Consider the following 72,089-nt stretch of genomic DNA (forward strand, 5'->3'; position numbering starts at 1 on the left):
GCCCAAGTATTAGATAATCACATCAAATTCCGTAACATTGATCTGCAGGATACTCATATATTTGGCGACACAATCCTGGATCACGCACTAGAGAAGAACTATCACCATCTATAACCGGTACCTTGAGTCTTGGAATTTGAGGAGTAGTTTCATGACTTGGCACCCCCTCAAGTCTTGGAATTTTAGGAGTGTTCTTAAGTAGGCACATCAAGGGAAATAAGAGAGGACGAAGTGGCCTCTGAAATTTGAGGGGTACATTTCTTGAAGAATGAGTTTATTTTGGATGATTTGACGACCATGGTTAACTAACAATTCAAACTCCTAAGTCCTAATTAAAGAAACCAATATGAATAATATATTAGTTAAGAATTAGAAATAAATTCATTTAGCAAGCAATCAACAAAGCAAATTGTTATAACATAAAGTGCAAGAAGAAAACTTACCTAGAAAATTGAAATAATGAAATCAAATGCTATTGGAGTAATGAAGTTGGATTGTTACTCTGTTAGAGCATGAGAAGACGAGATCGCGGACTATTATTCTGTTAGAGCATGAGAACTGAGAAGACAATATCGAGTGGAGTGATGAAGTATTTATTGCTAGTTTATTGACTAATTGTGGAATTGTGGATTTGGGGAATTGTATGTGGGAACTGAGAAACTAATTGTGGAATTGTGGGAATAAACCGAATGATGGCTGGACTTTGAATATTTTGGTCTTTAATTTGAATATTTTTTATGTCAGGGGCCATGGATTTCATTCTCCTCAGATAGTAGTAAGCCCAAACAAAAATAAAAGAGTCGGACAAAACAATTAACTTCTGGAAAATGAAAAAGAGAGAAAGATATATATTTTTGTTATGAAATCCGTGGGCTTATATGGATGCCCACCATTGATATGTGTTATCCTGATAATCCTCTATCTTGGTATTTATCTTGATAATCTTCTATCTTGGTGTTTATCCTGGTCATCCTATATCTTACTGTTAATCCTTTATCTTAGAAAAGAGGTTACCTAGTTGTATATAAAGGTAACCTCCTCCTATTCAGATTTATCTCAATGAATAAGAATTCTATCTCATTCTCTCAATGATTCAATACATGTTAAGTTAGTGTTAAGTTAGTGTGGTGTTCTCTCCAAATCGGTTTAATTCTAACACGTTATCAACATGATAGTCTCTAGTTTTGGATTAAAGGTATGGATTAGAAAGTTCATTTTCTTTTCTAATACAAAATTCTATCGAATAGTTTCTTATATTATGAAAAGTTGGCTTTTACTCCTTTGTTTTTATTCACAATATTTTTCTTCTTTCCTAGTAAATTTATATTAGCATGCCGTAGTTTTTTGGTCCTCATTTACATGTATAAGTTTTTAAGACAAGTTCGAACTTTAGCAAAACAGCTAAACTTGTTTGAATTTCTATGATTGGGAAGGTTTTCCATTATAACTTTGTGATGTAACATCTGTTATGTGGGCTCTCTCTGGTGTGTCACTTGTTTTAGTGCCGTGCTAATAAAGCAAGAGGTGTGATGCACAAAATGAGTTGGATAGTAAGGAAGAAGGATGTCGTAGTTACAATGCACATTGATGCGTGCCCATCCCATCTGCCATGGCGATGTACATAAATTCTATATTTAGGATATTATGGCTTTATGGTTTTATGAATTGGCTTTGTAAACCGAATTGGACCAAACTAGTTCCAGTTCAAATCACCGGTTAAACCCGTCTGGTTCTTTGTTGAGAAAAGTCATTGCAATTACAATGCATTTAAGGTTAATAAAATAAAGTATCTAATGGTTAAATTGAGTCAACTTGGTCGGGTTGAGTAAAGACCCCATTTTCTAACTGAGTTACAGTTGAACCACGGAGTTCATCGGTTCCTAACAGTTCATATTGGTGGTAAAACTGGTTCTGTGCTGAACCAGTTCAACATAAAGAAATTGACCCGACGAGCTCGACTCCGGGTTAAACTAGCCTGTTAAAACTTGAACTGGTCGAGTCGTAAAACCATGCTTTAATGAAAAATAAAATGGAAAAGTATTTAATTTTTCGATATCTCATTTTTAGTTTCGACAGGTGTTTTTTTCGTTGAGCTTTCATGCTCCATTTGTATTAATAGTTATGAAGATTGCATTGGCTTTACTTTCCCTACCGTCCCAACTCCACGCTATAGATTTTCTGGTCATATAACTTTCTGTGGTTTGTGTTCATATATGTTAATTTTTTACAAAGGGTTATAGTTATAACTTATTAAATACAGTTTCTTCGTCTCGTAACAGTTCTAAAATTATGAAATTGAATACTTTTGAATGAGCAATTGGAGGAAGAATAAGAAGAAAAATTCTCTCCCTTTTTCTCTGACTTTTTAGACTTGGATTGATTGTCACCTATTGTGATAGAATATATCTTCTGCTACAAAATTAAGCAACATATGATAAGACAAAGGGTAGTGTTTACTGTCAAGTAGTTTTTTTTTTTCATTAGCACAGTTGGTAGGCTCAACTTGCCATTCTGTGAAACATCATCTATAAGTTAATTACATAACTGAAAATAAGGGACATGTGACCCTTTGGACTCTAGTAATTATGAAATATTTGAGTTTCAATAGCACCCTAATGTATTGCTTGATCGAATTACTTCAGAAGCTGAAAATGAATCTGTTGCACGCCAGAAGCGTGGCAGACCTATAGGCTCCAAAGACTCGGCTCCCCGGAAGAGGAGGTCCATTGAAAAATTATGCCCCAATAATACTCTAGCAGAAGTTGTGCAAAACACTCCAGAAGAGATTATGCATGAAATACCCACTTCCTCTAAAACCCCGGTAGAGGTTATATATGAATGAATTAACTATGGAAACCCCTGAAGAGGAACTGGTACCAGAAAATGATAAGATCACAATATTCCATGCATATTTGGGAGAAGTGTGGGACAGAAAAATGGGAAGTTGCCATCAAGGCAGAATTAGAGTCTCTAAATAAACGTGCTGTATTTGGACCTATAGTACAAACCCCAAAAGGTGTTAACCCTGTAGGTTACAAATGGGTGTTTCTCGATATAAGTCACGTCTTGTGGCACATAGTTTTCTATAGAAACCTGGGATTGATTATGAAGAAACATACTCTCCTGTTATGGACACTACAACTTTCAGATATCTAATAAGTTTAGCATTTTCCAAAAGCTTAGATATGACACTCATGGATGTAATGACTGCCTACTTGTATGGGGACATAGACAAAGATATTTATATGAAAATCCCTAAAGGATTTGGTTTGCCTGAAGCAAAATCAAGGAGTACGTACTCAATTACACTAAGACGTTCATTGTATGGATATATAAATGGAGAAAAGTATTATGGATATATGTCCGGTAGACTATACCCATAAATGAGAAAGACATTGTGTATCATATCTAACGTTGGGAGCAAGACGCTCACTTAGACAGTTTGTATTACATAATTGTCAATTTAATGAGACAGTCTTCCCGTCGTTAGGGGAAAAAAGCAATGGTTGCTCTAAGGAACGACGTGAAGCAACTTGGATCACGTCTTCTGTCTCATTAAGGATCCAAACAATGAATGTGACTATATGAGATAAGGAGAATGATACACTTGCAAGCGGTTGTAGAGAAAATGACTAAGCATTTAATGATATGGTAAAAGTAACCATGAATGTGCCAGCCAAAATATGATGTTCCATTTGGACGGGGTCCAAACATGCCGGCAAATGAATCTACTATATGCTAAAAGCATGGTAGACCTATAGGATCCAAAGAGAGTGCTTCTAGGAGAGGAGAACTGAGGAACCATCTTGTCCAAATAATAGCCAGGTAATGGATGGAGCTCCATAAACAAATAATGAAAATGTGCAAATATCCAAATTTATTAAAATGCCTATATATGGTTGCCCATGGAGAGGCACAGATACCTGAAAATGAAGAGATAGATCTCAATATTCTATACATGTTCAGGTGAATTGTGGGATAGGAAAGCACTTGTCATGGATGACATATTTAGCGATGGTATAGCTATTGGAACATCAAAGGACAATGATGAAAAATAAATGAACCACGTGTTTTGTCGACAAAGGAAAGATTGGCCAATCTAAAATTTGCTATTCAAGCATAATTAAACTCTTTGAAAAACGTGGTGTGAACCTATAGTAAAATCCAAGGTTGGATTCAATATAGTAGCAGCAAGTTTGGTTGGTATAAACTTGATTGGGACTCTTAAGGAATTGGAGAAAACTGGTGACTATAGATTTTTGAAATGAAATGGACAAAGCACATGGTTGTGCGGAACTTGGATTTGGATAAGGATCCATTTTCGACTAAAGGAAAAACATGAGGAAGTTCTTGGTCTTGAAAATACTCTACTTGAGTGATATTGAAGCATTTATGTATCTAGCACAATACGTGCACATGATCATACATTGCATTTTCTATTAGATTCTTATCAAGATATAATTGTGCACATACACTTAGACACTGGAATAATGTCAAACACATTAAGATATTTTTATGGAATAACTTGTATGAAACTATTTTATTCTTATGGTTCCACTAATGACTATGATCTACTTGGCTATGTAGTCTTTGGTTATCTATCTGACCCTCAGAAAGGTCACTCCCAAACAGGTATGTATTTCTTAGTGGCAATACTGTCATTTGTTGGCATTGCACTAAACAAACTTTAGAGGCAACTTCCTCTAACCACTCTGAAATTTTAGCTCTTCATGAAGCTAGTCGTGAATGTGTATGGCTAAGGTTATTAATTAGGCATATTCGTAGTTCTTGTCAATTACCTTCTATAACAGGTGTTCCCAGCATTATTTATGAGAATAATGCAGCTTGTATAGCCCAGATTCAAGAAGAATTTATAAAAGGAGACAAGACAAGACACATTGCGGCGCCAAAATTCTTTTACACTCATCAACTTCAGAGGAAGAAGCAGATTAAGGTCGAGCAAGTTCGCTCCAGCGACAACCTTGCTGATCTATTCACTAAATCACTACCGAAGCATACATTTCAAAAGCTACTTGTATATGGGATTGGCATGCGCAGAGTTCACCACCAAGCCATATAAAGACTTGTCTTTATCAGGGGGAGTAATAGAATAGGGGGAGCATCCTGAAGAATGTATCCCAGGATATATGCACTGTACTTTTTTCCCTTATCTAGGTTTTATCCCACTGGGTTTTCCTAGTAAAGGTTTTAATAAGGCAGTATTAAGCAAGTCACAATAATTCTGAGTAATGTTGTACTCTTTTTCCTTCGCTTTGGTTTTTTTCCACTGGGTTTTTCTTAGCAATATTTCCTTAGCAAGATTTTAATGAGGCAACTGTCATTGGATAGTTATAGAGCATCCAGAAGAATGCTACAAAAGATGCATCCACCATAATTTCCACATGAATGGTGGACATCCAAGGGAGAATGTTACGAAATCCGTGGGCTTATATGGATGCCCACCATTGATATGTGTTATCCTGATAATTCTTTATCTTGGTATTTATCCTGATAATCTTCTGTCTTGATGTTTATCCTGATCATCCTATATCTTACTGTTTATCCTGTTAATCCTTTATCTTAGAAAGGAGGTTACTTAGTTGTATATAAATGTAACCTCCTCCCATTCAGATTTATCTCAATGAATAAGAATTCTCTCTATCTCATTCTCTTAATGATTCAATACATGTTAAGTTAGTGTGGTGTTCTCTCCAAATCGGTTTAATTCTAACAATTTCCTCTTTTTTTTCTTAAAAGTTTAGGGGGCAACCCGATCACAAGAGGAACCTCAATGAGCATGGAGGCTTAAACTTTACAGTTGCTAGCCTTGTTACAACACTCAATTCATTCTTGTTAGGTTGTTGCACCTATTGATTTCAATGTTCAGGTAAGGTTTTTAGCGACCTACTCAAAGACATGGTGAATCTTGATTTTGGATTTCCAACTGAAATGACCGAGGGACTAGACAACAACGTCCTATCTTGATTAACAAGATACTATCAATTTCATGCAGGAATGAGCATTCTAATTCGTGACTACTACTTCTTTTTTCCTAGCATAGCTAAACTATTACAAGTTGATTATAATCCAAGCTGCCTAAATGGCTAAAGGGATGTGTAACGACCTCCGAATTTCAAAAGCTTACAGATCTATTCGGTTATATTAACCTGTGGATCGGATCATGCTAATCCATATGGACGAACTGACATCATGGATGCAGCTATGAAATTGAAATTTTCATTTCAAATTTCAGAACTAACATTTCTACTGCAGCTCTATATACATGCAGATTTGCAAAATAGTATACTATCCCCTCCACCAATAAGAGTTTTTGTAAGGAGGAAATTTCGGACGTGTGTGAATGAAAGTTTTTGGGTACTAAACTACCAATTACGAAAGAGGAGGCATTATTTATTTAGGACTCTATAACGGGCTTCTCTTCCAACACATACTAAAGGAGTGACCTTTCTTTCTTTCTTTCTACAACAGTTTGATTTCGGGGTTGTTATTTTCGTGATCTAAGAAGTGCTTTTTGTACCCCTTTTTATTTATCAATTGTTTTTATAAGCCATTGAGTTGTTTTTTTTAGCAGAGTTAGAGCATCTTTAGCAGAGCAACCAAAAAAACACCAAAATTTTGAACAAAAAAAACACCAAACCAAAAAAACACCAAGCAACTTTAGGAGCAACATCAAAAAAACACCAAACAACTACGCGGTTTTGCCAAAACCGCACCATATAAGCCACGTGGTTTTGCCAAAACCGCTCCATAGAAGCCCATCTTACAGGTCTAAGCCCACGCGGTTTTGCCAAAACCGCGCAGTTTTCCAGAAACCGCGTGCTATAACCATTTAACTCTCGGTTTTGCGATGTTCTTTTCATTTTTCATGTTCCCTCTCATCTAAACTCATCTCCTTGAGCAAAAAAAAAAAACACTACCAAAACTCTTGAAGATATTTTCAATGGATCATTCATCTTCTTCTGATTCTTTATCGAGCTCGAGTTCGAGTTCGAGCTTTTCAAATGATAACACTGCAATTAAAACTCGCAAATTAATGGCTATTTCTCTACCTTTAGTTCGACATCGTCTGAGTTTATTGCGTCAGCAAGAAGCGGAGTCTTCTTATAGACCACATGGTGGTTCGAAGAAAGGAAGAAAATATAAGCCTCGTCAGTACGAGGCAACTCTGGCTCGTGTAAATGCTAACTACTTCGGCGCAAATCCTATATTTCGTGACCACGACTTTCGACGACGATTTCGTATGGGTTAGTCATTATTTACTTGTATTTTCAATCATCTTAATCATAATGTACCATATTTTCAACAAAAAGTTAATTGTGCGGGTAAGTTTGGGATTAACCCAAAAATAAAAGTAATTGCTGCTATACGAATGCTTGCTTATGGGACTGCCGCTAATCTAGTAGATGATATGTTACATGTTCTTTGAGCCAATTTGTTCATGAATGCATCGCTTATTTTACGTGATGGAATTATTAGAATTTTTGGAGGTGAATACTTTGCATAAAACCAAATGCTGCAGATATTCAACGTTTGCTTAAAGAGTCTGAAGAACGCGGATGGCCTGGAATGTTAGGAAGCATTGATTGCATGCACTGACAATGGAAGAATTGCCCATCCGCGTGGCAAGGGTCTCACACTAGCCATAAGCATAAACCAACAATGATTTTGGAGGCAGTTGCCGATCGTGACGCATGGATTTGGCATGTTTTTTTTTGGAATGGCGGGTTCTCACAATGATCTTAATGTACTTGACCGCTCACCAATATTTGATGATATAGTCAATGATGAAGCTATTCCTTGTAACTACACTGTGAATGACCATCATTATGATATGGGCTATTACTTGGCTGACGGTATTTATCCTAATTATGTCACCTTGATTCAAACGATTGCTAAACCGACTATTGCACAAGACAAACATTTTGCAAAGAAGCAAGAAGCTGCTAAAAAAGACATAGAGTGGGCGTTTGGTATATTACAGTCGCGTTGGGCTATTTTAGCGAATCCGTGCAAGTTATGGTATTTGGAGAACATGGCTACTGTTATGAAGGCTTGCATTATTTTACACAATATGATTGTGGAAGATGAACGCGAAACGGATATCCTGCAGTATATTCCTAATTTGGAAATGCCAAGTAAATTGAAGAATGACTTGGTCGAGCATTTGTGGAGTAGGCGTAGGCGGACTTGATTTCTATTTTTATTTGCACTTCATTTAGACTTTGTGTTTATTTATCGTTTCAATTTCTATGTATTTGTGGTTTTATGAAAAGATTTCTGTATATCAACTTTAAATTAACTTTTTTTTAGAATGATAAAAAGTATCAACTTTAAATTAAAAGAAAATATTCAATTAAAGTACATTCTAATTAAAATTAAAATACAAACTTAAATTAAAGTACGTCATTAATTAAAAGACATAAATTAAAAGACAAATTAAAATACTCAAATTAAAAAACATACAAACTCAAATTAAAAGACATATAAACTCAAATTTAGACTATGCACTACTTTGACTACTACTAGTGATATTGCCAAGTCGATTCTTCATTTTTTGTAAAGTTTCTGCCCTTTTGAGTTGCCAAATCTCGCGCTCGTCTTCGGGTAATCCTTCTAATTTCATTCCTAATATTTTTGCATTATTTTCATCTTCTCGAACTCGGAGTGCATCTTTCTTCAATTGAAGTTTTTCTTTTTGGATTTGAAGCTTCCAATCCATCGACCTTTTCTTCAATTGAAGTTTTTCGAATTCCATCTCATCTTTCTTCAACTGTCTTTGAGCTTCCAATTCATAGCCTTCTTTGGTGGTTTTAGAAAGTTCCATCAGAAAATCATCAAGTTTCTTAGTGGATTCCTCCACTTTAGAATCACCTTCTTCTTTCTTTTTTTGCCTTCTTTTTTTGTCTTCTTTCTTTCCAAGAGGTCTATCCTCAAGCCCATGAACTTGGTGTGGATCATAATCCATTGATTGAGTTGTCGCAGTTGATATTGGAATTGATGAACCTCCTTCCCCTTGTTTGACTTTCGACTTTTTGGTGGGATGCAAATCATTTCTCAACTGTAGCCTCTTCCATTTGGGTGAGTCTTTCACCATATTATAGCATTGCATCCACTTCCAAACCCCATTATGCATCGCATATGCACTTATTGCTTCCTCAACCTACCAATTAAGCAAAAACTAAATTAGAATTGAAAAATATATTTGTTAATCAAAATAACAAATAAAAAGTAAATACTTACCATCATATTGTCATTATAGCCACTTGGAGGAGATGCTTTAATTTTAGAAAGAATAGCATAAAACTTATTGATATTAGCTTGAATAATAGACCAACGGTGTTTCATACACGTCAAGTTGCGTTCGGTCATTCTTCCTAAATTTGCATGAAATGCATTTAGAATTCTAGCCCAAAAATCGTTCGACTTTTGCTCATTTCCTACTACACCATCTTGACTAACTTGTAGCCAACTATTGGTGAGAGCAATATCTTCTTCTTATATCCATGAAGCCCCTCTTGATTTTGATTTTGGTTCTTGACTCATTGTTGTTTTAAGAATAGAGAGTAAAGAGTAAAGAATAAAGAGTAGAGAGTAGAGAAAAGAAGTGAGTGTAAAAATATGGGGTGAGTGTTTCAATTTATAGGGTTAGAAAGATATAGCCGTTTTTTTGCCATTTTTTGCCTGTTGTTGTATTTGATAGCACGCGGTTTTAGAAAAACTGCGCGGTTTTGGCAAAACCGCGCCATAGATGCCCATTTAGCAGCATTCTCAACCCATTTCGAATAGCGGGCGGTAGAGATAAAAGGCCTTCAACCACAAGTTCTCCATAATCACCACAACAATGTAAACTCTTTTTTGCCCACGCGGTTTTGGCAAAACCGCGCGGTTTTTCCAAAACCGTATAAGTGATTAGATACAGCACCAAACCTGGAACCAAATATTGGTCGATTTGGTGTTTGGTTTGGTTTTTTTTTTGTGTTTTCATCAACATGTAGTTCTCTTGAAATTGAAAAAACTATCACTGCTAAAGATGCTCTTAAGGTTAAGCAGGAAAAAGGAGAATGCATTCTCAACCTCGAAATAAGCCATGTGATCCAGCTCGAATAGCGGAAGCGGTAGAGATAAAAGGCCTTCAACCACAAGTTCTCCATAATCACCACAACAACATGTAAACTCTTTTTTTGTCTTTTTAACCGGATTTGCTCTCTCCCTTCCTAATTATCTTCTACTCTGTTTTCATTACTTTCCAGTTATACGAAAGAAGCACTAGAGATCTGTTCGAAGCTTCTAAAACTGAATCCCGAGTTTTACACTGGATGGAACTACAGAAAACTTGCTTTTCAACATAATCTCCATGATCAAGGACATGTCAAATCTATCGTAATAGAAGAAATGGAACTTGTATGTTTGAATTTATTACTCTTATCAGATTTTTGGTAGAATTTATTACTTTTGTTTTAATTCTGAAAAGGAATATGCAGGTGAATACGGCACTAATAAAGGATCCCAAGTCTTATGGAGCATGGTATCATAGGAAATGGATTTTAAGTAAAGGGTTGTTGTCTTCATATGATCATGAATTTCTTTTGCTAAATGAGTTACAGGAAGATGATGACCGGAACTTCCAGGGCCGGCTCAAGGCTAGATGTGGCCTTAAGCGAAGATTTAAAGTGAGGCTTTTTTTCTAAGCTAATTGATTAGACTTCCAAATACAAAAGTATTAGAGACCAATTTGTGAGAATGTGAGTTTAAGATGATCAATGGTTGGGGATGAAACATGGAGCAGTGAGAGAGGCGTTCGTAAAGAGATATTATGAGTGCGATTGATATAGAAATTGATAAATTTGTCTTTAATTAACTTGAGAAGAAATGGGAAAGTTATGTATCGAATATGGCGATTTTGCTTTAAACGTGGGATTTACTATTTTCATTTAATATTTCCAATTAAGAGATTTAATTAGATGAGGACACTCCCACAAAAAATGAGACTAGTATGCGTTTGTAGCCATTAGATTTGTCATATAGTTTTGAAATGCAAATAATGTAGTGGACTATTGGATATTATTTCCTTTAAACCAATTCAAACCCAAGGAGATGGAAATTTAGTGCAGTAGGGAGAATTGAGAAAACAAATTGACCACATTATCCTTTTTTTTTTTTTTTGCTAGACCAAAAAAAATGGTAATATCAAACATGTGCAAGGACAAACAAGGAAATATGAGGCCTTCCAAATTTTGAGGCCTTAACCTTGTTTTTGGTTTATTTCTATGTTTGAACTATATGTTTAATTATTGTTAATGGATGAGCCGGCACTGGGAACTTCCATGCTTGGAACTATTGGAGGTGGTTATCTGGCTTGGTTTGGGGCAAAATTTCATTAATTTGTATTTATTCTTTCATTTTTGTTATTTCTTTCCAGATTTGTTGCTGCACTGAAGAATGTGCCGAACGAGGAGGAACTAAAGTTCACAACAGAGATGATATATCACGGTTTCAGTAATTATTCTGCATGGCACAATCGTTGGTGGGAGTTTGTCTTGCATGGTTTATGTGCTTGATTGCAATTTAATTATTTTAAAGTTCTAGATATTATTCATATACTTCTAAATTACGTTATCCGCGCCCCCCTCAATAAGACCGTAGTTGATTCTAGATTTCTACCTTGCACGGCGAGCAGTCAGTACAGGATAAATAATGTCACTATATGTGTCAGGTTCTCCAGCTGCAGTTCTGCAAACTAACACTTTTGCAGTGTTAAAAGTTAAAAACAAAAAAAAAAACACAACTCAGAACTTAAATTCAAAAGCAGACCAATGCCAAATAGCAATAATATGTGGCTAATTGACTTCCAGATTTGTAGTAAAGTCTGTACCCGAGGGAAGGGTGCTGTTGATTTGTGGTGTTTTCCCCATTATAAATCATCAGCGCCTTTGACGTGATATCTCAATCAGCTCTGCGCTTTTGGAGCAAAATAGTTAACATACTATCAGATTAGTTGATTCTAAGGGTCTGCTAGCGACATATGGCACCAAATCTTTAAATCGGGGGTGTGTGTGTGCGTACGTTTGTGTGCCTGTTTGGTGTTTGCTATATTTATACATATAATTAAAGAGATATGTTGCAGTGCCATTCTGTCAAAGTTACTGTAGCAAGAGGTGGAAGGATTCAGTTTGAAAGAGAAGGTTTTGAGAGAAGAGTATGAGTTTGTACATGACTACATGGCACTCTGGTGGAGGAAGATGATCAGAGTGGTTGGTTTTATCATCTTTGGCTTCTCGAAGAAACTGTTACTCCATATGCTCCCGTCCTTGTTTCTTCTTGGCCAATCAATGGGTCAGATCTGATTGTTTCTTTTGATGGTTGCTTGTTGCCTATGTTTCCTCTCGTTCTTTATTTCAATCAATCTGTAGAGGGCGTAAGCACATCTTCTGTAGCAGTTGATGTTCTGTTTCCTATGGATGATCTTATTTGGAGGCCACTTTCAGCAAACAATTCAAAGAAAGCACAGACTTGGGTAACATTTCTGAAATTTCCTCATACAGAAGATAATTCTTCACAAGCATATCCAGTTGAGGTTAGGATTGGACATTTTCAGGGTATTGTTTCTTCAAGTGGTTCAAACTACAGCTTTCCTTCACAGTTTACTTTTATAGTGAGTCTGCAGCATACCAAATCAAAAAATGCTGAGGGAGTTGTGGGTTCGAAAATGTTGGACTGGAGTGATGACAGTTTGCATACACATCATGCTGTATATTCGAACTTAAGTCTGACGTTATCCTTGGATCAACCAAGAATGGGCAAGGATCATGAGCGAATAGCTACAACGTGGCTTATAGAAACTATAAATTCTGAGATTGCGGTCTTCCGGGACTTCTTTTTCTGGTATTTTGTTTTTCTATGACTATGTTGGAACTTAACACAAAAAATCTACTGTTACTTATAATCACAGGCTCATGAATTTTATGGGTCGCATTGGGAGGTTCTGGGGTTAAATCCCATCTCTGTACGTGTCTTTGTGAATGGTTGAGTTGAACTCTCCTCCCATGTTTTTGCTGCCCGAGTATTTTTAACCTGTGTGTTAAGTTTGTGTGCGTGTATCACACTCATCCCTAAATGATTTTCCCGACCCAAACGTGGACGTACCAAATGAGTTAGTGGCTGATTTTTGGTGGAGATGGAGATCATCTCTACAAAATATAAGTGTCCTTCTCCACCAAAAATCAACTCAGTTTGTGTAGCCTTGCCAAAAGTTGTGTCCAAGTTTGTAATTTATTTGACTGTACGTCCACAATGTTTAAATTTATGGCACTATTTTATTAAGGCATTAATGGAGATGTTCTTCATGTTTGGTGAGATCTTTACCAAAAATCAGACACCACTCCTTGTGTAGGTTGAACTCCACCATCAGAAGTGGACCTACAAAATGGATTGAGGGCTGATTCGTGAAAAATCTCCCCATAATGGGGATCATCCCAAAAAAGGTTAGCTTAATTGTATATATCTAACATTGTCAAGAGTTAATCGGAAATGAAAAAAATCTGGACGGGTTGATAAATCTGTAACGTTAGAAACAACTTTTGACAATGATAGACATATACAAATGAGCTGATTTTCTTCAAGGATCATTAATAATGTGGGTTATTGTGGGGAGATCATCTCACCAAAAACTCAGTTTTTAAATTACTTTTTTTTGTTGTAATAGGGATGTTTTAGGTGGGTTTATGTGACTATCTTTTTATATATAGTGGATGGGTACAACAGTCAAAAGTAGTTGTATAAAAATCTTTAACTTCAGTTTTGTCTTATTTTCATTTCCGTTTTGGTTTCCTTTATCTTTGTAGCAAAATTGGAAAGCTTGCAGTTGCTCGGCTGTTGATGGCTCATGACTCAATTATGACTCATAGCAACCCTTTTGAATATAGGAAGGTCAACTCTGAAGAAGTGCTGCACCTCTTTAGCGACTTGATGGAGACCCAGCACATTATAGATATTACAAAGATGAGCATAGCTTAGTCTTGATGGAAAAGGTGATTCTCTTTTCTCCTGTCATTATTCTCATTTTATGTTTTTTTGTGAATAATAATAATGATGATGTGAATTAAAAGCGGAAGCAACTTTAATCAACACACCATTGATAAACTAAGGCTAATTCTAACCATAATTTGATGGAAAAGGGGAATTTAGGAAACCCTAAAATCAACACACTTTTAATCCGAAAATCAGTACATATTCTCAATAATTTGTGAAACCGAAAGTCTTATTTATACAATTCAATCCTTGAGCTCCAAGGAATCCTAAATAGAAACCAACCACTAAAATAGAACATACTAGAATACTAATTACTAATTAAACTATATTACTAAATACTACTAATTCCATCAGATGAGGATCATCTCACCTCATGTTGCCACAATGATATGGCACACTTAAGGACTATATGACTGTAAAGGAGCATTTTAGTTATCCCTTACAAAATGTGATAGAAGAAAAGAAAGGGTTTGGAAATGGGAAAGACCTAGTTCGTTGTTGAGCGAACTGCCTACGTATCTATCTCTCGATTCTTGGGGGAGAGAAGAAACAGGTCTGGCGTAGTTCATGTAGGGGGTATTTATAGCTGGTGAACGTGGAGATTTATCCAACACGTGTACTGACAAACACAAATATATGGTTGAGATTGAGAATGAGTATTGGTATGGTGTTGGTAGAAATTATGTAATGATGGGGAGTGGTTACAGTGGTTCATAATTTGCGGTGATAGAATGTGTAAGTACGGCTTTGGCAATGATTGCTTCTAGAAAGTAGGCGGTGTCATGAGATAGAACGCTCTGTGTGAGGATGTGCGAGTCGATCTATTCTGGAGCGATCTCGTAGTTCGGGTGTGTGAGTTGATGATATAGGTCGCTCTAAAGACAGTTTGGGGAACGAGGTCAGAGGTCGGTGTGGTATTTCCGCTATGCTAGACACGTGCTTGATATTCCTGAATGAGGATATCACTCCCTCACACAGCCCCCTTTCAGTAGGGCGTGGTGTACATTGAATCGACCTGTTGAGAAAAAACGGTGGCGCGTGTTGAGCATGAGTGAAGAAGCGAACTGGCGTGAAAGGAAATACGTACCATGCTATAGAATTCAATTCATGTTATATGATGAACTGATGTGGGGTGATAGTTGGCACGTGGCTGGCACGTGAGAGAATTTGAGCAATTGGTGAGGAAACGTGTCGCCGCTTTTTCCAGAATTTTGAAAAGACAGGTTTTTGGTAGACGTGTGCGGGCTAGGGCTTATGTTGTAATCATGATGCATTAGGAACTGGAGGGGCGGTTGTATAAAATAACTTTTGGAGATTCGAAAAGCCATTTTTTGTTTCGTTTCCAGAATTGTAAAGACTAGAAATCTTGGTTAGTGCTTCCGCCATTGTTGCTGCTCATTTTTCTTGTGTTCTTGTTTCTTTCATTCAACTGTTAGGTCCTCTTAGCTTGTCTTGTTTAGGATTTGTGATTGCTTAAAAAAAAGGAATGTCTGATTCGGACGATACTCGATCTGAAGAGATTCGAGAAGTGTCGTTGAGTTGTGGGGAAATGGAGGATAAGAGGGAGGATGTGGAGGAGGAAGTACGATCTAAATCTGTTGCTGCTGTAGCTAGTACTTCAAGTAGTGATGAGGGATCGTCCTCTAGTCACCCCCCCTAGGGTTGTAGATAAACGTGCCACGAAAGTTTTTGCTGATCTAAGGGAAGTGTATGGTATCCAGGGGGGCGAACTGGAGATATACGAACTGGACAAGAATGTAAATGTGTTCAGTGAGTGGTACACACCACCGAACTACGGGATAATAGTCTGTGAGGGGCAGTTGAAGGCTGGTATGAAGATATCGTTCTCAAAGCTGACCTATGACTTTTTGAACGTCTATTGGAAAGCGCCCTGCCAGTTTGTGGGTAATACCTGGCGACTGCTTAAGGTGTTTGATCTGCTGAATGCGAGTGGTCAATACCACATAGGTCGCTGACATTATTGAGCATTACTCAGTAACGTAATCTCGTGCTTTTAACTTTAGCTTGCAGACGGTGACGGGAAAATCTAGCGTGTTGGATAGTGTGAGCAATGAAGCTTTGGAGAAGAGGTCGTTGTTGTTAGTTGGGAACTTTTGTGCTCGAGGATGTAGTTTGCAAACTAGGGTTTGCAATTTTTTGGTGGGTAGGAGTGTATTGATATGTTGTTTTGGTGTTTAAATTGTTAATATGTTAACTGACATGGTTCTGTACTATTTTTGCAGAGTTCGTTATAAAGAAGCGAACTAATCGGGAGATGATAGAGAAGTTTGCAAAGTTAACTCGAGCTCAGAAACGGGAGAAATTGCATGAGGTCGTGCATTTTTTTATAGAGCGAGGAGGTCACGTGGTCAGGGAGAAGAGGAGGAAAAAAAAAAAAAAAAAAAAAAAGGCTCGAGGCCAAACTGTTTGTAACTCTTCTAGTGAAGCAGCGATGGAGAAGCGCAAAAGTAATCTGGTGACCAGGGAGGACAGGAACCTAGGCCGTGCTGGTCCTAAGCAACCCACCAGAGGTGGTGGTGCCTTAGGGGTTGGTAGGTCGAGTAGGCGACCTGAAGGGGCAGGTGATAACCGTAAAAAGATAGTTTTACTAACAAATAGAGCGATGAAACTTTAAACAAAAGTAAAACTATAAATTGTTTCTTATACTAGACTTATCAAAGATATTTGTTTTCTACTCTCGAATCTATTGACGTAGAGTTGGAATAGAAGATTCGTTCTACTCCTAGTCTTTTAGCATTAAAGTTTTCTACAATTTATGGGCTATCCAAGGTCAATGAGAGATTTACGAAGGGAATTTATACTACGATGTGAATTCAAATAACAAGATACAAATAACGGAATGACAGAATGCTAAGAGTTGAATCTAGATAAAGAATTAGGGAAATTTGATTCCACCTTGAAACTAACTTAATAAACTAGCATAGATTTGTTGTAAACCAATTCTTATGTTCTTACGGTAAGAATTGGTCGTTCTAATCCCTAATTAGACATGACATTTCTACCAATTTATAACTAGCATGTGAGGTCGTCCACCCATTCTCATGGCGAATCATCGACCTTCTAGAGTGGAATAGATTCTTACAACGATTCTATACTACACAATCAAGTTTACATCAAGGCTTCATCAAACTCCTCTAATGGAGGTTTAGCCTTGGTTCATCAAACTATCATTTCCAATTGAATTAAACCTAGACATAATATAAAGATTTGAACTTTACTAATTTAACTACTCAAGAATTCAATTCGAAATTAAACAACTAAGGAATGAATAACAACTAAGAATTTAAATAAGATCTAAACAAATGTAAATGACAAAATCGAATTGATCAAGAATAAACTATTTTATTTATCTAATGAAGGATAATGATTCAAATAATTACTCTAAACCAAGGAATGAAAACAATTAATTAACTAATTCCAATTCAAAAACTAGATCTACAAGCTATTCTAATGGCTATTTTCTATTCTAAGCTATCTAACTATATCTTTCTTAAGAGCTAAGTCTTGTTTTATGTAAAGGAGGAGACCAGATCCACAATTTCGTGCATGGGTGAGGAGCCATGTTTTGGGCCGAAAAATCGAGCCCAAAGCCCAATTTCTTCAGTCCACAGAGCCTGTTTCAGCTGGATTTGACTTCAGCAGATTTTTCGTTCACTTATGCTCCTTTGATTGGGACAAGGCTTAGACCATTGGAAAGCTCTTTCCGAGCCGGTCATTTTGACGTAAGGTAGGCCCAAATCCAAGGCCTGAGTCAAAAGATATGGTCTTCGGAAGTTCTGCTGACTTGTGCACTGTTTCTGCCCGTGTTGACTTTTCAGCTTTTGACTAGGCTTTATAAAGGCTTTGTCTCCTTAAATCTTGACCTTTATCACAGAACTTCTTAGCAACCATCCCTTTGCGCCTTTATATCGCCAAAGTGGCACATTTCTGCACATAATTGAGTTTTATGCCTGAAATACATAAAAACACGTAATTAACATTAACTCTTATTTATTACTCGCATAATTGGTCTAAAAGTAGTATTATTAAGGGGTTAACACTACAGTTTTGGACTCTTATCAAACCACCCCCAAACAGCATTTTGCTTGTCCTCAAGCAAATATGAGAAATTAGCATAAGTGACCAAAAATGGAGTTCTAACTAATCTCGTTTCGCCGAGTGCGATTGCATTGACCATATACAACAAGGTCTTAAACCACTAGGAATTCCCTAGTGGACGAGTTATAACCTCGTGAGAGTTTTCCAGTGAAGGTACTCACAAACTTCATCTATACTACAATGACTCAGAAATAACTATTGTTTCTTTATCTATGTCTTAATTATCAATACATCTCACTAGCAATGAATACAGAATAATCAAGTCGAAACCTAAGCTAATATATGCATAATAATCTATCATCTACGAATAAACATATATACAATGAGTAATACTATGAGATGAACTAGTAGGTCCATTTTCGAAAACTTCGAATAAGCGTCCTTAAGTAGGTCCTCACATAAATGTCAAGACAAAAACTACTCGATTTTTTCCTCGAGTTTAAGCTACTCCGGCAATGCGGTGGGCACACTTTACCTTACAAACTCTATGACACACAAGGAAGCCGGAGTCGATCAAACACATCTGCCACTTACTATCACACTAACCTATTTCTAATTGAGCTAGAAGTCTTTATTAGGTGTTGTGGGGATTAGGAGATGGTTTTAAACAGAAAGAAAATGGATATTCAAAAAGGATAAGTCTGAGATAATAGAGGCTTCATAAACCCTTGTTCTTTACTTTTGCTTCTACACTTTGTTTCCATCCTTAGCCATTTTTTTCTTTTTTTTTCTCTTTAGCTTTTGACTCATTTGATTATATATATATATATATATATATATATATATATATATATATATATATATATATATATATTTTTTTTTTTTTTTTTTTTTTGGAGTTCTAACTCTTTATTTTCTTTTATTTATTTGGATGGAAACTTCCTTTTCTTATCTGAAGCGACTAATGAATTCTTGATTTCAAATGTTCTTCTCTTTTCTATTCTTCATCTCTATTCTCAGACTTATTCAAAGAATTGGATAGGTTACTTTTTTATTTATTTTTATTATTATTATTATTTTTTTGTAACAGGATAAAGGATTTGTAGTTTATGAAAGGCTAAAGGAAAGCTTAGAGGGGCGACTAGCGGAAAATAATTTATAGGTTTGAATTTCTGGCTATATCGATCCAAAGAGGGCCTAAATTCTCGCTTAGGATATGGTATAGTAATCAAGCCAGTGGACGTGTGATTTCTCTATCCAGATTTTACTTCTCCCTTGTGTCATTTCTCAAATGTTCACTCATAAAAGGCTTTAGGCTATATTCTCACAGGATTTGTAGAATAAGTACTCTAGCCTAGATTTCAAAAACTTACTGCCAACAATCATAGATACTCAGCTCATGTAACATATTTATAGATAGATGCAAGGATTATTACCTACATATTAGCCTAAGTTTCTAAAAACTATTATAATGCAAAAACTATGTGAGACTTCTAGATTATTCGGAGCATAGAGAAAGAAAACATACCAATATTCTTAAGTGTATAGCATAACTTTTATTTTTTTTTATTTTTTTTAAATTTTTTAATTTTTAACTAGACAACAAGTGCATATTATATATATCTATATCCTAACAGATGTCTTAATTACACGTGTTTCTATGCCCCCCCCCCCCAAATAAGAAGCATGCTTTGTCCTCAAAGTATTTTAAATAAAGAGAGTTGGAAAATACCATTGAAACGCATGAAATTTCGGAACATCTGCAAAACAAGGTTATAACATACTAATATAGAAAAGAAAACTTACGCAACTTTATATGAGTTCCACCCGTAATGGGGTTAATGAGAAACAAATTTGCTTGGGACATAAGCTGACACTAATTGAAACTAACACTTATTTGTACTCCCGTTTAAACATTTTCCTCCTCATTTCCCTTTTCAAAGAGATGAGGTTCCTTCGCATCCTGCCATGCCATGATAACTTGCCAAGTCTGCCGCCATGTGTCGTCAACTCTTGCTAAACGTTGTCTAGTGTTACTATGTGCGATGGGGTGTAAGGAGCAACCAAATAAGGTTGCACCTGCCATCCCGCCAAGTCATTACTCGAAATGAGCTTAACCACCCAATTGGTGGGTCTCATGACTTCAACCCTTTTCCAATCCGTGAACTGGGTACATAATTCGGTAGACAATCGAAGCATGATCGCGCAAACCAAAACAGGGCATAAGAAGATACTTATGTCGCATGCTTTGGGCTCTCTTAAGACTAGCCACTAATACTCGGGGAATGTCATATCGGTGATGTCCCTCAGCTAAAGGAAGGAAAACGTCACTGGCGGTACTATTTGCAGAAGTAAACTACCACTCCCCTAGAATATTCATCAGGATGAATAACATGGTAGTGCCTACATTTAGGAACAGGCTACCAAGGGCTATGTTATAACGCTCTTGGTCCATTATACGAAATACCCCTCCCCCATAATACTCATGGAAATATGTATAGTCATAGAGGTATGAATTATCGGTCATATATCCCCACGTGTGAATAGGATCAGGTATTGGTATTCCCAAAACTAATGCTACCACATACTTATTGAATTATAGGGGTGTGTCATCAACCGTGACGGAGAATTTTTGTTCTCCATCTTGGTTACAATAGAACTTAACATTATTGTAAAAAAATTCAGTAAGCTTAGGTGAATACGAGTCGTCTTCACTTACCAAAAGATGCCTCCATCCGAACTGCATGATCCTCTCGCGGAACCAATGTCCATAAGACTCGCTCCCCAACAAGTGTTTGAAAGACTGCTCCGGTATTACTATAGGAGAAGTCATTACAAAACTACTCTCTAGAACAGCTACAACTATCCTAGAACAACCCTCGGAAAACTTGAAATTTTTGGTGCCCACAGGGGTCAGGGCGCAGGTGCGCTCAAGGTATGCCTAGGATTGGCGTGGGTTGCACTCTGTTGAATTTCGAGTTCTAGGCACTTGGGCGCAGGGTGCGCTCACTTTTAGCCTAGGATGGGCTGCGGGGTGCGCTCCAGAATAAAATTGGAATTCTAGTGTTTTGGGCGCGGTGGCTCGGGTGGGTTTGAGAGGGCGCAGTCGTGCTTTCGAGGGTAAAATTTCTTTTGACAAAGGTCGAGGTCGCTTCGAGGGTAAAATTTCTCGGCGTGTTTTTTGGAGAGTCTTCGCTCGAGCTGTTAAAGCCGAGGTGCGAAGGAAAAATAAGGTAAAGTGGGAATGAAACGTGAGAGATGAATGTGAGATGTAGTTTGGGTTGTGAGTGTAGAATGAATGTAGTTTTTATAGGTTTTAAATTGCCAAACCAAATCAGAAATTTGCCAAAAAGCTTTAAGGAAATTTCCGAAAATAATAAAATTTTCAAAACCGAAAACGGAAACAACTCATATTCTTGATTCTAAAACAACCCTAATATCTTTTAGGTTGAATTTAGGATAGAAACTGCCTAACTCATCGAGATTTCATCCTAACACAATATCTATTTATAGCGATGCCCATATCGGCAATATTCTCAACCCTCACTCCAAAACAACTTCTTAAAATAGATGATCATATAACGAATTATGCTAGGCTAAAATAATACCACCCCCAAAAAATTCAGGAAGGTGGGATTAATGATAAAAACAACGCATAATTCGAAATTAACCAACTTATATTAAAATTGAATTCAAATAACATACGACAACCAAATTCAAATTTATTTACTGAACTAATCTTTTTACATCCGTACTAAATAAAAACAAATACAATAAAACAAATCAACTCATTAGATCCCTAAACTACTCGGTGCTAGTAGTGGAATGCGCTCGAGAAGCAGATGGCCCTTGGGCTTCCGATGGGCCAGAGTCATCCGTCTTGCGGCGACGACGCTCGTGCCTCTGATCGCTCCTCCGAAGAAGAACCCCCCTAGGGTGGGAAGCTTGCAAGCATGTCGTCTCGGAACTGGCGCTGAGCTTCCATCTCGGCCCTCGTCTGTTTCCACCGCTCATCCTCACGTCGGGCACGAGTCTCGAAGTTATGATGCATGGTAGCCTACCGAGTTTGGAGGTCTCCACAAATAGTATTGAGAGAACGCATGCCACGGTGAATCACAGCCATGCGTTCTACATCCGACCTACACCTCTCCAAGGCATCGACATCAAAACATGTCGTGTCATCCTCATCCTTCGAGTCAGTCTCCTTGACTACCCTCTCTTCAGGCAACCTCCAAACTCTCTGGATACACTCTGTATAAATATGATGATTTCGGTGCTCCTTCAGGCAAATCCTATCAGACCTTGGAGTTGCTCTCAAAGTTATCATGATCTTCGTTATCAAAACAGGGAGAGGTGTAATACTCTTTCCAACTCCCATAATCATGTTACGCAAAAACTCCAAAATACATAACTCATACTTCTGCTCCTGGAGTATCCATAGAACGTGAAGGCAGTTCAGAGCGATATCGCTGACTTTCTCCTTCCCTATGACATTCCTACCAATCCACTGAGCTACAGCCAGCTGGTTGGTTCTGAGAGACGACTGGCGAACACAATGCGAGCTCGCATTGTAGTTTCCTTCCGTAACAGTCGCGTTCAACAAAGGTTCAACAGCAGTAAACTGGGAATCCTGTAATGTGGCATCAAGATGGTGTCTAGGCAGAATGCCTAAAATTTCAGCTAACAACCCAATAGTAACCTCTCTCCTCCCCCCCACCTTAACAAAAATTCAATTCCCATTCAACTCCCTTGTCCTATAAAACTCTCGGACCAAATCTTCATGGTAAAAATCGTTTGTCGAGTACCACAAGCCACTCCAGTCTCTCTTAACCATCTCGTCACCATAAAACGGCGCGAAATGGTCGGCAGTAAAAGCGTGCTCCGGCAATATCCCATGTCTTTGAGCCATTGGAGTTTTTATAAGATGTGTGAGTTTGAATAAGGTAGGAGGACTTATTTTGAAACACCCTAACTAAAAATAATGGCAGGAGGCGCGGTGGTGGTGGTGACAATCGAAATTTTTGAATTTTTGGTGGTTTTTGGTTGTTTAAGTTGGTGGAGGTGGTGGTGGGTGTAGTTAGGAGAAGATTTGGGGTGGGTTTTAACTTTGTGCATGGGTTTTTTTTTTTTTAATTTAGGTTAGGTTTTTGAAGCTTTGTTGTTTGTTAATGGCGGTTTGGAGAATGAAACACGATTGTTGGTGGAAGAAGGAGACGCACGTGCGCACGAGGTTGGGCCCAAGCCCACTTGATTTTCCGATTTTGTTTTTCAATATTTCGCGCAACTTCAAACTTAAATTGCTGCTTTGTTACCGGGCCGATTTTTGCGAATGAGGTATGGAAATGATCAGGAGAGAATTTCCAATCCAATGATCCATAAAACGCTCTAGTCCGACCGTTGGTGACATGTAAGAAGATGGAAAATGCCTCGAAGTGCGTGCATGACGTAAGTTATGCAAACGAATGAAATCTAATTTCATAGATAATGTCAACCCGAATCGGAATACGATTAAATGGCCTAAACAACACAAATGGACAGTTGAACAATCTAGGATGGAAATCAGACACCCCACCCCCAAACAAATTTTTGACAACATAGTTTATTTTTTTTTTTTTTTTTTTTTAAAGTGGGTCTTTTAAAGTCAGATTCCCGAGACTTCTTAAATTACTATGTTTGTGATTTTAACAATTTTTTATTTTTTATGAATAAAATTTAATATAAGAAAAACAAGAAGGCAATAAAGGCATAATTCACACCATAGAGGGACATGACTCAAAAACAAAGAAAACATGCAAGAGTGAAAAAGGTGAATTATGTTAACCGTGGATTTAGGATCCGTTACTTACAGCCACACACTACATAGGGAGGGCCTGGTTACCTGAATGGTGCACTTACCAATATATGGAAATGAAAGGAAGTACACCAATGAAAAAGGTCAGTCCTCGTAGATAGGGTCCTGTAAAAGGACTTCCTCTACATCATGGGACAATAGCTCGTGAAAATGTTTCAACCGTTGGCTATTAACTTGAAAGGTATTGTTATCCTTGGGATTTACCAAGGTCCCGTAAAGGGTGACTTCAGTAACCAGAAAAAGACTAGACCAACGGGTTTTTAATTTCCCTAGAAAAATATGTAGACGGGAATTGTACAGTAAGACCTTTTGACTTACCACAAACTTTTTGCGCAAGATTTGCTTATCATAAACACGTTTCATATTAGCTTTATAATCCTTTGCGAGATCATAAGAGTCGCTACGGATTTCTTCAAGCTCATTCAATTGTAACTTGCGCTTGACATCCGCCTCATCAAAATTGAAGTTATGGCTTTTTATAGCCCACATAGCACGGTGCTCCAATTCAACAGGCAAATGACAATGTTTCCAAAATACAAGTCTAAAGGGAGACATACCTATAGGAGTTTTAAAAGTAGTCCCATACGCCCATAAGGCATCCGATAGAAGCTTCGACCAGTCTTTCCTATCAAGATTTATAGTTGTTTTAAGATCTTTTTGATTTCCCTATTAGAAACTTCTACTTGTCCGCTAGTTTATGGATGATACGAAGTTGCTACCTTATGTGTAACTCCATACTTCTTTACTAGTGATGCAACAACTCTGTTACAAAAATGTGTTCCTCCATCACTAATGATGGCCTTGGGAATGCCAAATTGACAGAAAATATACTCTTTTACGAAAAACACAACTGTCTTATGGTCATTGCTACGGCAAGCCATGGCCTCTATCCATTTAGACATGTAGTCCACAAAGAACGTAATATAAATGAAACCGTGGAAACCGGAAAGGGACCCATGAAACCAATGGCCCATACGCCAAAAAATTTCTACCACCATGATGGATTCAATGGCATCATATTACGCCGCGGATTAAGCCCAAGTTGTTGGTAACTAATGCACACTTTGCAATGCACTTGGGCATCTTTAAAGAGAGTAGACCAATAAAACCCACATTGTAGAATTTTAGCGACTATTTTCATACCACTAAAATGGCCACCACACTCTTTTCATGGTAGAATGAGAGTTCTTCATTATATTCCCATCGGGAATACTCCACGAATAATCGATCCGCATAATACTTAAAAAGGTAGGGCTCATCCCAAAGAGTATAGCTTAACTCTGGCCAAAAAAATTTTACGTTCATTTCTTGACCAGTCATAAGGAATAACATCAGACGCTAAATAATTCACAATGTCAGCATACCATGGTGCAGAAAATATAGCATACAAATGCTCATCCGGAAAAAAGTCCGGTATGGAGTCAAAATCACTTTCATCGTCGTTTATAAGTCTAGATAAGTGGTCGGCAACTACATTTTCAACCCCTCGTTTGTCCTTTATTTCTAATGTAAATTCTTGCAGGAGAAGAATCCATCGGATCAATCTCTGCTTAGCATCCTTCTTAGCGAGAAGGTACCTAAGGGCTGCATGGTCCGTGTAAACTAGAGTCTTCGAACCAACCAAATAAGGACGAAACTTATCTAAAACATAAACGACAGCTAAGAATTCTTTTTCAGTAGTTGTATAATTCCTTTGAGAATCGTTTAGGGTTTTACTAGCATAATAAATAACAGTGGATTTATTATCTAGTTTCTATCCCAAGACAGCACCAACTGCATAATCACTATCATCACACATAAGTTCGAAAGGTTTAGACCAATTGGGAGGCTGTATAATGGGTATGGAAGTTAAGGCGGCTTTCAAAGTTTCAAAAGCCTATTTACAGTTAAAATTAAAATCAAAGATGGCCTCCTTTAAAAGCAGATTAGTTAAGGGTCCAGCTATTTTTGAAAAATCTTTGATAAAATGCCTATAGAAACCTGCATGGCCTAGAAAGGCTCTAATATCACGGACAGTCCGTGTAGTATAGGTAGAGTCGCTATTTTATATAGTTTGGCCTTATCTACTTCAATGCCATCACTAGATACGATGTGACCTAGTATTATGCCTTTTTTCACCATGAAGTGACATTTTTCCCAATTTAAAACGAGACTCTTCCCTTCACATCGTGTTAAAACTTTAGACAGGTTAGTCAGGCATTCAGTGAAAGAGTCTCCATAAATAGAAAAATCATCCATGAACACTTCCATGAAACGCTCTACCATGTCACTAAATATATGAAGCATACACCGCTGGAAGGTACCATGAGCATTACAAAGGCCAAAAGGCATTCATTTATAGGCGTATGTTCCAAAAGGACATGTGAAGGTAGTCTTTTTTTGGTCATCAATATCAATAATAATTTGGAAATAGCCAGAGTAGCCATCCAAAAAACAATAAAAAACATGACCAACTAGACATTCAAGCATCTGATATATAAAGGGTAAAGGAAAATGATCCTTTCGTGTCATGGCATTTAACCGTCTGTAATCAATACAGATCCTCCATTTCATAGGGCCATGCATGGCAACATATTCACCTTTAGCATTACGTACCATGGTAATCCCTGATTTCTTTAAAACTACATGAATGGGACTTACCCATTCGCTATCAGAGATTGGGTATCATATACCCACATTGAGTAACTGTAAGACTTCTTCCCTGACCACTTCTTTCATGGCAGGGTTTAAACGACGCTGAAGTTCGCGGGAAGTCTTTGCGTTATCCTCTAAATGGATACGATGAGTGCACACATTAGGGTCAATTCCCTTAATGTCGGCTAGGGACCAACCAATTGCAGAACGATGTTCCCTAATCACCCTGATCAACCGTGTCTCTTCCTCCTTAGATACTTGAGGAAGATATAATTACCGGATGACTACCATCCGGATCAAGTTGAATATACTTTAACTTTCGGGAGGAAGAGGTTTAAGCACCGGGGTGGGAGGAATATCGATAAATGCTTCCAGAGGGTCCTCATCTTGAGTAATGAATACTTGCTTAGGTAGCAGGTCTTCAAACTCTGTATAAGGAGCAACCGAAGGGTCTACGATTTGTGTAGACTCAAAGATGGTGTCGACTTCCTCTATGTTGGAGTCATCGACAAAATCTGAATTTCCAAAAGAAAGGAATTTATGTATATGGTTTTCTGGAAACGTATTATTAAAGTAATATTGAGCTAAGCTCTCGATCATGCTAACCTCTCCATCTATAGACAAATCTGGTAACTGTTTCATCAGTTTAAAAACATTTACCTCAACCGAAAAATGGCCAAAAGACAAGGACATCGACCCATCGTCGGCAGTTTATAAGCGCGTTGGCAGTCGCCAAAAAGGGAGGCCCTAAAATGATCGGAACAGAGTCGATAGCGACTTCTGTATCGAGGATAACAAAATCAGCAGGATAGTAGAAATCCTGGACCTTAACAAGCACATTTTCAACCACACCCTTAGGGTATTTAATTGATCGATCCGCTAATTGCAACGTCATTTTAGTGGGTTGCATCTCTTGTAGACCTATTTGTTTGTATAGATAATACGGGAGTAAGTTAACACTCGCCCCCAGGTCTAGTAAAGCGGTCATCATGTGGGAATCTCCTAAGGTGCATTGTACAGTAGGACTACCAGGGTCCTTATACTTAATGATTCTATTGTGTTCTGTTAAAGTTGGAAATTGTTCAGTTAAAAAGGCGTCTTTAGAAATATTTGTCTTATGCCTTTTAGTGCACAACTCTTTGAGAAACTTAGCATGGTGAGGTAATTTTTTAATTACGTCCAGAAAAGGTAAGTTTATCATTAGATTTTTAAAAACTTCCTTAATCTCGTCGAAGTTTATATCCCTGTTTAACATAGCTAATTTCTGGGAAAATGGTGGCTTCTCTCTATATTTAGCATATGGATCAACTGGATGCCTAATCTTTGCTTTCTGTTTCTTAGGTTGTGGTTTAACTGGTACCTCTATAGGGGTAGGCTCTTTAGTTTCTATTACGGTATCTAGTACAATCTCCGGTGTAGGGACAACTGGTGGGGTAACTATAGGCATAGTTACTTTGTTATCAACCACTCTCCCAGAACGGAGAGTGGAGATGACATTTAGCTCACCTACGTTTTCATTTTCGTTACTAGTAGTACCGTTTACCTCAAAGGCTATGTTTGGTGTTTTAGGATTAGGTATCGCTTGTCTTGGAAACACACCTTTGGGTAACACTTTCTCTTTAGCTAACTGCTATAAGGAAAGTTGGATGGCTTGTAAAATCTATTGTTGAGATTGCATAAAGGTATCGAAACGATCCGGTTGTGGAAGAGTGTTAGTTATAGGTTGTGTGATAGGAACTATGTCACGTTGATTATTAATGGGTGGATTTTGATAGTTATTATTTACCGGAACGATACCTCTATTAGCATTATAATTATTATTGTTATAATTATTATAATTACCATGGCCTTGTGCTTGACTTTGTCGTGGTTGCGCTTGGTTGTTATAATTATTATAATTACCCTGACCTTGTCCTTGTCATGGTGGAGCTTGGTTATAATTGTTTGCTTGCCTAACATTTTGATTATTAAACCCTGGAGGTGTTACTTGTTGATTATTTCTCCAACTGAAGTTGGGATGTTGTCTCCAAGGGGCGTTAGGAATAGGAAAACTATTAATCGAGCAAATATTATCTTGTTGTGACTGTTATTGTTCATAGGTGAGAGGACAATAGGAGTCGGGATGCTCTGGACTCAAACAGAAATTACATGGATTGGTGTTGACATTCATGACGGGGATCGGCGTTTGTTAAACAGAAATAGCCTCTACCTTTTTAGTTAGAGATTCGATTAAATTTTTAAGTTCCGGATCGTGTTTCATCTCAAATATACCGGCGGCTTTAACTGTTGTAGAAGAACTAGCAGAACGGGAGAAATCGTCACTACCCCTCCAGTTATTATTACGCTTAGTTTGATCTTCTAAAAATTTATAAGCCTCTGAGGCTCATTTACTTAAGAAACTACCCCCATTCATTATGTCAAGGACTTCTTTATGGTGGTGTAGAAGTCCCTTGAAAAAGGCACGGACTAACGTGTCTTTCGTGAGGTTATGATGTGGACACTCTATAAGTAGATCGATGAAACGATTTCAAGCCTCTAAAAATGATTCATGAGGATTTTGTCGAAAGAAATGAATCTTGGAAAACATTTCATCGGTCTTCAGTGATAAATGTTCCATGAATAGTTAAACAAGTTTAGCCCACGAGTCCACAGAATTAGGCGCTTGGGCAGTTAACCAAGATGCCACCTTATCGGCTAAACCGCCTTATCGGCTAAAGTGAAGGGAAATACCCTTAGTTTAATTTGTTCAGCACCAACCGTAGGATGGTGGAATGTAGTAATAACTTGGTCAATCCTACGCATGTGCTGATAAGGTTTTTCATGGTCTAACCCATGAAAAATGGGTAACAAATTAAATATATTTAGGGGAATTCGGAAATCCCCCACTGGGTCTGATAGAACGATGCAAGATTTTGGGTTATCGTTCAAGGCTTTGTAAAAGTCCGAGAGAGGAGACTCTCTTTCTTCAGCCATAATTTCTGGTGTGGTGTGTGGTATGCTAGCTAGAGGTGTAGTGAGTGGTTTACTAGAAAGACGTGTTTGTTACCGTTGTCGGTTAATTACGCTAGGCGTTTTTCTTCGGCCTGACCTTAATCTCATGCAAGGCTAAGACCAATCTTAATGAAACATAACAACACTCCAAACAATCCTGATATGCTAGTATGAACCACTAACAGAAGATGCGAGGTGTGGAAGAAAAAAGTACCTGGAAGCCTCCTTGCTTCGCTTATGAATAGCATCTTGTTTACGCGTGCTCAGTGCATATAACAAGTTAGAACACTGAAAATCTTGAAGAAATGGAAGTTTGAATCAAACCTGTGGAAATCGGGGTAGTGTCGTGGTGGGCGCCGGTCGCCAGAGTAAGCCTAAGTTGGAAGGTCGGTCGCTTCAGTCAAGCTGGAGTTCGGGCATGTGGGCTTATAGGTCACGCTCCAAGTTAGCCTTGGTAGAGCAGTCGTCGCAATCAATTTGCTTTGCCTGTATGCTGGTCAGCCTCGAAAGTAATTTTTGAGGAAAATTTCAGTGCTGAAACGGACAACCACAATGAGAATCAAACAAGGGTGGGTGGGTTATTGGACTTTGAAATTTTGAATTTTGAAAACCGTAAAAAAGATAGTTTTACTAACAAATAGAGCGATGAAACTCTAAACGAAAGTAAAACTATAAACTGTTTCTTATACTAGACTTATCAAAGATATTTGTTTTCTACTCTCTAATCTATTGACGTAGAGTTGGAATAGAAGATTTGTTCCACTCCTAGTCCTTTAGCATTAAAGTTTTCTATAATTGATGGTCTATCCAAGGTCAATGAGAGATTTACAAAGGGAATTTATACTACGGTGTGAATTCAAATAACAAGATACAAATAACAGAATGACAGAATGCTAAGAGTTGAATCTAGATAAAGAATTAGGGGAATTTGATTCCACCTTGAATCCAACTTAATAAATTAGCATAGATTTGTTGTAAACCAATTCTTACGTTCTTACGGTAAGAATTGGTCGTTCTAATCCCTAATTATACATGGCATTTCTACCAATTCATAACTAGCATGTGAGGTCGTCCACCCATTCTCATGGCAAATCAACGACCTTCTAGAGTGGAATAGATTCTTACAACGATTCTATACTACACAATCAAGTTTACATCAAGGCTTCATCAAACCCCTCTAACGGAGGTTTAGCCTTGATTCATCAAACTATCATTTCCAATTAAATTAAACTTAGACATAATATAAAGATTTGAATTTTACTAATTAAACTACTCAAGAATTCAATTCGAAATTAAACAACTAAGGAATGAATAACAACTAAGAATTGAAATTAGATCTAAACAAATGTAAATGACAAAATCAAATTGATCAAGAATAAACTATTTTATTTATATAATGAAGGATAATGATTCAAATAATTACTCTAAAACAAGGAATGAAACCGATTAATTAACTAATTCCAATTCAAAAACTAGATCTACAAGTTATTCTAATGGTTACTTTCTATTCTAAGCTATCTAACTATATCTTTCTTAAGAGCTAAGTCTTGTTTTATGTAAAGGAGGAGACCAGATCCACAATTTTGTGCATGGGCTGAGGAGCCATATTTTGTGCCGGAAAATCGAGCCCAAAGCCCAATTTCTTCAGTTCCACGAGCCTGTTTCAGCTGGCTTTGACTTCAGTAGACTTTTCGTCCACTTTTTCTCCTCTGATTTTGTTAAGGCTTAGACCATTGGAAAGCTCTTTCCGAGCCGGTCGTTTTGACGTAAGGTAGGCCCAAATCCGAGGCCTGAGTCAAAAGATATGGTCTTTGGAAGTTCTGCTGACTTGTGCACTATTTCTACCTGTGTTGACTTTTCATCTTTTGACTGGGATTTATAAAGGCTTTGTCTCCTTAATTCTTGGCCTTTATCATAGAACTTCTTAGCAACCATCCTTTTGCTCTTTTATATCGCCAAAGTGGCACATTTCTGCACATAATTGAGTTCCATGCCTAAAATACATAAAAGCACGTAATTAGCATTAACTCTTATTTATTACTCGCATAATTGGTCTAAAAGTAGTATTATTGAGGGATTAAAACTAAAATTTTGGGCTCTTATCAGCAGGGGGGTCTAGTAGTTCTCCCTTGGACTTGGAGGATATGACCTTCAAGCCTCGGGAGCGTAGTAGCTTGCTGAAGAGGAAGGGTAATACGACTGAGCAGGAAGTTGCTAAGGTTGTCAAGGCTGCGAGGCATGTGCTTGGGGATAGCTCCGGTGCTGGGGGCGCGTCTAGTGGTGAACAAGTTGGTGGTAAGACCACTCGTAGCACCAGGTCGAGGCCTGCGCCCAACCTGAGTCTCTTGGATCTGGAGACCTTCGGGGTTAGTCAGAGTCCACCACTAGTGCCCCTAGAGCCTAGCTCGGCGGCGAAGCTGAAGGCCCCGAGTAAGGTGAGTGGGAAGTCTATTATGGCTGATGATGATTTGGAGCGCCAAGTGGTGTACGTGGATGACCAGGGGGTGCAACGAACTATGAAACGAACCGATGTCAGCTTCAAGTCAAGTAAGGTTGCGTCTTGCCCGATTGATTACATATCTCTAGATGGCAGCCGTAAGGAACTGGACTTCAAGGGCCTTGCTGAGAATCTGAGGCGAATGGACCTGGCTCATTGTCTGGTAAGTGACATTCTCCAGATCTTGTTCATTACTCCTGTATTTGCATGTCTAATAGCGACTGTTGTTGTATTTTTGTGTGTGTAGCTTGTGAGTGGATATCAGAAGCTGAAAGAGATTGCTCAGATTGCTGAGTCAGAGAAGGAATTTGTCACCAAGCTGAAGGAAGAATTTAGAAATGCCTAGGAGGTGTATGGCGTTGATCGCGAGGAGCTCGAGTAACTGAAGAAAAAGCACCAGAACGTTTGTTTGGCGAAGATGGTGTTGAGCACTGAGTTGGAAGAAACAAAGATGAATCTGCATGTCACAAGGGAGAAACTTGATGCTATGCAGGCAAAGATTGTCAGGGTGACTGGGTACGCCCAGCACTGGAAAGACGTCGCTCAGCAGGCTACCAAAGCTTACAATGCTCTGGACACTGATTTCCTCGAGTTGGAGGCAGAGTATAAATTTTTCAAAGAGGAGCATGAACGCGGGGCTCCCAGTACATCAGTGGTACCCGTACTAGAAGATGCATGTGATGCTCCTATCTTCTCTACACCAGGTCTAGAGGTCACTAAATCCCAAACTGAAGAAGTCGCTGCTGACGTGCTTGTGGATATGGAAAGTGTTGGTCTCTCTATTGCTGTAAGTGATGTGAATGCTGCAGAGGTTGAACTGGATCCTCTGTCGACTGAAAATTTGTCTGTTCTTTCTTGAATTTGTGAGTTGTGAGTGATTTTTGCTTGTTGTGATGGTGTAATTTGTGATACATTAGAGCTGGTTTCATGGGGTAACCTGGGAAGTTCGCCTTTCTTTTGGGTTGTTAAAATATTGAACGAACTGGCTTCCTGGATTGTTCTGGGAAGCTCGTGGAGTGATGAATAGTGGCTAACCAAGTTGGATTTCCTAAGTAGACTCAGCAGCTCGGTTAGTAGACGAACTGGGACCTAAGGTTGGTCGAGCAGTTCGTCCTTTTGCCTTTATGAAATGCCTATTTTTGCTTCTTTCATTTTGTTTAAGCTCCTTGATGGTTTGTATGTATGATTCTTGATATTGTTGTAATTATTTGGCTGTGTATGCAACCCTTAGTAAAAATGGGTGAGGCTTCGTAGCTTGTGAGCTTGAGTCAGCATCTTGTTCCTTATTCATCCCTAGTGTTGCAGGTCGCGAATAGTGAGAGGTACTAAGTCTGTGTAAACTGAGAGGTCGGAGGAAGCGTTCTCCATTTCAGAGCGTGCTGCTGAGAGGGGGCCCCTACCACGTGTGTGGCACGTGTGAGAAAATGAACGGTTGGAGATATAAATTAATGGCTGCTAGGTGGCTTGACATTTGGCTTCTCAATGCATTTATGATGTACATTGGGAAGGTATGCATGTTGAGCATAAAAAGAACTGTTGTAGTATGTTTAGAGCGTTTGCTCTACTATTTCTTGACGCTGTTGCTCCAAAGTGCTTGTGCAAGTTTATTGATCAGTTCAGGTAGACGTCTTTCAATGTTTTGCTCTTCGTGTCTTGTTGCGTTGCCTTGCTGATCGTTGGGTGTTTTTTTTTTAGCATATGTGATGGCCAGGCGACGTGGAAGTACCGCAGATGATAAAGGGGCAAGGGAAGCATCCCCCCTCGTAATGGATGAGATAGAATTTGAGCCTCATCGTCATTGCGATCGTGGCAAATGGAAGGTGGTTGCTCTTGATTCAAAGTATAGAAAATGACCTAAAGTTGTAGGTCGTTCTGTTGGAGGTATTGTATTCAGGTCCCCTAGTCATAGAGATGGGGCCGACTTGATTGGTGAGGAATGTGGCAACTGGGTCGAGGCCAATGTGCTGCTGGTGAAAGCTCTGCCCAGCATACTGGCAATTTGGGAAGCGAGTTCTTCTACACTGGGAAGACAGGAAAGAAACGTCTGGTGAAACATTCTGACTGTAGCTTCCACTCGGCACCCATAGGGACCTGCATTCTGGAAGGGATTATGTTGGATGGCGATAAGGCAGAGCTTGAAGATGAAACCCTGGAGACGACTCTGAAGACCATAGACATGGCATGTTGTTTGGTGAGTTCTTTATTTGTATTAGTTTCTTGTTGCTTTATTATCGAATATAACATTGATGTTCTATTTGTAGTTCCTTGCTGGATATGATAAGTTAAAGAATACCGTCTAATGTACTGATAATGGCAAAAGCAAAGCGGAGAAAAGCCAAGGAAAGGCTGGCGAGGATGCGAGCTGCATGGGAAGCTGATAAGAAGAAGCTGAAGGCAGCGACTAAAAAGCATCATGAGGCGTTCGAAGAGAAGTGGGTTCTGGTCAGCTCGATGATCGACCTGCAGGAGAAGCTTGTTGTCGTGAATGAGTACGCCAAACATTGTCAAGGCGTTGAACGAAAAGTGCAGAGAGTATATGATCGAGTTTGTGAAGGATATGCCATGTTGGAGGAGACGTACTTTGAGCTAAAAGAGGACCAAGACCGTGAGGTTGGGGGTACAGCTGCACCTGTCGTACCACTAGATGCGAGTAATGCTCCTTCAACCAGTGTCGCTCCTACTGATAAACACATTGCTACTGATTCTTGACTATTAATGCTGGATTTGTCTTCTTCTCAGTAAGTTGTGAAAAGATTTTGAATGTTTTGTCTGTTCTCCTCTTTGTAAGAGAGTTAAACTATAGAACTAGTTTCCCATGCTTGTCTGGGCAGTTCGCTTTGCTTCATGGTTACATTGCTACATAATGAACTGGTTTCCACGCTAGTGGCAGTTCATCAGTTTCAAAAGTTGTGAGACGACCGATTTGGATTTCTGGGTAGTCCCTGCAGTTCGGTGCATTTGTGAACTAGTTTCCTGAGTTTGTTCAGGCAATTCAAATTATGGATGTTTATGGAATGCATGTCATTTTCATATGCTTAACTGCTTGTACCTATTGTTGTGTTCACAATAAATAAGGCATGTGGGGGCTAAGAAGCCTAAGAATTAGCTTAGGGAAGCGTTTTTCTCATAGAGAGTGTTCCCACTTAGTTGATCCTAGAGTTGTAGGTCGTCAACTAGTAAGAATTGTATAGGTTGTGGAGCCTGGTAGCTCGAGTGAGCGTGGTAGCTTAAGAAAGTGTATTGCTCGTGGAGAGCGTGTTAGCTTAAGAAAGTATGTTGCTCACGGAGAGCGTGTTAGCTTAAGAAAGTGTGTTGCTCGCGGAGAGCGTGTTAGCTTAAGAAAATATATTGCTCACGGGGAGCGTGTTAGCTTAAGAAAGCGTATTGCTTGCGAGGAGCGTGTTATCTTAAGAAAGCATGTTGCTCATGGAGAGCTTGTTAGCTTATGAAAGTGTATTGCTCGCGGGGAGTGTGTTAGATTAAGAAAGCGTATTGCTCGCTGTCACAGCCCGAATTTCTAAACAATGACAAAATGAATATATGAAATATAAATATCTCAAACATCACTATGTTCACTTGTTTAAAAACCCAGACTATGACGGGGGATACTACACATACAAAACCCTAACAGCCATATCATTCAAGAATCAACTTAAATTAAAATAATCCCAATAATTATCCGCCATTAACATTCTCCAAAGCTTCGACAGCCCCATACTTCCATACTCACATGCCCCTAACTACCTCCAACTATTTACTCAACCCAACCAATTTATATTAGGACCACTTGTAATGGAAATTAACAGTCCTAACTATTCTTTAGCTTTGGTTCACGTCGCCATTAACGCCCAAAACAGAGTTTTCCGCAATTGTCCAGCTAAACAGTATACCAACAACAATATACTAACAGTGCACCATTTTTACCAATTTGCGAGACCACAAATTATTATAAAATCACTACAGAACGATAAGCAGAAAACATACAGCGTGTAAACCTTTTTTTTTTTTTTTTTTTTTACAGTAAACTATTTATGTATAGACGTGAAATAAAACTAAACTACTCACCTGTAGCGCGCTCCAACTATCAGCTATATCTCAAAATAAAACTCTTCCTTTTCTTCTTTCAGTAAAACCCCTTTTTTTTTTATAGAACTCTCGCTGTGTTTTTCCCCTAGAAACTCTCGTGAGAAAACTCCCTTTTTAGTTTTAAAAACTCACCGAAAAACAAGGATAAACTTATCTATTTACTTACGGGACTTTTATCCGTAACTGCTGGATATCCTATATTTGTTTTATCTATTTTCATTATTATTATCTTTATTATTATTATAGGAAAAATAAAATAAAAGACGGGGTGTTATACTCACGGGGAGCGTGTTAGCTTAAGAAAGTGTGTTGCTCGCGGAGAGTGTTTGAACTTATGAGAGTGTTTGTCGCTCGCATGTGCGGGTGACTCTTTCAACGTGAGTTTCATGTCTGTTGGTGAACTTGAACTGAGTAGGTTGTGATAAGAAATACAAGTAAAGTATACCTAAATTTGCAATAAATAGAAATATAGACTACAACATATTACACTTTTATTGATAAATTTTTTTTTAACAAATAAGTGTTCCAACGACGTGGTAATGGTTTCCCTTCTTGAGTCTTAAGCCAGTACGCTCCATTGCCGACAGCGCGCTCTACTATGTACGAGCCCTCCCATATTGGTGCTAGCTTAGAGTCATCTTGAGTCTTTTTCATAACTAGGTCACCAGGTTGAAAGGATCGAGGATTGACTCGCTTATTGTATAACTTCTTTAGAGTCTGATGGTAAGACGTTACTCTGATGGCTGGTAGGTCGCTGGCGTTCTTCCAGTAAGTCGACTTCTCGAGATAGGACGGAATCGATGCGTCCAAATTCGACGAGTTCTGACCAAGTCGTGGTGACTGTCAGTTCGGTAGGAATAACAGCTTCCGTGCCATAACATAATGAAAATGGTGACTCACCTGTGCTAGAACGAGTTGTAGTTTGGTGAGCCCACATAATATTCTCTAACTAATTTGGCCATTGGCTCTTGTTCTTTTCAATCTTTTTCTTCAAGTTCTTGAAGATTGCTTTATTGCTAGCTTCTGCTTGGCCATTACTTTGGGCATACTGGGGAGTGGAAAATGCATGAACGATCTTCCACTTGGCCAAAAACTCCTTGACTGTTTTTCTCTTGAACTGGGAATCGTTATCTATTACCAGTGTGTGTGGCAAGCCAAATCTGGTGATGATGTGTGTCCAGATGAAGTTTCTAACGTAGGATTCTTTGACATGAGCTAAGGGGATTGCTTAAACCCATTTAGTAAAGTAATCAGTTGCGGCCAAGACAAACTGAAAGTCAGTGCTCTTTTGTGGGATGAATGGTCCCATGATATCCAAGCCCCACATGTGAAATGGCTAAGGGCTGGCAATGTTTATTAACTCGCGAGTTGGTTGGATAATATTATGGCCAAAAGTCTGGCATTTGATGCATTTGAGCACATATTTTTTGGCATCGACCTACATTTGTGGCCAGAAGTACCCCTGGGAGATCGCTTTGTGAGCCAAGGAGCAACCTCCAGCGTGGTTCCCACATTCGCCCTCATGGATTTATGCAAAAATCAACTGACCTTGTTCTGGGCTTATGCACCTAAAGTGAAGTCCGCCAACAGACTTTTGAATAGTTTGTTGTTGATTAGGCAGTAACGATGTGCCTAATATTGAACTTGTCTGGTTTTGGTATGCTCTTCTGGGATTGTACCATGTTGGATGTACTCTATTATGGGCTGCATCCATGTTTGACTTATCTGACTGTCAGAGAGTGGGCACAGGTCGCTGATTTCCAGGATGTGTTCAGTTTGGTAAGCAAGTCGGTCAATTACTTCGATGAGTAATTGTCGAGGGGCGCAGTTCAGTGTTTGAGTGGCCAAATAAGCTAAACTGTCTGCGTGACGGTTCTTGTCACGCAAGAAGTGGTGTATGGTGGCTTTCTTAAAAGAAGGAAGTAACTGATAAACAACTTGAAGGTATTTAGAAAGGTTACCTTCATGGGTAGTGTACTCTTTAGCAATCGGGCGAAGAACCAGTTGCGAGTCACTAAAGACTTGAAGTTCCTGTATACCAAGCTGTAGTGCCATTCTAAACCCCATGATTAGTGTCTCGTACTCCGCCTCATTGTTAGAGGTCGCAAAGTCGATGCGAACTAAATTCTCAACCATAGCTCCATCTGGGGATACTAGGACGACTCCGATTCCATTTCCTCCGGGGTTGTTAGAACCATCCACAAAGAGTGACCAGATGGACTTGTCCTATTTTTTCATGGATGGGATATCTATTTATGGTTCCCAATTCAAATCGTCAATAGGAAAATGTACTAGAAAGTCTGCAACGACCTGTCCTTTTTGAGAAGTGTGTGGGACGAACTCGATGTGATGTTCCCTGAGCTCTTCTGCCCATACTGCCATGCGAGTTGTCTTATTTTCTTTAAGAAAGATTTTCTTCAGTGGGAGGTCGGTGAGTACTTTGATTAGGTGTGCTTGAAAATACGGCCTGAACTTCCTTGCAGAGTATAGCAATGCGAGTACTGCTATTTCAATGTAAGAGTAGTTCATTTCAGCTGGTGTTAATGTCTTACTTGTAAAGTAGATCGGCTTCTCTGAGTTGTTGTCCTCCTTGAAGAGAACTAAATTTATAGCAAAGTTTGATACCGCAAGGTAGAGCCCCAATGTTTCCCCGCCTGTTAGTTTTGCTAGGACGGGCAGTGTTGTCAAGTATTCTTTGAGTGTAGAAAATGCCTGGTGGCACTGGTCATTCCATGAGAACTGTTCTCCTTTTTTGAGAAGCTGTAGGAAAGGTCAGCACTTGTCTAATGCCCTTTATACGAATCGGTTGAGTCCTGCAACCATTCTTGATTGTTTCTGTATTTGTTTCTTTATCTTTGGATCGGGCATTTCCAAGAACACTCGGATCTGGTTTGGGTTGGCCTCGATCCCTCATTGTGATACCTGATACCCAAGAAGCTTCTTGGAGGACACTCCAAAAAGGCATTTTTTGGGATTCAGCTTCATCTGAGTTCGGCGTAATCTGGAGAACGCCTGCTCAAGGTGAGTGAGGTGGTCAACCGCTTTCTTACTCTTGACTACCATGTCATCAATATAGACTTCCATGGTGTCACCTAACATGTCAGTAACAAGCCGTTGATAGGTCGCTCCAGCATTCTTGAGGCCGAACGGGACGACGTTCTAGTAGTAGATTCCATGTTCTGTGATGAATGACTTTTTCTCTTGATCTTCTTTAGCGAGTGGGATCTGGTTGTATCCACTATATGCATCCAAAAATGACAGGAGTTCATAGCCACAGGTCTGGTCCACAAGTCGGTCAATTCTAGGTAAAGGGAAGCTATCTTTAGGTATTTCTTGGTTGACATTGGTGAAGTCAATGCAGAGGCAAACTGTGGCATTCTTCTTTGGAATTGCTACTATGTTAGCGATCCACTCTGGGTAATTGACCTTCTGGATAAAGCCGACTTGTTTGAGTTTGTCAATCTCATCATTAATTGCTTTTTGAAATCTCAGGGATAACTTCTGAGGTAACTGTCGAACTCGCCTAGCATTAGGGTTAATATTTAACCTATGACATGCAACACTAAGATCTATACCAGACACATCGATATACGACCAAGCGAAAACATCTTTATTCATTGATAAAAAATTTACAAGCTGGGCCTTGAGTGTAGGTCAAGGTTAGCCCCCACATAGACGAACTTGGGATCATCTTTTGTTCTTAAGTTCACTCACTCCTTTTCTTCAGTTTGAACTGCTACTTTTGAAGATGAGGCGACCACTGGGGAACTGGTCTCTGGTGGTGCTTTGTCAATATGAGGAATGGAGATCTTGGCAACAGGAGTTGGAGCGACCTCTGTGGTTACGACAACAGGGGCTGATACGACCTCTGTGGTCATGACAACAGGGGCTGGTGCGACCTCTAGAATCTGTACTGGTGAGCTAACAAGTGTTAGGGCAACCTCTGGGGTCCTGATTGGTATATTAATAGGAACATGGGCGACCTCTGGACTGACGAATGGACTTTTTTTATAAAGCCCCCAGCGTTCTGCTTTGGTGCTTTAGATTTGACCTCAGCGATTAAATCTTTTGCCATCATGTAGGTGGTGGGCTCGCTCCTAGTGCTGATAGACGGGTCAGCGGACTTGTTCACTGAGAGGATCTGATTGCAGTGATAAGCCTTGAGCTGATTGCTGTGAAGCTCCATCATACCCCTAGGGCTAGGAAAGTGGAGTACCTGATGCAGTGTTGATGGTATAGCTTGTATTTGGTGGATCCAGCACCGTCCTAGGATGGCATTATATGACGAGTGGATTTCTAGAACGCTGAAATGCGTATTGAAGCTGACTTTGTCCTCCCTGGATCCAACAGAGACTGGGAGTATGATGTCACTAATTGGGTCGGCTTTGGAGCCATTGAACCCATAGAGAGGAGATATTGGATCTATGAAGACCGATTTGGGTAGGTTTATCTCTTTGATGGTATGGTAGAACAAGATGTCACACGAACTACCAGGATCTATCAAGACACGTTTGAATGTCTAGTCACTGATTTTGACATGGACCACTAAGGCATCATTATGGCAGAGGCAAACCTTGTTGAGGTCGGCCTCTGTGAAAGTTATATCACCTGAGTTGTGGCCTAAACTGTGTGGAGCAGGTACGCCTATGAAGAGAACTGGTAGACTTCTTGGAGAGCACTTACGCGCCTCCTTTTTTCTCTAGAGGATGCAACAGAATCATCTTGGAACGTGATCATATATATTGTTCTGTCATTATCTCTGTCTGACGAGTGCTGACGGCGTTCATGGCGGGAACGGTCACTGGGGCGTCCTCTGCTACGAGAGCGAACTTGGACACTTTGGCGATTATGGCGAGGTGGAGATCTACTCCGTTCCCTGCGAGCCATGAGATTATGGTGCAGGTCACCATCAGCGATGTTGGCTTAATGCTTGAGATGCCCTGATTCGATGAGGTCTTTGAGGTAGTGCTTGAGCCCCCAGCACTCATCGGTGTCATGACATTTTGCTCGGTGGAAGGCACAGTAAGGCTTGCCAGGTCGATCTTCTAGTTGTCGCACGTCAGGTCGGTAATATGCAACTCTCTTGATTTTGTCTAGTATGTAACTGGGAGATCGGGTGAGTACAGCAAACTCGCGGTTGTTTCTTGGTCTATTCTCACTCTTCTGTCCTTGTTGTCTAGGTTGCTTTTTTTAAGCTGGGGGGTCATCAGAGATCGCGGCCAATTCTTACTCTTTTGTTAAGCCATGACGTTTCAGGCTTTCTTGTAACTTGATGTACTTGTCTACTCGAGCATACAGCTCAGACAATGTTTCTGATCGTTCTTTCATGAGCGATCTGGACAGCGCTGTGTTGCGCAATCGGCAGACGTTGGAGAATGCCAATGTGGCAAACGACTCTTTGAGGGCGCTTTCCATGCCAAGTAGTTCGGTTTTGAACCGACCTAAAAAGGCGTGGATTGTTTCGTTTTCGCCAAGTGAGAGCTAGAATAGTGAATCTAGATCTACTTTTTACGCCTGTTGTGGACGTACTGGCTAGCAAATAGGTCGGTGAGATTCTCAAAGTTCCTTATCGAGTCTGGCTCGAGTGAAAAGAACTAACCGAGAGTGCCATCTTGCAGGCTGGTGGGAAATAAACAACAGTGGAGATGATCGAACTCCTAGGCACTATAGAGTGCGAGGCTCTGAATGTAGTGAGCTACGTGTTGACCTGGACACGTACTGCCATCGTACATTGCGAAATTTGGTTGGATGAAATCTGGAGGGGAGGGTTTACTGAGTACCTCAGCTATGAAAGGGGATATGCGGTACGTCTTTAACATCTTCTGAATGATCTGGGTGGCGTCCTTCTCGACTGCGCTCTGATCTATTCTTTGTGAAAGCTCATTAATCTGCTGATTTACTTCGTTGATACCGTCCTCTGCTAACGCGCCAGGTGGAGTTTGTGCATCCACTTGTGCTTTCAAAGCAACATTCTCCTGCCTGAGCAGGGTGATGTGTTCATTCATTGTTCCTAACTAATTTGCTAAGCCGTGGATTTGAGCTTCGAGGCTTGCCATGCTTCGTGAACTTGAGTATTTTTGTTTTTGGAAAGTGGTTTCTCAAGAAATCGAGACCACATACGGCGCCAATGTAAAGGAGCGTTTTAGTTATCCCTTACAAAATGAATTAGGGGAAAAGAAAGGGTTTGGAAATGGGAAAGACCGAGTTCATTGTTGAGCGAACTACCTACGTATCTATCTCTCGATTCTAGGGGAGAGAAGAATCAGGTCTGGCGTAGTTCATGTAGGGGGTATTTATAGCTAGTGAACGTGGAAATATATCTAACACGCGTACTGACAAGCACAAATGTATGGTTGAGATTGAGAAGGAGTATTGGTATGGTGTTGGTAGGAATTCTGTAATGATGGAGAGTGGTTACAGTGGTTCATAATTTACGGTGATGGAATGTGTAAGTACGGCTTTGGCAATGATTGCTATAGAAGATATGCGGTGTCATGAGATAGAACGCTCTGTGTGAGGATGTGTGAGTCGATCTGTTCTGGAGCGATCTCGTAGTTCGGGTGTGTGAGTTGATGATGTAGGTCGCTCTGAAGACAGTTCGGAGAACGAGGTCAAAAGTCGGTGTGGTATTTCCGCTATGTTGGACACGTGCTTCATATTCCTGAATGAGGATATCACTCCCTCACAATGACCTTAATTAGTTTTGGCCTTCTCTCACAAAATTTCGCCCTGTTAAACGCCCTCGAGAAATGTTCGTTAGAATTGTAGTCCCCCCCCCTCCCTTTTGACACCGAGAATGCAATGGGGCACATAGTAAATGCTTAGTGAGAATATCAGCAAAGGCTGGTCTCTAGATAGAAGGAGTAAGTGGGTAATTATCTTTTTGCTTGTAACTATGTTCCTGATGTAGCCAATTAGTCGCCACCTGAAATTCCGGATAACTCGCAATAAAAATAGCAACTCAATTATCATAAAACATCTTCACAATAAATGACCAACAAGCATAAGTAAACCCTGCCTTGAAAAGTCCCTTAAAACTCTAACAATTTCCACTAATCACTATGCATAATAAAGTTTTATTTCATAAATCATAAACTTTAACAAAATCAAGTATAACCAACGAGCATGAGCAAAAAAAAAAAAAATCTAGTACCGATATTCCAATTAATAGCCATGCATAAGTAAGATCACAAGTCATAAGAATACCATTTATTAAGCTAACATTGTCTTGGACAATTCTTAAAAACACTAAAAAACTCTAGAATCAACAAACTCAGCCCTAAAATGAACAAACAACATAAGATATAAATCTCCCTCTTTGGTAATCGTCATCATTATCGTCAGCAAAGAAACACTTCATTTGGTTACCATTGTCATTCTTGTAATCTTCTGTGAGATGGCTTCTTCTTCCAAATAGGTTCTCAATCATCATCACCCTTTAACAGGTTATTTAATATGATAAGCCCATGGTGATCTAAACAAAGAAAAACAAATAAAAATAAAAAACTACAAAACTAAGACACGCTCTGTCGCTCCATCCCCTTTTTTCTTGTGGTGCTAATGGCGCGTGCCTTAGTCTGTGTTGTATTTTTTACGGATTGGGATTTCTTGTCGCAAGTCGCAACACAGTATTGTGTTGGAGTTATCCCTCACATGAGGTAGAAGGAGAGAATCCAGTACTGTGACGAAGTTTGAGCGCGCGTGCGCTCAGATTGGTCGTGACCAAGGCGCGCCCGTGCCCTTGCCGTGAAAAAGAAGATAGTTTTTTTTCAGCCATCTCACGAAACATGTCTACTGGAAGTCTGAAGCTGGGAAAATAAAAGGGTGCGCGCGCTCAGATTTGCCTATCTAAGAGCGCGCCCGTGCTCATACCTGAATAAGTCGGGTTTTGATTTTTCATACAATAACATGAAATTTCGCCGACGCATTGAAATTTCAAACTACTATAAAAACAAAAGTTAGGTTTTGGAAAACCAAGTCTTGAATAGAAACCCAATTTTGAGAGAAATCAAAATTGAGAGAAAACCCTTGCAAAGAAAAAAACTTGTAAGGAGAGAGGAGTGATCTAGTAAGGTGGAGAGACTTGAGAGGAGTGATTGTAATCTTTCTTCTCATACTTATAAAAGGATTAGCTCTTATGGATGTAGGCATCATTAGTCGAACCACGATACATCTTTGTGTTGTGGTATGTTTTACTTGCTTTATATTTCTATTGATTGTTTGTGATAGTTATATCCATAGTTTAGGTTGTGGTTGTTGTTGTAGTTAAAGTTTAGATTTTTGATTGGAGTAGTAGATTATTCAAGTACAAGCTATCTTAGTGGGGATCGATTAGTATCATTTTCTCCAACAACTGGTATTATAGCCAGGTTGGATTAAGCCCAACAAAGTTGTTACCCAAATCTTGTCTAGAAGGTATTTGATAAAATTTCTGAGAGGAGGTTTGAGTTGAAATAGCTTATAGAGATGGACCATTTTGTAAACACTCACATGACTAGTCTGAATAGAGCTAACTATACTATTTGGAAAGCCAAGATGGAAGACTTGCTTTATTACAAGGACTTGGCACAACCCATTGAGAATGGAGGAATAAAACCAGATGCAATAGTGGCAGCTAAGTGGACCAAGCTTAACAAAAAAACAATTGGGTACATTCAATAGTAGATTTACGATAGTGTCTTCCACCATGTATCCCAAGAGACTACCGATTTTGGCTTGTGGAAGAAACTCGAAGACCTCTATGAGAAAAAGTCGGTCGGAAATAAGGTACTACTCATTAAAGAAGTTTGCTAACATGAAGTACAAATAAGGTTCTTCAATGTCTGAGTATCTTAATGAAGTACATAATACCATCAATCAGTTGCACTTGATGAAGATTAATATGGGTGACGAAGTTGAGGCTTTGTTCCTATTAAATTCTCTACCCGACAATTGGGAGACGTTAGCAGTTTCTCTTAACAGAGCCGCTAATGATGGAATCATTTCCATGGAGATGGCTACCGGGGCATTGTTGAATGAGGAGACAAGAAGGGGTTCACGAAGCAGCTCCTCTCACTCAGAGATCCTTGTCACAGAGAAGCGGGAGAGAGGTAAGAGCAAAAACAATCTCATTCTAGAGGTGATGACAAATGCAAATCTAGTGGTGAAACTAGAACTCTTAAGGCAGAGAGACAATGTTACTATTGTGCCACCAAAGGTCACTTAAGGTATGAGTGTAGAACACTGAAGAGGGATGAGAAGAATAACTGTGTACATGAAGACATGATAAAGAGGAACGGAAACACAGGCCGAGATACTACCACACTAGTAGACGATGATTTAGTGGGAATTGGGTCAGATTATGGTGAGTGTTGTGTTAGTACCTCATGCCAGGATACAGAGTGGGTGATAGATACAGGAGCATCCAATCACGTCACACCGCGATAGAGGATTCTTCACTACCTACAACTGTGGTGAATTTGATGAGGTAAAGATGGGTAACAGTGGAGTCTCAAAGATTATAGGCATTGGGGATGTTCATGTAGAAATCAATGTCGGCTACACCTTGACACTCAAGGATATAAGACATGTCCCTGACATGACATTCGGCTAAGCCTAATTTCCGCTGGAAAATTAGATGATGATGGCTTTCAAAACTCGTTTGGGAACTGGGTATGGAAACTGAGCTGAGGTTCCATTGTAGTAGCCAAAGGGAAGAAAACTTGCTCGTTTTACAAGACACAGGCTAGTTTCTGTAAAGCAGAGTTGAATGCTACACAAGAAGAAACTTCCTCCGAATTATGGCATAAGAGATTGTGTCATATGGGAGAAAAAGGCATGGAAGTTCTTGCCAAACATCAAAGGTACACATTTAAATAGATGTACTCACTGTTTGGTAGGAAAGCAACACAGGATATCTTTCCAAAGATTCCCCTCTCACAGAAAGGACAATGTCCTTGAGCTAGTACACACAGACTTATGTAGTACACACAGAAAGTAAAGTCCCACGGGGGAGCTTTATACCTCTTGACTTTCATTGATGATGCGTCAAGAAAGATATGAGCATATAGTATGAAGACTAAGGATGAATTATTTGGCATGTTTAAGACTTTCCATAGCATTGTGGAAAGAGAGACAATGAAGCCTTTGAAGTGTATTCGGTTAGATAATGGGGGTGAGTACATTGGGCTATTTGAACAATATTGCAAGAGTTATGGGATTCGTCATGAGCAAACCGTTCCCAAGACTCCGCAACACAATGGTATAGTCGAGACGATGAACCGGACCATTGTAGAGAGGATGAGATACATGTTGTCTCACTCTAAGTTACCTAGAAGTTATTGGGTAGAAGCAATGCACACAGCTATACATGTGATCAACATATCGCCTTCGAAGCCTCTGAATAGTAATTATCCAGAGAAAGTATGGTCAGGCAGAGATGTTGATTATGGATACTTGATGGTATTTGGGTGAAGGGCATTTGTTCATATTCCAAAAGATGAGAGATCCAAGCTTGATGACAAAGCCAAACAGTGTATTTTTCTGGGTTATGGGGTTGAGAAATTTGGCTACAAACTTTATGATCCGATTAACAATAAGGTAATCTGAAGTCTAGATGTTGTGTTCTTGGAAGACTAAACCATAGCAGACTTTGAGAATGGTGAGAAGCTAGAAGCTTTCATTGATGATCTTGTTGACTAAGAACCAGAAGTTCCTACTGTGGAACGTGCAGAAGGCATTGAGAATGCAGAGAACTATGGGTTTGAAGCTCATGATGATGATTTTATAGCTCATGATGAGATAGAACCTATTAACATAGAAGATGCAGATGAAGTGCATGAACCACCACCTGAGCAAGATGAAGTGCATCCTCCTGAGCCACAATAAGATAGAGTAAGGAGGTCCGACAGAGAGAGACAAACTTCAACCAGGTATCCACCATATACGTATGTTTTACTATCTGTAGGTAGTGAAAAAGAAGATACTTTTTTTCAGCCCTCTCACGAAACATGTCTACTGGAAGTCTAAAGCTGGGAAAATAAAAGCGGCGCTTGGCGATTTTAGATTTGCCTATCCGAGGCCGCCAAGGCCATACCATACGAAATAAGTCGAGTTCTGATTTTTCCTACAGTAACACAAAATTTCGCAGATGCGCCAAAATTTTAGATTATTATAAAAACAAAAGTTGGGTTATGAAAAACCAAGTCTTGAATAGAAACCCAATTTTGAGAGAAATCAAAATTGAGAGAAAACACTTGCAAAGAGAAAAACTTATAAGGAGAGATGAGTGATCTAGTAAGGTGGAGAGACTTGAGAGAAGTGATTGTAATCTTTCTTTCCATATTTATAAAATGATTAGCTCTTGTGGAAGTAAGCATCATTGGCCGAACCACAGTACATTTTTGTGTTGTGGTATGTTTTACTTACTTTATATTTCTATTGATTGTTTGTGATAGTTATATCTATAGTCTAGGTTATGGTTGTTGGTTGTAGTTAAAATTTAGATTTTCGATTGGAGTAGTAGATTGTCCAAATACAAACTATCTTAGTGAGGATCGATTGGTATCGTTTTCTCTAACATATTTTGAACTTGGCACTGGCCATGACAACACGTAAATAGCACCGGGCTCCATAAACATGTGCTTAAAATGGTTGACAAGAAGTGATTGTATTATAACTTGACATTTTGTGCCTGCAAGTATTGGTGTGTGTATTATGTATGATTTTTCCATTTGCATATGTTAGACTACAGCTTCTTCTCAAGTTTTAAATCATTGTTCCTTGTGTTTTGCTTTATTGGTAATTTGTGTAGTCAAAGGCACAGGCGAGCCTAGGTGCGAGGCGCAAAGGGTGATGATGCAAACTCTGTCTGTTGACTCTGTTCTTATGCTTCAGTGATTTGATCATAAATATATCGTAAAATTGTCAAAACCCAGCAATTAGCAAACATGTTCTTATGCTCAAGTGATTGTGCAGGTGATCTCTGATAGGAAAGCTTCGCAAAATCACTACTTGAACAGTGTGGAATCTATATCTTCAAATCTTTGTAGCAGCATTTGGCTGCGTCTGAACAATTTGTTGCTATCAAAGATTGGTGCTTTTCAACATTTACTGTGGGTCCAAATGCTAGATCTCAGCCATAACGAACTTTAGTCAATCGAAGGTAAAATCATCTATTCAAACCAAATTTTTTTTTCTAGTGATGACTAATGTATATATCGGTTGGTATATAATTAGTTGAAATTTCAAGGACACTATTTTTTTTTTTTAATTTGATTTTGGGACCTGAAAGGTTAGGACTTTGGATGGTTTAGAAGAGTTAATCTTATGTGAGTATTTATTTCGTTGCAGGGAGATCATATCTATCTAAAATCATCACTCGAGTCATCTTGTAGGTGGACCTTGTTTTCGTACATCGATTGATGTCTTTCTTGTATCAACTCTAGGAACTATTCCCATGACCGTTTATAATGATTCTCGATTCTCAACCTACTACGGAGTAAGCCAAATAGATAGCCTAGCACAGTCTTAAGACAGTAATTGTAAAAAGTATACCATGAACTAGCTTTCGAACCCGTCCTATGAACGGGTGTCGTTATATTAAATTATTATAAAAAATATTAGCAACTATGCATAGCTATGAGATATGAAAATTATATTAATCAATCATTCAAATTTCTTGCACCACTCTCTATAAAAATGAAGCATCAAACCATGATAAAACTCATCGACTTCTTTTTGTTGTTAGGTTTAATAATAGAAGTTTGATTAAAATTTTGTGAGAATGTCTAATGTGACGAAGACAATATTGAAGCTACTTGAATAGCATGACATTCTTAATCATAATAAAAAAATTATGATAAACACTACTTAAAATGAAAAACAATATTTGTTGAGACATTTATTCTCTCTACTTATAATACAAACATGTTTTAGGGTTATTAGTTCAATGCATTTTCATTAAGTTTATGATTTTCCATTAATTATTCTTTAAAGTTAGTTCATTGTAGTACATTGCATTCAATTTCCAATTTCTCATTAATTATTCTTTGAGGTTACTTCAATGCTGTTGCATCAAGTTTTCGATTTCCCGTTAATTATTATTTGAGGTTAGTTCAGTGCAATTGCATCCACTTTATAATTTCCCGTTAGTTATTCATTAAGGTTAATTTAGTACAGTTGCATCCAATTTTTTATGTTTAATTAATTAGTCTTTGAGATTAGTTCAATGTATTTGCATCAAGGTTCCAATCTCCCATTAATTACTCTTTGAGATTAGTTCAATACATCTACATCCAGTTTCTGATTTTCCATTATTTATATTTTGAGGTTAGTTGAATGCAGTTGCATCCAATTTTCGATTCCCGTTATTTATTTTTTGAGGTTAGTTCAATGCAGTTGCATCCAATTTCCGATTTCTCATTAATTATTATTTGTGGTTAGTTCAATACATCTGCATCCAATTTTCAATTTCATGTTAATTGTTCTTTGAGGTCAGTTCAATGCATTTGCATCAAGTTTTTGATTTCCGGTTAATTATTTTGTGAGATTAGTTTAATGTATTTGCATCCAGTTTTCGATTTATCGTTTATTATTTGATAAGATTGCATTTGCATCTAGTTCTCGATTTTCAGTTAATTATTGTTTGAGGTTAGTTCAATGAATTTGCATCTAATTTCTGATTTCCCGTTAATTATTTCTTGAGGTTAGTTTAATGCATTTGCATTCAATTTATTATTTATGCTTTAAGGTTAGTTCGATGCAATTACATCCGGTTTCTGATTTCTCGTTAACTATTCTTTGAGGTTATTTCAGTGCATATTTGCATTTAGTTTCTGATTTTCCACCAATTATTCTATGAGGTTAGTTCAATGCAGTTACATTTGGTTTTTGATTTTATGTTAATTATTTTTTGAGTTTAGTTTAATGCATTTGCATCTAGTTTCTGGTTTCCTATTAATTATTATTTGAGGTTTGTTTAATGTTTAATACATACCGTTTACGATTTCCCATTAAATATTTTTCAAGAATTTGCATCTATTTTCTAATTTTCCATTAGTTGTTCTCTGGTGTTAGTTTAATGCAATTGCATCTAGTTTTCGATTTCTAGTTAATTACTTTTTGAGTTTAGTTTATTGCATTTGCATAAAGTTTTCGATTTCCCGTTAATTACTCTTTGAGCTTAGTTATGTATTTGAATCTAGTTTTCGATTTTCTTTTAATTATCCAATGTAGTGTGTAATACCAACTTCTACTAATCTATCTATAGTGTCCTTCCAAACATGACATAAAAAATAAATTATGTTTGATTTATTATGTTGGATCATCAAAGATTATCTAGTTCCCAATTTCTCGTTAATTATTCTTTAAATTATGCATGACTCACTATGTCGAATCTACAAAGATTATCTACGAACGGGTGTTGTTATATTAATTATTCTAAAAAATATTTGCAAATATGCAGAACTATTATATATTAATATTATATTTGTCACTCATCGAAATTTCTTATAACGTGAAAACCTCATCCTCCATTAAAAAAAAAACTCACATTTGATAAAACCCTTCAATTTCATTTTGTTGTTTAATAATTGAAGTTTAATTGAAGTTTTGTGAGATTGCCTAATAAGGCGAAGTTCATATATATTGAAGCTACTTGAATAGTAAGAAGTTACCAATCATACGGAAAGAGATAAGATAAACACAATTTTAAATGCAAAACTATACTTATCGAGACATTCTCACAACATATAATCAAACTATGTTTTGAGGTTAGTTCAATGCATTTGCATTCAGTTTCTGATTTTCCGTTATTTATATTTTGAGGTTAGTTCAATGCAGTTGAATCTAATTTCTGATTCCCGTTATTTTTTTTTTAGGTTAGTTTAATGCGGTTGCATCTAGTTTCCGATTTCTCATTAATTATTATTTACAGTTAGTTCAATACATTTGCATCCAATTTCTAATTCCTTGTTAATTGTTCTTTGAGGTCAGCTCAATGCATTTGCATCCAGTTTCTGATTTCCAGTTAATTATTCTGTGAGATTAGTTTAATGTATTTGCATACAATTTTTGATTTCTCGTTTATTATTTGATAATGTTGCATTTGCATCTAGTTTTCGATTTTCTGTTAATTATTGTTTGATATTAATTTAATGAATTTGCATCAAGTTTCCAATTTCTTGTTAATTATTTATTGAGGTTAGTTCAATGCATTTGTATCTATTTTATTTTTTAAGATTAGTTCAGTGCAGTTGCAGCCGGTTTCCGATTTCCCGTTAATTATTTTTTAAGATTAGTTTCACACATTTGCATCATGTTTCCAATTTATAATTAATTTTTCTTTGAGGTCAGTTCAATGCAGTTGTATCCAATTTTTGATTTCCCATTAATTTAATCTTTGAGGGTTAGTTCAATGCATTTGCATCCAGATCCGATTTCCCGACAATTATTTTTTTATATTAGTTTGATGTATTTGCATCCAAGTTTTGATTTCTCGTTAATTATTATTTGAGGTTAGTTTAAGTATCCATAATTTTCTATTAATTATTTTTTAAGATTAGTTTAATCCATTTGCATCAGGTTTCGATTTTTCAATGCGATTATCAAATTTTATATATATATATATTTATATATATATATATATATATATATATATATATATATATATTTTCGATTAATTATTATTTGAGGTTAGTTTAATGCAGTTGTATCCATATTCCGATTTTCTATTAATTATTTTTTAAGATTAGTTTAATACTTGCATTTGCATCCAGTTTCCGATTTTCCCTTAATTATTTTTTGAGGTTAGTTCAATGCAGTTACATTAAATAAATATATATATATATATATATATATATATATATATATATATATATATATATATATATATAGTGTTGAAAATTTATAATTTATAAATTTAATTGTAATATGTCGTAATTATTGTGGCTAGAATTGTGATTTTTGGAATCCTTAACTATGAATAAATATTTAAATCTCATTGTGGGTGGCGCATCAAATTGAAAGGGTTTTAGGAAAATCATTTTCAGTGGAAACTATTGTTTTTAGCAATTTAGTTTTTTGTCTCATTTTTTTTTCGTAATTAGCTATATTGTTTAGGAAAAGTTTTAGACTGTGTGACACTCTAAATGGGATTATTTTTTCATAATTAGTTATAGTGTATAGGAAAAGTTAGAGACTCTCTAAAACTTTATATGAGATTATTTTCTTATTTATATCCTATTTTTTTTATAAATAGTAATATAGTTTAGAAAAAACTAGAGTTCCTGCGAGTGTTTCAAAAAAATAGATTGGCAAGGGTATAACTATAATATATATATCTAAAGAATTGGAATATGTCATAATTATTGTGGCCGTAATTGTGATTTTTTGAATCTTTAACTGAATAAATATCTAAATCACATAGTGGATGACACATCAAATCGAAAGTGTTTCAGGAAAATCGTTTTCGGTGGAAATTATTGTTTTTAGCAATTTAGTTTTTTGTCACCTTTTTTTTTTTTTTTTCGTAATTAGCTATATTGTTTAGGAAAAGTTGGAGATTCTGTGAAACTCTAGATGAGATTGTTTTTTTTCGTAATTAGCTATAGTGTTTAGGAAAAGTTAGAGAGTCTGTGAAAGTCTATATGGGATTGTTTCCTTATTTATATCATACTTTTTTATATTTAGTAATAGAGTTTAGGAAAAACTGGAGTCTCTATGAGGGTAATCTAAGGATAAAGATAAATATTTGTTTTCTATTTTATCTCCTACTTTTTCTTAATTACACGTGTCTTAATTAGCGTTGACACTCTAGAAACGCTTCCTCAATTGAAGAGGGTAGAACTCTAATATATATATAAATCCTATTTTGTCTCATACTTTTTCTTAATTAGTTATGACACGTGGACACTCTAGAAACGCTTCCTCAATTGAAGAGGGTAGAGCTATAATATATATATAAAGATATATCTAAGGATAAAGATAAATATTTGTTTTCTATTTTATCTCCTATTTTTTCTTAATTAGCCATGACACGTGGACACTCTAGAAACGCTTCCTCAATTGAAGAGGGTAGAGCTATAATATATATATATAAAGATATGTTTATTCTGTTTTTTGTGGTGTTTCTTTTGGATGCATATTTTTCTCTTCCACTATTTTCGTTCCACTTTAGACTTATCATTGGTTCTTACCGTAGGTTTGGAGGCAATGCAACAACTCTGTTGCTTAAATCTTAGTAATAATAGATTCTGTAGTTTTACTGCTTTGGAGCCTTAGAAGTTAGAAGTTATTACAGTCACTGAAAGTGTTGAATATCTCCTACAATGACATTGGTGTTCACCCCATAGTACAAAATATCCCGATATTTGGGGATATCTATCCATATTCCAGAAAAAGATATATAAATATCACGATATGTTTAGAGATATATACGACTGCAAATATCAGTAATATTTCAACGATATTTGTGATATTTGCGATATTTGGAGATATTTTGCGATATTTGAGGATATTTTGTGTATATAATAATTTTATTTAATATTTACCATTATATTTCAAATAAATATAAATAATGTATCATGATATATCAAGAAATATCCACAATATCCACGATATTTTTCGATATTTTGGATATGTCAACGATATTTGCATGTGAAACAATGTCAAATATCCCCAAAGAGGGGGATATATCCACGATACATATCCAGAAATTGAATATCGATAAATACCCATATCCTGATATTTTGTACTATAGTTCACCCTGTGGACATGACAAGGTACCTGTGCTCTTCGTCTTTATCTCATACTGTAGCAAATGATCACAGTTTCAATGATTTTGCAATCACACTGATCAAAGTAGCAGAAAGTTGGGAAGCTGTGTTGTTTTTCAAGGGCTTGCATTTGAGACAGCGAGATATAGTGGGAAATGTAGTCAGTGATGATAATTTCAGGTCGTTGCTGGTAAAGGTTTTTCCAAAACTGAAATGGCTTGACGGAAAGCAGTTAGTCAATGTAACGTTGTAACTATGTTAGTTGATAAGTTAATCATGTTTCCTTTAATATGGATCCACATAAAAACAGTCACAAAAGTCATCAACTTTTTCATTGAAACGGTCTCTAGATACACCGTTAGTGAGAGTCATTTATGCGCCGATGTGAGTTAACACTTAATTTTGTTCGAGAATAAGCTATTTCAATGTGCAATAATCACCTTAACAAATAAGTTAAACCGTCACAAAAAATCAATGATTTTGTGACGTTTGGAAAAAAAAATAGTGTCTGTATTCATCTAATAACCGTCATAAACAAGTCACCTATTCATGACAGTTTTGTTAAAACAGTGATTGTTTTATCCTTTTTAAAAAAAAAAAAAAATAGTGCTAATAAATGAAAACATTCCCCATAGACCATAGAATTTGACACGTAATAGACTACACTCCTAAATATAATCAATTAAACTTCAAGTAGCATTCATAAAGTACTAATTCCATTCATTCCCTAGTGTGACTCCTCGTATTACTCCTAGTGTGACTACTGAAGTAATCCTAATGTTGGTGGGATCAGCTTGAAGGAAGGAGCTTATAAAGAGAAGTTCTGGATTGCGAAGGCCCAAGCCCCCCTAAGCGACTCAATAACTATCCCTAGTGGAGAAAGGTGCATTAGGATAAGAAAGGAGCCATAATCACCACGGAGTTGAACCAAGATAGCAGAGAATTACAGAATTGCGAATTGCTATTCGATGGTAACTTTGGTTACCCGCTTGAAACCGCAACTGCCGCTTTAGCTTTAGCTTACATCCGGGGTTGGAAGACCAACTACCACTTAAGGTACGCATAGCCCGTCCACCCGGTGCGCTACCCGGTTCTACTAAGGCTCGGTATCTGAGAAAAACAGAGTTCGAGGCAGCACCCCTAACTCCAATAAGAAGGCGGGTAGAGTACTACTGCTAAAAAGAGGATTTATCGGACTTTCATATCTTTAAGCGCAGACAATTTGAGACCACGAACCGTCGAAGACTCTTCAACAACCTCATCCAACTCGAGTCTTCAAGGTACCTTAGCCCCTTTAAGAGCGAGTTCTCAATATACTCACCGGTACGGGTTTTAGTCGCATCCCTGGCGTCGAAGAGCCCGCCGAATGAGGTGACCTTTCAGCGAGTCAACATAAAGTGACCCGGTCTTACGTCTATGAGTATGTTCTTTACTAAGTCTTCCTTCCATCCCTTCATGACCGGGAGCCATCGGTTTGTTTCGCGAGGAAAGCCATTAGGCGAATCGGGGAACTCAAATTGTTTGTAAGACCGAACCGCTTTCGGTAAGCTCAGTTTTTAGCTCATAAAGTCATAGCTCCATCGGTCAAGAACTTCGGGGAGCGAGGGATTGAGATTCTCTTTTGGCCTAAATGCAATGCACCATCGTAAGAGGGCTACTACTGTCCTTCCTTTTTGCCTATTGATTGACCATAGAGAGAGGGCGAAAGTTGGGCTAGGAAAGATATCGAAATAGGAAAGTGCCAAGAAAAATGGATAATTCATATTGATTATCAAAGGTTCCACTCTTTGGTTCTAATTCTGATTGACGGGCTGGGATTGGCATGAGAAGCTCACGAGATTAATGCATTGACTCTTTACCATGAATGAGACATCCTATGCCTAATGGCAACAATAGTACGGGCTTAGCCAAATCAAAATGAAAATAAAGATTTGAAGGAAGGGTATGCCCGAAGATTGAATCTGCATACAACGATACGAACAAGCACCGACAGCACATCTTGGGTTGCCGCGGATAAGAGTGCTTTCCTTACTTATGAAGAAGGTGACAACCGACTCAAGAATAAGGGAAGATCTCTTAAGATAATAAAGTGAACTTTTACTATAGTGAACTCCAGTTCAATTAACAGGGGAGAAAGAAAAGATTTGTATATTAGAATTCCATTTCTATCGATGCTCGGTTCGGATTGGTTATCGCGAATCAAGGGTGCTACTATGTATGCCAAGATTGGCATTGAGAGCCTCTACTCGTGCCCTATCTTTTCTCTTCTATTGATGATCTGAGTCTTTCCTTCTTCTTTCTTTGGTTATTCAATTTCTTTCTTTTTGGTCGTGCCTTGTAAAGGAAAGGTTTCTATCAAACAATCCTTTTTCAGATGAATCAGCTACACGCTGCCTCTAACATTTTCAGATGAATCAGTTACACGCTCAATATGATGGTGTAGCTTTAAATAGGCCTAACAGAGAACATTACTTGAATCTTGGAATGTTTGCTAAGAGTGCTCACTGTTGTGCACGTATTGAGCTACACATACCAGCTGATTGTTATGTTGACCACTAAAAGCTCTAGGGCTAAGCGCCTCAGAATATGGCCTCTAGGTACGTGAAGAACACAAATCAAGTGAAAGACACTTTTTCCTTTTTTTTTATCCATGAAAGTTAATTCATTAGAATAAACAAAAAGGATTACATTAATACTTTAAGTAGTTAGCCAGTAGCAAATTAAACAAGACCAAGACCCCACCTAAACCCTAATACGGATCATCCACCGCGGGAAGACCACATCACCCCACGCCCATCCGGGTAAGCAAAAGAACAGTAAATACAGTACAATACAAAAAATATAGAGACCCCAAAGGCCATCCAAGTTAACAACACGATTACCCCTATCATACCGCCAACAGTTTTATCACCATGCAATCCAAGTCAACAACTGAGTATTATTTTAATACCAAGAATGTAACAGTTGATGATTATTACCACTTTGGGTAGTAACGGGACTTTTTAGGCAAGACTTAGCTAATACAAGTGTATATGTGATGAAATAAGTCAAATAACAGTCTAACCTTCATCACTGGGACTTGAAGTTAACTTCATTAACCTCTCGAGCGATGTTCTCAGTTAAATGGCAGAAACCCTAGAAAATTTTGACTTCCATTAGTAAAACTGCAGATAAAGGATTGTAACTGGATCCATTATGAAAATTCCAATGTTATTTTTTATACTAATAATTCTAAGTTAATACTTTTACTGAATGCAAAACCACTTAAACTAGATATACTATCTAAGTTTAGAGGAACAACTAACCAAGAAGTCAAGCGGATGATTTGAGTTTCTATAATTTGTGTCAGTCTCTCTGTAGGTTGCAATAATTGGGCCAAGAGCAAAAGGTGACCAAGCCTGCAAATGCAACATCCCACAGCATTAATTCAATGGTCACATGTCAAAGGTGAATACAACATAATGTTGATCATCGTCATACACTCTTACCTCCTCCAAAGACTACAAGTTCTACTACCACTTTCGACTTCGGATGTGTTTGAGTGGGATATGTAAACTTCGAGGGAAACACTGCATTACGTAAAAGGAGTATTAAACATATGCTTGAACATCATGAACTTTAAGACCTCATAATAATTACCTTGTCTAACTCGATAAGAAGCTGGTAGCTCGTTATAATCAGTTCCAGAGATCTGCTGCCTTTAAAATATGGAAAATGGCCTCGAACATTTTGCTTCACGATAAAAATTTAAATATATCACAAGTCAAGTGCAAAAGGAAAATCAATCCAAATCATATTCTATTCACATCAATAACAACATCAAGAAAAATACAAATTAAAATCGGTTTGACTTAACCGAGGGTAACAAGTAGTGAAAACACACCATAAACACATATTCGGACTCCCTTTGTACAAGCCTCCCTAGAGATTTAAAAAAAAAAGTGAAGTACAAATTGAGGGTTATTTAGCTAACCACAGATGGGGCTGAGAATTTTCTGCTCCAAATGAGTGTAACCCCAACACATTAAGTATTTTTATGCCTAATCACGAGAATCAATTTCTCAAGACCGCTCAACCATATTTTTGAACCCTAACCCACTAAAGAAATCAAATTCCTCTAAACCTTAAACACTCAAGAAATCAGGCAACACTTTTGATAAATTAGGGATTAGGGAAACCAAAGCTTCGAAAATAAGTGCAGTTAAACTTGAAAAGTGAAACCCCATTGAACGAAAATTATAAAAAAGATGGAATTTATAGAATTACCTTAACGAAGAACAAATATCAAACTCTGAAGAGATCGTCCACCAATCCACCTTCAAATACCAACGACTTAATTATAACGTACTCTGATTCGGTCACAAAGTTGGGATGGAAGTTCATTTTAATTTGTTGGGTTGAAGAAGAATAGTTACGAGCTAGGGCTTTTCTCAAGTTTTAATTTCTTTTTAGTTTTAGATTATATGTTACGAGGTCGACCTTTGCCTACGGCTATTTAAAGTTTTTTTTTTGGTAGTGTTTCTGGAGGTGTTGGAAGAATGGGGAAACCGAGCCCTACATTTCTAACTACTTTTACTTAGTGGCCTCTTGCAGTTTTTTTTTTTTAACTTGGGCTCTTGCAGTTGGGGGAGCAAAAAATACCTGGGTCTTTAGGACTGTCACGTAAAGTCCGGGAATATGTAACTGTTTTTGAAGACCAGTCACAAATTATACTCCACAACCTTTTGAAAAAACCATTTCTCACACTTCTGGATATGACAGTCACAAATAATTCTCCACACATATACACTTTCTTTAAAAAAAAACCATTTGTGACCGTTTCGAAAACGCATGTCACAAAAAACTTCTTAAAACAGTCACAAAAACCTTTTTCTGCCATTTGTAACCGTTCCGAACAGAACAGTCACAAATAACATTTTAAAACAGTCACAAAAAGCTTTTTTTCTACTAGTGATGTAACGTTGTAACTATGTTAGTTGATAAGTTAATCATGTTTCCTTTAACAATTGGATCCACATTGCTAGTACGAAGTCATCAACACCTCATTGACTCGGTCTCTAGATACACTAAGTTACTGCGAGGTGTTTATGTGCGCCCGATGTGAGTTAACGACTTAATTTCGGACACCGTAACAGTAAAAACTGTCAATGTGCAATATCACCTTTATGTTAAGTTAAATTCACAATAATCTCAATGATTTAGTGATGATTATCGAAAAAAAAAATGATTTAGTGATACAGCTAGATTTTGGACCCAGGCATACGCCCGAGATTTACTAAATATTTTGTGTCAAGAAAAGGCTTTCTAGAATGTCTCATAAATTTTCGAATCAAAATATATTTTTATTGAAAATAAACTAAAATATGTTAATGAACAATGATTATAGTGCATAAATACTTGAAAATTAAGGGATCTAATTGAGATAGCATCTTCTTACTGTGTGGTTTAGGATATTAATCCGTAATTTTCAAATGGAATTATCTTAAATTCGATCTAGCTTGTATAATAGTTTTCTTAGATTTATAGTGATTTAGCGGTAAATTATTATCGCTTGGCTTACGTACTAATGTGTACAAATCACTAAAATATCTATCAAATCAATAAAACAGATTGATTGTTTTCATATCCTCAAAGAATACACCACTCCCACTTGAAAAGATTTATCACATGAACGTGTTCTACTTAGAATACTCCCCTAAGTATTTTCTCTTTTGCTAGGTAATTGTTTGTATACATATAAAATATACTTATTCAATTCCAACATTAATAATAGAGAAGATCATATCGTTCTATGTCTTTCGTCAATGTGAACATGCTAAAGTGTTACCGTAAGATTGGATAGGTAAAATGAGTAATGATTATTAATTTTCAGATTTGAACAATCTAATAATCAAATTGATGGAAGAAGAGTATGCCTTTCAAATAACATTCAATTTCCAAACTTGAAGCTTCTAACACACACTTTGAACTTACAATAAAATGCTATAATATTCCACTTTTTTCCTTATTTCTTATAATAGATTTATCTATTCTCAATGTTTCTGCAAGCACATTGCAAAACAAAGTTCGGATGAAGAAATAGTACCACAAAGTTCTTCCAATATTGCACTAATGTTAAGTTTGATGGTATCAATAAAGTGCTACAAAAATAAGTATAATAATATTTCACACAAACACTCTTCATTCTTTTGGACCAAAGAATTATCATCCATCAATTATCAGTAGACACAATCGTAAAAAATTTTAAGCTTCGATATAATTTTACTTCAAAATTATTAAAATTCATACAACCAAAAGATGTTTAAGTGGCTCTCTTTCCAACCAAAGTTTGTTGCGTATCGAATAAAGGTTGTTGAGCTCTTGCAAATTCAACTGTAGTTTTATCGCTTTGAAATGTTCATCACAATGCAAATTCAATAATAGCTTTCTTATGTAATACCAAGAGTAGCTCATATAGGACGTCATATTATTATACAATTTGGCAAGATCCTACTCCATGATGATATGGACATTCTATAAGCATCCACACCAATTTATGAAGTTAGAGAGGTAAAGCATACTTAGTAGGATCCTACTCCATGATATGGACATTCTATAAGTATCCTGACCCATATCTTTTAGTACTATCACATCTTCTTGCACTCATAATGAGCACACATTTTGAAATTTCATAACAACATCACAGATTTTTTTAATTTCATAACAACTTTTGACAAGGTTAAACATATTCAATTGAACTGATTTTTTGTGGGAGTGTTCTCCATCATGTGATGTACAATTCATCCTGTAAGTCCACTTTTAGAAGTGAAATAACTTTGGAGTCACTAGTCCGTATAACCATTCCAGTATGTACAACCCAACTACCAAGGGAACAATTTTATGGAAATAAGTTGACTCAACCCTAGTGCTCATACACCTGCCGTAGGCTTCTACTTAAAAGATGTCATTCCACGACAATTTTCTAGATCGAGTACCCCAAAATCCAAAGGTAGAACCACATGTCTACATCGGATCAAGTTCTCCTAGCCGTTGGATTTTGTAATTGGGTCACATTTCGGGGGGGTTCTAGAAAACTCAATTAGGTATTCAATGCACAATGGCAGTGTATTTGCTTAGTGTTGTATTCTTGTCCAATGTTTTTGAATTGCAACTTTATTTTTTTATTTCGCCACAATATCATGACTGTAGCATACTTAATATCATGTCCCTGCCCTTAGCAAAGCCTGCTCACTTTCGGTTCCAGTTTTATTTTTAGCAGTTCCTACCGGGTTCAGTTCTTTCGGTTTTCTTTTAAACCCAGATCCACACCCATTAATTAAGTCGGTTTCGATTCGGATTTCGGTTCCTTCTCGGCTTATACAGTTTTATTGCTAAAATTACTTTTTTAATTATATAACCGATATAAAAGTTGGTTTTAGTGCGACTATAACACTTCCCATCGATTTTTTGTCCTCTCATAAGAAGTAATGGTCCTAAATTCAATAATAGTATTTGAAAGTTATCTAAAAACTTTAAATCATTATCATATATTGTACGTATGTGTATATTTTAAATCGAACACGTGTACATTATACTATATATACTAATGCGGCATATATAGAATAAGTACATGTACCGCAATTATTAGTTAGCATTGCACGTATTTGTTATCCTATATATACACATGTAATATATCAAGCATATATACGTTTATGCATTAGTTAATATAAACAATGTATTAATTAATTCATAGCATACATGTAGACATAGACATTATTATTAATATTTATAATACACATATTTAATATAATATTATAAAGCATGCATTTAATAATACACATTCACTATTATGCCAAATGCTATATATATTTAGTAGAATTTTACACCTAACAAACAAAAACTATATATAATAATGTTTGGATTTGTCTTTATTATATTTAGTGTAATATAATATTAAATTATATATATCAAAATTATAATAATCGGTTCTAGTTTCAGTTCAGGTACCCATTACTATTCAGTTATAATAGTTTCGGTTCTTTATCGGTTTGATTCTTGAAGACCCACTTTAAATGGGTCTAACATTTTAAAACCCAGCCAGAACCACTATAAACGGTTTAGGTTCCAGTTCGGTTTCGGGTAATCGGGTACCCATGCACACCCCTACACGGAACACTGTCAAAATTTGCATTGGATCATGATCCAATTAAGTGTTGAATTGCCGAATGGGCTGTGGGCCTGTGGTTGTAATTGGGCTTAAAGAGATTAACACAATCCTCGGCCAAGTCTTTAGTGAGGGGTTCTAGAGACATATCTTATAAAAACACGTAAACAAACTCAAAATCGTTAGGGCATTTAGAAGATTTAGATTAGGCTATTTTTTTTGTAGATATATTCTCCTAACTGTTCTAAACATTGTCACAAATAATAAAAAAAATCAAAATTTTATAAATTTGTCAAATGTACTCAACAAATTACAAAATTTGGCTAATTATGGACTGTTTATTTTCACCATTTTTTATATTTTATTAGGCAAGTTTAAAAATTTCTAATTTTTTTGATTATTTATGACAATATTAAAAATAGTTAGGAGATCACATTTACAAAAAATTAGCCTAATCTAAAACTTATAAATGCCCTAACAAATTTGAGTTTCTTTACATGTTTTTATGAGATATGTCCCTAGAACCCATCCCAAGTCTTTACATGGGTAGAGAGATTCGCATAGATTATAGAGTAGTATTAATCAGTTAAACTGAGTAAAGTTCTAATTATTTCAGGATTTATCTCATTTTATGTACATCTGATTGTTAAGGTGAACAAAGATTTGGATGTAGTTCCAAACTTTCGATCAGTCGATCAGAACCCGCGTATCACTTGTATCAAATCCATATTGGAATTCCAACTTTAAGAACACATTTACTTTCAAGTGATCAGGAACACCGAACATGAGAAAAGCTTCGGTCCTCAGCGTTTAGGACCGAAGTGCATCCAAAGCGGCTGAGGACCACACATTTGGTATCCACATCAGCATTTTCACACAAAAAGTTTTCAAAAAATTAAAAAAAAAAACCCAAAAATACCAAATGTGCGGTCCTCAGCCGCTTTGGACACACTTCGGTCCTAAACGCTGAGGACCGAAGTCTTTTCCCACCGAACACTTAGCGACAAGGGTGGTCAATTTCGTCAATGTGAATTATATGACCACGACCGGACCTTGTACTCAAATAATCCGGCCTATATTAAGAGTGAGCATCATCAAATCATCAATGCATTGCTAAAAGTGATTTCTAACGTAACAGATCGAAATAAATTGGTCGCCAACGACCAACACGTTTCTAAAGTGATTTCATCAATGCATTTGGAAGCAGAATTAAATTTGTGAGAATTACAGAAATGGATTGGATGACAAAAGTTTGGCTGTCTCATTATTGGGAATAAGACAGAAAAGTAAATTATTTTATATATGTAAAAAATCATTTTGAAAAGAAAAAAAAAAATTGGTGCGACACTAGTTTTTCCATCTAGAAGAATATATATATATATATATATAAATTTAGAAAATACCTGTTGAAGCTTAAGAAGAAAATGACACTTTTTGCTTATATATTTGGTTGATGTGCCGAAATGAAAATGGAAAGTGCGTTATGATGATCTAAGTTGTTATTGGAATAGGAGGACCCAGTTAGTCGTATGCATGAGCCAAAACGGGCCCTAATTGGAATGCATAACAAGGGATATTTAGGGTTTAGTTATCTTGAAGTTTACCTTTTAGTTATCTTGCATGAAGTTCATACCATAATACAAAATATCAGGATATGTGTATTTATCGATATTCAATTTCTGGATATGTATCATAGATATATCTCCCTCTTTGGAGATATTTGACATTGTTTCACATGCAAATATCCTGGATATATCCAAAATATCAACAAATATCGTAGATATTGTAGATATTTCTTGATATATCATGATACATTATTTATATTTATTTGAAATATAATGATAAATATTAAATAAAATTGTTATATACACAAAATATCTCCAAATATCTCTAAATATCGCAAAATATCTCCAAATATCACAAATATCGTCGAAATATCATTGATATTTACAGTTGTATATATCTTTAAGCATATCGTGATATTTATATATCTTTCTCTGAAATCTGGATAGATATCTCCAAATATAGCGATATATCGGGATATTTTGTACTATGGTTCATACTACATATTCATGTGTATGTTTATACTTCATTGTTTTTGTAATACCAAACTCAAAGAAATTTTAGATAGAAATTTGTAAGGGACATCTGATAAGCACCCAAAAGAGCCGGGTTTAGTGAGAAGAAAAAAACACACTCAGAAGTGACACTACCTCTTTTTGTGTGTGTAGATGAGATGATAGGTGATGTAGATAGATGATGATCGTTGAACAAATAGAAGCATATCAAAACCTAATTATCCCTCAATAAGTAAAGGATGAGTAGGGTATCGTTCCACTTTTAAGTGTATGTTATGTGAAGAACATGACTGGAAAGGGGGTTTGAGGGATTAAAAACTAATATTGTAGAGATTGTAGATTCTAATGCTAAACTAAGCTAAACTAACTAAACTGTTGAGAATTTATAAGAGAGGGAATTCAAGAGATTAGAATCCACCAATACTTTTAATCTATGACCTTCGCTTCATGGTTGTTCTTACAAGTAGACTACAATTAGGCAATCGGCGAGTGTCGATGCCCTCTTCGATCTAAAACATCGTTAACAATTAACTCTACTTAAGGTTGTTCCTATGTTTATGCTATTAATATCTTCTTTCCTTTTATGTAAGCTCGGGCAGCCATTCAATGTATTACCAAGAGCAACATCAAGGAGTACTTCCTAATAGGGCTGACCCATTCAATGAATCACCACTTAAGGCAAACACAAAGAATACTTCCCTAAGGAGGCCACTCCCTCGAGCTACCCTTCTAAGGCAACATAAAGAATACTTCTCTAACTCTAAAAAACTATACTACTAGAAGAAAAGTAAAGAACACTAGCATGATATTAATATTGCAAAACATGAACCCTATTCTATACTTCCATCCCCTGGTGTGAGCAATGGAACTAATAACTACAAACATAAAGAATTAACCTGATTGAAGAACACCATGAATCAGAAGAATCATTAAACCTTAAGCACTGGCTTCATCTTCTCCCTTGAAGGAGAAGATTAGCCTTCCATAAAGAAGGAAGAACACGAAGAACGAGAAGAAGAAGAGTCGAAGAACATAAGACTAGAAAGACTAATTTATTAAGACTTCGACTAGTTAAAACCGATCTTTTTATTATTAATCTCTCTCGCCTCAAGTTAAGGAGACAAGAATATAAGTGAATTGAAAATTACATGAGGCACTTAGGTCCTCTATTTATAGGGGTTACAATGAGCTCTAGAAGCATTCCAAACCGTCATTTGTTTCCTAATACAAATAGACTTCTTCGAGAGTCCGACCGTCTTCAAAGCTGAAAAGAATTGGCTACGATTAATCGATTCATGCCTCGGGGGCGCATTATTCATGCGTCCCGGACTTAATCAATGCGTCACGGGGCATTTCGATCTATGTGTCCCGTGACGCCAATCACTGCATCTGGATGCTTTCGATACATCGCCCCGTCGGGCAGCGATAAGCCATTTTCTCTCTTACGCTCTATCCTTCTATCCTCTTTTGCGGGCTTTGGTCCAAAACGAATCCTTTGGCCTTGGGCTTCCAAATAGACTTTAAAATAGGTCCAAGTCGCATCTTTAACAGCTCCAATTCCTTGGCCTTCTCTATGATTGTCCACGGGCCTCCCATATGATCCTTAATGCTCGAATTGCCGTTTTACCCGGTTTCTCTAATATTCTACAAAACTCTCTTTTTTCACTGTAGAATCTTAAAACACAACTTATAAACACTATTAGTCCACTAAGATGGCTAAACAAGAGGCATAATCGAGGGTTAAATAACACTTTTTGAGCACTTATCACAACTCCCAACTAGCCTTTTGCTAGTCTCTTAGCAAATAAGATAAAAAATAGATAAGTGATCAAAATCACATCCTAATAACAAAAATAAAATCCTAACTCATTTTTTCAAGACGGGCATTCGCGATTGCATTTACCATATGCAACAAGGCTTTAAACCTTTAAGTTCCCCAAAAAAAGGCGAGTTAGAGTTATAGTCTCATTGAGGGTTTTCAGGTGATATACCCACAAAATCAATCAATAGCATGTTCAAGAATGATAGTATTTTTTAGAGAGAGAAATTCCTTACCCACTTAGTGCTTACTCCAATAGACAATCTTCATTGCTAACTACATTGCTGCAAAGACTCATAGATTATGATGAGAGATAGTAAAAATTGACAAAAATTCTCAATCAAGGCTTATGTGTGTACTTAGTCAATTTTCTATACTCTCCTATCCAAGAAACGGAATCCCTAGTTTACCTTTAGACAGATAATCTCGACTTTCAATCCTCACCAGTCATACTCTCAACAAAGAATCTCTCGAGGAAGATGGTCTACTATTTTACCTCATATATGTGGGGAAAAGAATAATGTATCTGAACATCCCACATACTACCTGAAAAACGGACTTGAATAAAAGTAGTCTCATGGAAAGAATGTCAATCACATATGAAGTGTCGGGTCATTCACTTTAGTATCCTCTCACCTATTCTAGACTGTACCATCTTGTAGTGATAAGTCATGGGTTGTAACTTGGCTTGGGTATTGGTTTATAAAGAAAAGGTAAAAAGGATTCTAATGTTGTTTCGAAAAACACTAAGGGTTTTGCTTCTTTCTTTGGAAGATTTCTTTAAATTCGTATTCAGAGAAAATTCTTCCTTTGTCTTAGCTTTTCCGTCCATTACGATTTTTTTTTTTTTTTTTTTTTTTTTTTTTTTCGGTGGTATATCCTTGATTAGTCTTGGATATGCTTGTTTTCCACTAGCTTCTTTCACTTAGAAACGAGAATGATGGTCTTTATTGTATCTCTACGGTATTTCCTTGTAATCTTCCTTTTGTGCTCTTTCTTCCTCTTTGTGTCCCTCGTATTCTCAGAAACATATGGGTATGGCTGATAAAGATTTTGGCTATACTCCTTGTCTAGAGTTGGGTAAAGGGTAGGGGGTTTTATGAAAGAAAATGGCTTATTGTAAGGCGCAAAAGGGTTTAACATGATGGTCCTACTAGGTGGGATAAAGGCTGAATGGGTTTACTACTTGACTTATCAGTATGATACTCTGTTTCGAATAGACTACAATACCTAATGGCTATCTCCCCAGTTGATGTCATTTCGTGATTAACCAAATCAACGAATAATGAGACTATATTACAACGACATAAAGAATTGAAAGATGTTGAGTCACTAAGACTCGGATTTTTTATAAGAACTCTCCAAAGAATGGGTATAAAGCTCAAGTCTCACGGGCTAAGTCTAAAAATTCTACTTCCAGTTTACTAGAGGTTTAAATCTCTCTTCTAGCAAAAGTACACAAAACTGACCAAGTATTATGGTGGTGCCTTGATAAAGAATTCTATCAATAAGAACTATGTCCGAGCATAATAAAAGTCTAAGCGGTAATGAAATCAATAATATCAACTATCTATCAAACTCAGCACTAAGCAGTATAGAATATATATCCCAGACTCATCATTAAAATTCATTTTTCTCATGCTACTGATATAGAAACCAAAAATATTTTTGTTTTTGAAAACTAATTTTCGAAATTCATTTCTCAAGTACACCATCCCCTTACTTATGCATGCATTGACATCAATGTATAAAGAAGTAAATGAAATGGATGAGAAAAAGGTAGGATATTACCATTGATGCCGAATATCAGAATTAGTTCAAGAAACAAATTTTTAGGTCTTTTTACGTCAGATCCCTAAGACGTAATGTGAGTCTTTTAAAGTCAGATCCTCAAGACTAGAATTCCTACTCCAAAACTGATCTCTCAACAACATGCTTACTTCCCATAGACATTTTATACTTGGTCTACTAGAGTTATGAGACTTTGACTCGGCTTGCAACTCCTCTCGATAAAGGATAAAGTTATGAAAATCTGAGGGCCCGGCTATCAGTGACACTTATACTAATGAGATCCTAAGGAGTCAAGCTTACGACGCTTAGCTTCTTCATGCAAAAAACTTAAACTAGACAGAGTAACAGGTTCAGCAAGACATAAAATGTAATCTTTAAGGTGTGTAGGTAACTTACCCCAATTTTTCGCTTCAACAATGGTTCGATAAACCGGATCCTTGAGAAAAATTGCCTCCCGCGTCTCCGATGAGGGTAACTCGAGAAAAGGCTTCGGTCGATGAGCATTGACTTTGAAGCGAGTTCTTCTCTTTATGTCTTCTACTTCAATAGCTCCAAAGGTGTGACATGTCTTACTATAAAGCGGTCCGAATCCATCTAGATCTCAATTTTCCGGGGAAAATTTCTAGCGAGAGAGTTGTAGACCCGAACCTTACGTCGGGTTCAAATTCTCTCTTGAGAATTCTTACGTCATGTAATGCTTTAGTCTTATCCTTGTAAATCCTTGACTTATCATAAGCATCACTTCTCAATTCCTCTAATTCAGCGATCCGAAGCTGCCTCCTTTCTCTCGCTTGATCTAGGTTGAAATTCATCTCTTTCACTGCCCAATAGGCTTTATTTTCTAACTTCAACGGGTAGATGACACGCTTTTCCATATACCAAAGCGATAGAGGCGACATCCCTATGGGTGTTTTGAATGTTGTTCTGTATGCCCATAGTGTATCTTGGAGTCTAAGAGACCAGTCTTTCCTAGATGGATTTTGTCTTCTCGAATACTTTGATTTCCCTATTCGAAACTTCGCTTGACCATTAGTCGAGGATGATATGGTAAAGCTAGCTTGTGAATTACTCCATACTTTGCCATAAGATTCCCAAATACACGGTTCTGAAGTGAGAACCGTTATCAGCGATGATGGCTCTCGGTGTTCCAAATCTTGGTAGAATGTTCTTCTTGAGAAAGTCCCACGGCGACTTTATGATCGGGCGGTCTTCGTAGGAACTGCTTCAATCCATTTTGAAACATAGTCCACAGCAAGTAGAATGTAGGTGTAACCAAAAGAAGGAGGAAATGGTCCCATGAAATCTATACCCCATACATCAAAGATTTCTGAGATAAGGATTGGTTGTTGAGGCCACTCGAACCTTTTCGAGGTCTTACCTAAAAATTGGCATCTCGGACATGCTTTGCAATAAATATTTGCATCTTTAAAAAGAGTAGGCCAATAGAATCCAGCTTGTAATACCTTGTCTACAGTACGTTGCGAGCCAATGTGTCCTCCGCAAGGCTGATCATGACAGAATGATAGAATGGATTCTTGTTCCAATTCTGGGATGCATCTTCGAATAATTTGATCCGAACACTTCTTGAATAAGTATGGATCATCCCAAAAATAATATCTGGCCTTTGAGTAGAATAAATCTTTTTCTTGCTTGCTCCAATGTGATGGTACCTTGTCGGTCACAAGATAATTTACAATGTGGCTGTACCATGGCACTTCTGATATACTGAACAACTGTTCATCAGGAAAAGTCTCACAGATTTGTAAATTGTCTTCCGTATTCTCCACTAGCAATCTAGAAAGGTGATCAGCAACGACATTCTCTGTTCCTTTCTTATCACGTATCTCCAAATCAAATTCTTGTAAAAGTAGTATCCATCGGATCAATCTTGGCTTGGCATCCTGCTTAGCGAGTAAATGACACAAAGCAGCATGGTCAGTATAGACAATCACCTTTGAACCTATTAAATATTGTCGAAATTTGTCAAGAGAATAGGCGGCGACTAAGAGTTCCTTTCGGTGGTAGAATAATTAATTTGTGCTCCATTTAGAGTCTTGCTAGCATAATAGATTGCGTACGACACTTTCTTGTCTCTTTGTCCTAGAACGGCTCCTATAGCATAATTAGATGCATCACACATGATCTCAAATGGCTGGCTTCAATCGGGCGCACGAATGATTGGTGCTGAAGTGAGTGCTTCCTTTAACTTCATAAAAGCTTCAACACATGATGTATCAAAATCAAAGACAATATCTTTCCCTAACAGATGTGACAACGGTCTTGCAATTCTGCTGAAATCCTTGATAAACCGACGGTAGAATCCCGCGTGACCTAGGAAGGCACGAATATCTTTAACCGAGTTCGGTTTGGGTAGATCCTTTATAATATCAATCTTTGCTCGATCTACTAGAATTCCTTCCTTTGAAACTTGGTGACCTAGCACTATCCCTTCCTTTACCATGAAGTGACACTTTTCCCAGTTCAGAACTAAGTTGGTATCGCAACAACGTTTAAGGACTAAGGAGAGATGGTGTAGGCAATCCTCAAAAGATGATCCAAACACTGAAAAATCGTCTATAAAAACTTCCATGTATTTCTCCACCATGTCGTCAAAAATACTCATCATGCATCGCTGAAAAGTGGCGGTGCATTGCATAAACCAAAAAAGACATCTGACGGTAGGCGAATGTTCGAAACGGACATGTGAATGTGGTCTTCTCTTGGTCCTCGGGGTGAATATGGATTTGAAAATATCGAGTAACAATCAAGAAAGCGATAGTAAGCTTGTCCGGTAATCTTTCTAACATCGATCGATGAATGGCAATGGAAAATGGTCTTTCCTTGATCGCTATTTAGCTTCTGTGTCGATGCAAACTCTCCATCGGTCGAATCCTGGTTGGAATCAACTCATTGTTCTCGTTCTCGATCTTTGTGGTTCGGACTTCTTTGGCACAACTTGAACTGGACTAACCCATTGACTATCGAAATAGGGTAGATAATGCGGCGTCAAGGAGTTTGGCGACCTCTTCTCTAACTACTTCCTTCATTTTGAATTAAGCCTCCTCGTGGTTGCTTAGAAGTCTTGGAATCCTCTTCGGATGAATCCTATGTTGAACTATCATAGGGCTGATCCCCTTGATATCATCAATTGTCCAACCTATAGCTGACTTGTGTTCCTTTAAAAGTGCTACTAACCTAGATTCTTGCTCCATGATCAAATCTGATGCAATGACTACTGGGTAGGTTCCCAAATCTCCCAAGAAAACATACTTGAGTGTAGACGGTAAAGGCTTCAATTCTAACTTAGGTGGCTCCTTCTTAAGCTCTTTAGGTGGTCCATCAAGCATAGGCGATTCAAGCTTTTCTTTGAACTTGATGTCATCCATGGCCGGTGATGAATCAAAATCGCATTGATTGACTCAACATTCGTTCGTTCCTCACAATCGAGTGCGTCGAGCTTTCAATAACTTCGTCGGCCGGGATATGAATGAGTCGGATAATCCTGTGCTAACTCTTCAATCATGCATACCTCGATTCCGCGATTACACACCTCCCGTGGTTCTTTGTAACATATGGAAAACATTGGTCTCGACTTTCATATTACCAAAGGATAATGTCATATTACCATTTCGACCGGTTGATGAGTGCATTTGCAGTGGCCAAGAATGGTCTCACGCCTAGAATGATTGGTATTTGCCTACCGGATATAGGTTACGTGGTCGAAGTACTATGAAATCAACGGATAATAGAAATCTTCGATCTTGACTATGACATCTTCAATGATTCCTTTAGGTATCTTCACTAATCTATCTGCCAACTGTAAAGTAACATCAGTCGGTTTTAGATCCTTCAAGCCCAACTTCTCATAGACGAAATATGGTAGAAGATTCACACTGGCACCCAAATCTAATAAAGCTTGTTCCTCCAAAGAATCTCCAATTCTGCATGTAATAGTTGGACTTCCAGGATCTTTCAGTTTCACAACCGATAGATTCTGTAGGTACGATGAACATCTTTAAGCGATAAAAGCTTCTTTTGGAATGTTGGTCTTCTTCTTTACTAGATCTTTCAGGAACTTGACATATGAGGGAACTTGCTTGATGGCAGTCAAAAATGGGATATTAATCTATAAATTTTGAAATACATCGCAAATCTCCTTGTACTGGTCATCCTTTCTGGTATTCACTAGTTTCAAAGGAAACGGTGCTGGCGGATTCTTCAATATCGGTTCTCTTCTTTCGAACCCGAGTTGGCTTGGTAACAAATAGTGGAGTGGTGGTGGAGTCACTCGTGATGGCTTCTTCTTACTTAATTCCATAGTAGTTTCTTCAATTTCTT

The 72,089-nt window shown here is 37.5% G+C and overlaps 1 pseudogene across 1 annotated transcript; it reads left to right on the forward strand.

The window, feature by feature from the left end:
• The first annotated feature begins 10,082 nt into the window (after positions 1-10,082).
• Positions 10,083-54,173, forward strand: LOC147498192 (geranylgeranyl transferase type-2 subunit alpha 1-like; annotated as a pseudogene). The gene is made up of 10 exons (XR_015196920.1): positions 10,083-10,189; positions 10,272-10,422; positions 10,503-10,638; positions 11,337-11,364; positions 11,441-11,545; positions 12,146-12,903; positions 13,863-14,048; positions 48,123-48,309; positions 53,347-53,482; positions 53,905-54,173. The product of XR_015196920.1 is annotated as a geranylgeranyl transferase type-2 subunit alpha 1-like (transcript).
• Positions 54,174-72,089: the final 17,916 nt, after the last annotated feature.

Source organism: Coptis chinensis, chromosome 5 (genome assembly GCF_015680905.1).
Source record: "Coptis chinensis isolate HL-2020 chromosome 5, ASM1568090v1, whole genome shotgun sequence".
Lineage (NCBI taxonomy): Eukaryota > Viridiplantae > Streptophyta > Magnoliopsida > Ranunculales > Ranunculaceae > Coptis > Coptis chinensis.